This window comes from Anomaloglossus baeobatrachus, chromosome 7 (assembly GCF_048569485.1).
Source record: "Anomaloglossus baeobatrachus isolate aAnoBae1 chromosome 7, aAnoBae1.hap1, whole genome shotgun sequence".
Taxonomy (NCBI): domain Eukaryota; kingdom Metazoa; phylum Chordata; class Amphibia; order Anura; family Aromobatidae; genus Anomaloglossus; species Anomaloglossus baeobatrachus.
In genome coordinates this window covers 302,390,626-302,462,714 of record NC_134359.1, presented here as the reverse complement: position 1 = coordinate 302,462,714, position 72,089 = coordinate 302,390,626, and the positions used below count along the sequence as shown (strand labels likewise).

At 48.9% G+C, this 72,089-nt stretch overlaps 2 protein-coding genes across 2 annotated transcripts; one reads left to right on the top strand and one right to left on the bottom strand.

The window, feature by feature from the left end:
* Positions 1 to 11,275: 11,275 nt before the first annotated feature.
* On the bottom strand, positions 11,276 to 16,303 carry LOC142245685 (up-regulator of cell proliferation-like). The gene has a single exon (XM_075318616.1). It carries the CDS (start codon positions 16,301 to 16,303, stop codon positions 11,597 to 11,599), a length of 4,707 nt encoding a protein of 1,568 aa, XP_075174731.1. The 3' UTR covers positions 11,276 to 11,596.
* A 30,772-nt stretch (positions 16,304 to 47,075) lies between these two features.
* On the top strand, positions 47,076 to 58,546 carry FUS (FUS RNA binding protein). The gene is made up of 15 exons (XM_075318621.1): positions 47,076 to 47,160; positions 49,551 to 49,575; positions 50,533 to 50,690; positions 50,774 to 50,942; positions 51,024 to 51,301; positions 51,379 to 51,559; positions 52,539 to 52,573; positions 53,344 to 53,379; positions 53,464 to 53,570; positions 57,170 to 57,299; positions 57,372 to 57,473; positions 57,585 to 57,750; positions 57,830 to 57,927; positions 58,010 to 58,181; positions 58,330 to 58,546. Exons 1-15 carry the CDS (start codon positions 47,148 to 47,150, stop codon positions 58,367 to 58,369), a joined length of 1,710 nt encoding a protein of 569 aa, XP_075174736.1. The 5' UTR covers positions 47,076 to 47,147; the 3' UTR covers positions 58,370 to 58,546.
* Positions 58,547 to 72,089: the final 13,543 nt, after the last annotated feature.

Sequence of the window (72,089 nt, the reverse complement as noted above, 5' to 3'; positions counted from 1 at the left end):
CTCAGGTTTTTGGTGGATAACCATACAGAGTCCCCTACCTTGTACATGGGTGCCGGTTTCCGGTGAGTGTCTGCCGACCTCTTGTAACGCTCCTGGGCCGTAGCCACAGTGTCCTTTAGAACCTCCAGATTCTGTCGAAGCTCTGTCAATCTGTCCTCCACCGCCGGCACCGAAACCGCAACCGGTGACCTAGGCAAAACATTCGGATGATAACCCAAGTTAGCAAAAAAGGGCGTTACCTTAGTGGAGCTGCTCTGAGTGTTGTTATAGGAGAACTCCGCCAACGGAAGCATCTTCAACCAATCGTCTTGGAGATGGCTGACATAACATCGAAGGTATTGTTCCAGGGTTTGATTCGTCCGTTCGGTTTGCCCATTTGTCTGAGGATGGTATGCAGAAGACAAACAGACATCAATCTGGAGTGCCGTACAAAAGCCCTTCCAGAACCTAGACGTGAACTGCACGCCCCGGTCAGAGATGATCTCGTCTGGTACCCCATGCAATCGGAATACGTTCTGGATAACCAAATCCACTGTCTCTGCGGCTGAGGGAAGACCGGTACACGGAATGAAGTGAGCAGCTTTAGTCAATCGATCCACCACCACTAAGATGGTATTGTGCCCGCCTGAGACTGGCAACTCCACAATAAAATCCATGGAGATAGACCCCCAAGGGCGAGATGGCACGGGTAACGGTTGGAGGAGTCCCGTAGGAGCCACACGAGGGACCTTGCACCGGGCACAAACCACGCATGAGTGGACATAGTCCTTTACATCCTTTAGACAGGTAGGCCACCAGAAAAAACGGCTCAGAAATTCCTGCGTCTTCTGTACCCCCCTATGACCAGCCAACACGGAGTCATGGACCAACTTGAGAACCCGAAGTCTTACGGCCTCCGGGACATAAATGCGTCGCTCTCTCAACCACACACCATTCCGAAGAACAAGAGTTACATCATTCGGGGGGCAGCAAGAAATACGTCACCATCATAGGCCAGCTTGATGTCCTTCCACAAGTCCTGGTCCTGGATTACTCCAACGAAATTGGCATCCGATAACACGGTCTGAGACGGGGTTCCAGGCACGGAGTCCACGGCGTGGATTCGGGACAAGGCATCGGCTTTCCCATTACGTGAACCTGGACGGTATGTAACGACAAAATTGAATTGGTTAAGAAATAGGCTCCAACGGGCTTGCCGTGGAGACAGGCACCTGGCAGACTTAAGAAATTCCAGATTACGATGATCTGTGAGTACTATCACTTGCTGCGCGGCTCCCTGTAAGTGGTGTCTCCATTCCTTGAAAGCGGAAATAATCGCTAACAATTCCTTGTCCGCAATGTCATAGTTCCTTTCTGCAGGGGACAACCGGCGGGAAAAGAAAGCACACGGATGTAAGAGACTCTTGTCCCCGGTCCTTTGAGAAAGGATGGCCCCTAATGCGTAGTCGGAAGCGTCGACTTCCACGATAAAGGGAAGTGCGGGATTCGGATGTACCAATATAGGCGCTGAGGTAAAACAAACCTTGAGACGATGGAAGGCTTCCTGGGCCTGGGCGGACCACACAAACTTCTGTCCTTTCTTGGTTAACAGAGTGATGGGACGAACGATCTCTGAAAAATTACGGATAAAACGTCGGTAAAAGTTGGCAAAACCGACAAAGCGTTGTACCTCTTTGACGTTACCCGGTTCCGGCCAGTCCAGAATTGCTTGTATCTTGCCAGACTCCATGTTCAGTCCCTGAGGAGAGATGACATACCCTAAGAATTGTATCTGTGAGCAATGGAATTCGCATTTCTCCAGTTTAATGTACAGGTGATTTTCCCTCAGCCGGGTAAGTACGGTCTTGACGTGCTCCTGGTGTTCCTGTAAGGAATCAGAAAAGATTAGGATATCGTCCAGATAAATCACCATGAATTGGTCCATGATATCCCTAAAAATATCGTTAACTAGATGTTGGAAAGCCGCGGGAGCGTTACAAAGTCCAAAAGGCATCACTAGGTACTCAAAATGTCCATACCGACATCGGAACGCGGTCTTCCACTCGTCTCCGGGACGTATGCGAAGTAGATTATATGCCCCACGGAGATCCAATTTGGTGAATATTTTTGCCTGTTGGACCCTCTCCAATAGCTCAGGAATCAACGGTAACGGATACCGGTTCCGGATGGTTATTTTATTCAGTTCCCGGTAGTCAATACAGGGTCTCAGAGTCCCCTCTTTCTTTTTCACGAAAAAGATGGGTGCCCCTGCTGGTGAGGTAGACGGGCGAATAAATCCCTTGGCTAGGCTCTCATCAATGTATTCTTTTAGTGCTTCTAGCTCAGGTGCCGCCAACGGGTAGACATGGCCAAACGGAATCTCCGCCCCTGGAAGTAAGTCTATGGGGCAATCATACGGTCTATGCGGGGGAAGCCGATCGGCTTTTCTTTTGTCGCATATGTCAGCAAAGTCATCATAAACCGGGGGTAGAACAGGTACCTGTACAGTGCCCTCCGCATTCGGTGTTACTGGAACCGGAACAGTTGGACTAATGGTCGGACCACTCTGCGGTGGGAAGGTTATTTCCTTAGTTTCCCAATCGATGACCGGATTCGTAGACCGTAGCCACGGAATACCTAAAATAATCGGAAAATGAGGAGAAGAAATTATCATGAAAACAAGGGTCTCCTGCTGACCTGGCTTCATCACGCATTCTAGCGGTACTGTTTCCCGATCCACTGGTCCAGAGCTTAACGGAGATCCGTCTACCGTCTCCATGGTAACCGGTGAGGATCTTTGCTGAGTCCGGATACCGTGTTTCCTGGCAAAAGAGGAGTCCATGAAATTTCCCCCTGCCCCAGAATCTATCATTGCAGAGGTAGGTATTAGATGCCCCTCCCACCGGATCTGAATGGGGAGCGAGCAATGGGTATATTTCCCTTCTGAGTCCTTCGGTGAGGTTGACATTACAGTCAAGGGAAATACCGCATCCAAGTGCCCACTTGCCTCAGAGATATTGGACTCTGCGTCCGTGTTGTCACACTCTGCCATGGCTGCCAATACCTTATTTGGGCGATTCGGACGTTTCGGGCAGTCGATCAAGAAATGATCCGATTGACCGCAATAGAAACACAAACGCTCACGGAGCCGGTGTTCGCGACGTTCGTTGGTCTCTCGCTTTTGCAGAGAGTCCACTTGCATAGGAACGTCCTCGGCCTCCCGTGGTGTCCTGAGAGCGGGTTCTCTAGAAGGAAACGCAAAGTTGTTTACACGGTTTACAGCTGCCCATTTTTCCTGTCTACGCTCCGTCAAGCGGGTATCAATACGCACACAGTTCTGGAGAAACAGTTCAAACTCCCCTGGAGATTCGGAACGAGCTAACTCGTCCTTGATGGTACCGGACAAACCTTTTCTGAATACAGACAATAATGCATTGTTTCCCCAGTCGGTGTCTACCACTAACCTCTTGAACTCAGTGGCGTATTCAACGACAGAACGCTTTCCCTGACGTAAGGAAAGGAGAGCCGATTCAGCGGTAGCACGGCGATTCGGATCATCAAACATTTGCGCCATTGCGTTCAGAAAGTCATCCAGGTGATTTAAACGGATGTCCCGATTCTCTATCATAGGATTAGCCCAAGCCAGTGCTCGTGAGGTTAATAACATGATTATACATAACACTTTGGACCGGTCAGAACGGTAATAATCAGCATGTACATCAAAAAACAGTATACATTGGTTCACAAATCCACGAAACTGACTACGATCACCATTGAAACGGAATGGGGGTAACCTAGGCATACCGGCAGCTGATACGGACGTAGTGGGGACGGCTTCCTGAGCCTCCACTCTGACTTGCAAATCCTGAATAGCCGGACCCAGTACCTGGTGATCATGGCCCAGCTGTGCCTCCACATCTCTGAGTTTAGTTTGCACCGCCTCCATCTCCTGCTGCAAGGAGTTGATCATGGAAAAGAGCTGATCTACTCGTGTCTCAGTCATTGCCCCAGCGAAATCCTCTTAGGGGCCTGAGTATAATGTAATACTACTGTATGTTCTGAGGATTTCGATTGCGTTAGGGCAATGACAACAGAGACGAGTTCTTGGTACAAGATGTTATATAATATGTCACCACGGTAGATACACAACGGGAATAAACACAGTAAAACAACACACAAAACGGAGCGAAGGGGATTCCCGGGGCCACGCACCGGACTCCCCCAGGGAGACCACCAGAGCGAACCCCTGTACAGGGACTGTCCGGCAATCAACCCCGGAAGGCCTAAATGTGCGGCAGCCGGTACACAAGGGGCAAGTGGTATAGTCCAGGAGTGTCCGTACGGGATGATTGTCCAGAGTGGTTACGAACCGGGCAGAGTGCTGATCAAAGACGGCAGACGGAGTCCGGGCACAGCTTGAAGAAAACCGGGTATGGTCCAGAGTCGGTCGGTAGAGTTTCAGGAGAATCCAAGGCAATCAGGAAGTAGAAACAGCAAAGCAGGAGCACACAGCAAGCAGTATACTCAGGCACTGGACTGGGCTGAGAGGCGGCCTTTTAAGCAGCTGGACAGGAAGTAGGGCAACAGAACCTTAAACTCCATGTTAACTGAGGGCAAGCTCATTCAAAAGAGAACTGGAAAACCTGGAAACCTGACAAGGACAGCGGCGCGCGCACACACCGTAGGAGCACTCCTGGAGGACCTGTGTGGCCTGCACCGGTGCCAGGAGGATGAGGCAGGGGAACCCAAGAGGAGGACCACGGGGATGCCAGGCAGTGTGGCGCAGGCCAGCAGCAGCGGAGGGAGACGAGTGGTGCAGGGACACTGATGCTACATTCTTCCGAAGTCATCCTAGAGATACGTTGTCCATTTGCATTCTACAGGGGAAGATCTGTTTTGGTTTGATCACATTTTACCCAGGGTTTGTCATTATCTACATGTCACGCTCCCGGTCCGACCGCGCCGCCCACCACCCGTCGCTCCAACTCTTGGGGTCCCCGCTCCCCGCCGAGCCCGCTCTCCTGCTACCTCGTCCATACCTTTCCCCCTTCGGTCCCAGCTCTGCGCCGCACACTCACTGCAGCCACCTGCCCTCCAGCGTCCTGCCTCTCCCCCTGTGGGCTCAGCTCTGACTTACGGGTTGCAGTCCTCACGCATGCACACTAGAGGGCGCACACGTGCACTCACCTAGACTTAAAGGGCCAGCACAGCTGTCCGGGATATGACTACTAATTAACCTTGGGTATTTAAGACTTCCTACTCCCCATGGCCAGTGCTTGTTTAATGCGTCCCTGTAGCTTGTCTCTTGTACCAGTTATTCAGGTCCCTCTATGCCTGTGCTTGGTGTAACTCTGTCTCTGCTTACAGATCCTGAGTACCATTCGGAGCACACACTCCAGCCTGATCCCTGTAACCTGCACCAGTCTTCGGTTCTAGACTTTAGCCTGATCCCGGTAACCTGCACCAGCCTCCACCTCCGGACCTCAGCCTGATCCCATTAACCTGCACCAGCCTCTGCCTCCGGACCTCAGCCTGATCCCGTTAACCTGCACCAGTCACCGCTCCTGGATTTCAGCCTGATCCCTGTAATCTGCACTAGTCTTTGGTTCTGGACTTCAGCCTGATCCTGTTAACCTGTACCTGGTTCAGATCGTATCCTGTATTTATAGGACTTTATCCAGTGACTCTTGCTGATCCCGGCTTCTGTGCATCTAGGCCCTCTGCGGTTTCGCCCGACAGTCCCTGTATAGGGGTTCGTTCGAGGCAGCGTTGCAGAGGAGTCCAGTGCACGGTCCAGTGGGTCCACTCCCAGGACTATCCTTACACTAGATGTACATCCACACAGGAGATAATTTTTATGTGCAATGGTTAATTTATTTGTAGTTCACAAAGCAAAGTGCAGAATATATGACTTTCTATTCAATGAAGAGGTCTACAACCTCTGGTTCTCTAACTGTTACTAAACTACCATTTCCAGGTCCTAGAGGTTGTATCCCCTCCAATCAGTAATTATTATTATTACTATAGCGCTATTAATTCCATGGCGTTTTACATATGAAAAGGGGTATACATAATAGGGACAAGTACAATAATCATGAACAATACAAGACACAGACAGATACTGGAGGAGAGAGGACCCTGCCTGCGAGGAGGAGAGAGGATCCTGCCTGTGAGGGGGAGAGAGGACCCTACCAGCAAGGAGGAGACGGGACCCTGCCCACGAGGGATCATAGTCTACAGGGAGAGAGAGGACCCTGCCCGCGAGGGGGAGAGAGGAACCTGACCGCGAGGGGGAGAGAGGACCCTGCCCGTGAGAAGGAGAGAGGACCCTACTCGTGGGGAAGAGAGAGGACCCTGCCCGCGAGAAGGAGAGGATCCTGCTTGCGAGAGGGAGAGAGGACCCTGTCCATGAGGGATTATAGTCTACAGGGAGAGGACCCTGCCCGAGAAGAGAGGACTCTGCCCGCGAGGATGAGAGAGGATCCTGCCCACGAGGGGGAGAGAGGACTCTGCCAGCGAGGAGGAATGGTGACCCTGCCCACGAGGGATCATAGTCTACAGGGAGAGAGAGGACCCTGCCCGTGAGGAGAGAAGATCCTGCCCACTAGGAAGAGAGAGGACCCTCTCTGCGAGGAAAAAAGGGGACCCTGCCCACAAGGGATCATAGTCTATAGGGAGAGAGAGGACCCTGCCCGCGGGGAGGAGAGAGGACCCTGCCCGCGAGGTCTACAAGTAACATGTCACTTTATAAGATGGGAATACCTCTTTAATGTGGATAGCAAGTTGAATTGGATTTGGATTAAAATATCAATATGAAGTTTTACCATATGGACAGAAGAGTTATGGTCTTTGGGCCTATACAATTTTTACAGTTGAATACTGTATTATGAGGATGGCAATGAATGAGGTCCATCATTCAACCTTAAAGTGGGCTTTACACGTTGCGACATCGGCAACGAGATATTGTCAGGGTCACGTCGTTAGTGACGCACATACGGGGCTAGTAGCGTCATCGCAGCGTGTAACGCAAATGAGCGACGATCAACGAGCACAAAAACGTCAAAAATCGTTGCTCGTTGTCACGTCGCTCATTTCCATATCGCTGCAGCGACAGGTACGATGTTGTTTGTCGTTCCTGCGGCCTGCACACATCGCTGTGTGTGACGCCGCAGGACCGACAAACATCACCTTACTTGCGTCCACCGGAAAAGGAGGAAGGAAGGAGGTGGGCGGGATGTTCCGGTCGGTCATCTCCGCCTCTCCTTTTCTATTGGGCGGCGGTTCAGTGACGCTGCTGTGACGTCGCTGTGACGCTGAACAAACCGCCCCCTTAGGAAGGAGGCGGGTTGCCGGTCACAGCGACGTCGCAGGGCAGGTAAGTACGTGTGACGCTGCCGTAGCGATAATGTTCGATACGGCAGCAATCACCATTTATCGCATGTGCGACGGGGGCGGGTGGTATCACGCTCGGCATCGCTAGCATCGGCTAGCGTGGTTGCAGCGTGTAAAGCCCGCTTTACCCTGCTGTTCTGTTTGGGTCATAGTGACCCGTAGACAATTTTTTGTGGCCCTGTAGATATTTTTCTATAAGTTTCTTAAACTTGAGGTTACTTGACTTTTCCTTATTTGGGGGGACCTATCTATGAGTATTTTTTTTTTTTGTGTTTACTTTTAGCTACACGCCGATTTGTACACTTGCCGTGTTCGGGTCATAGTGACCTGGCATCATTTTTTACAGCTGTGAGGCCATATTTTCAGCGAAATAAAGGAGTTATAACCTCAGTTGGGTCTATTTATTGCATTTACTATTGTATATCAATTTATTTATTTCCTAAATTATTTCAACGGGGGTCGTACACACGATCTGCTGGGTGTATGCATTGAGATCTGCGCACCATAAAAATGGCTTTATATTGATTATTTTTGGGGCGCAGTCTATACTAAAATGTAGAGCGCATCCAGAGAGATCCCTAGGTGTGCACTACACGTGTATATTCTGCGCAGAACGGACTGCGCAGAACACGCTGTGTAAGAGGGCCTTATTTTGTAAAGCTGAGCTCTAAAGGCCTCCAAATGATTTTTTTTTTGCTAAGTAAGGGTACCGTCACACTTTAGCGACGCTCCAGCGATCCCACCAGCGAGCTGACCTGGTCAGGATCGCTGCATGGTCGCTGGTGAGCTGTCAATGACTGCGCTTGGAAACTAAGGTAAATATCGGGTAACCAAGCAAAGCCCTTTGGTTGGTTACCCGATATTTACCTTAATTACCAGCACACACCGCTTAGCGCTGGCTCCCTGCACTCCTAGCCAGAGTACACATCGGGTTAATAAGCAAACCGCTTGCTTATTTACCCGATGTGTACTCCTGCTACGTGTGCAGGGAGTAGGGAGTCGGCACTGGCAGCGTGAGAGCGGCGTACGCTAGTAACCACGGTAAATATCGGGTAACCAAGCAAAGCCTTTCGCTTGGTTACCTGATATTTACCTTGGTTACAGCTTACCGCAGGCTGCCTGAAGCCGGCTCCCTGCTCCCTGCACATTCAGGTCGTTGCTCTGTCGCTGTCAAGCACAGCGATGTGTGTTTCACAGTGGGAGAGCAAAGTCCAAAAAATGAACCAGCACTGTGTGTAACGAGCAGCGATTTCAGAGCAGGGGCCAGATCACTGCTCAGTGTCACACACAGTGAGATCGCTAATGAGGTCACTGCTGCGTCACAAAAAATGTGACTCAGCAGCGATTTCGCTAGCGATCTCGCTATGTGAGAAGTACCCCTTAGGCTATGTGCGCACGTTTGCGTACTGGCCCTGCAGAAATTTCTGCAGCGATTTGAACAGCAAACTTGCGCTTCAAATCGCTGCAGAAAGAGTCCATAGTGAAAAAAAAAAAAGCTGATTCCATGCGCTCTGACTGCAGCCCCTGCCATAGACAGAGTAGGAGCTGCAGGCAGAGCGCAGGAAAGAAGTGACATGTCACTTCTTAGAACGCACACTTCGGGCTGCAGCTGAAGCGCTGCACTCTAAAACGCCATGTGCGCACGTCTCATGCACAATCTTCATAGATTATGCTGGGGACGCAGGACGCATGCAGTTACGCTGCAGTGCAGATCTCAGCGTAACTGCATGCAATTACGCAACGTGCGCACATAGCCTTAAGCTGGGTTCACACATAGCGACAACGACGTCGCTGTTACGTGACCATTTTCTGTGACGTAACAGCGACCTTGTAAGTCGCTGTTATGATCGCTGCTTAGCTGTCAAACACAGCGACGCAGCAGCGATCATAACGTCGCTACATGTGCAGAGAGCAGGGAGCCGCGCACACTGCACTGGCTCCTTGCTCTCCTAGCAACAGTACACATCGGGTTAATTAACCCGATGTGTACTGCAGCTACATGTGCAGAGAGCAGGGAGCCGCGCACACTGCTTAGCGCTGGCTCCTTGCTCTTCTAGCTACAGTACACATCGGGTTAATTAACCCGATGTGTACTGCAGCTACATGTGCAGAGAACAGGGAGCCGCGCACACTGCTTAGCGCGGGCTCCTTGCTCTCCTAGCTACAGTACACATCGGGTTAATTAACCCGATGTGTACTGCAGCTACATGTGCACAGTGTAGGAGCCGGCACTGGCAGCTAGGGTGGAGGCTGGTAACGAAGGTAAATATCGGGTAACCAGGGAAAGGGCTTCCCTTGGTTACCCGATGTTTATCTTGGTTACAGCTTACCGCAGCTGCCAGATGCCGGCTCCTGCTCCCTGCTCGCTTCATTTCGTCGCTCTCTCGCTGTCACACACAGCGATGTGTGTGTCACAGCGGGAGAGCGACGACCAAAAAATGAAGCTGGACATTCAGCAACGAGTGGCGACCTCACAGCAGGGGCCAGCTCGTTGCTGGATGTCACACACAGCGACAGCGATGGGACGTCTCTGCTACGTCACAGAAAATGGTGACGTAGCAGCGACGTCGTTGTCGTCGTCGCTGTGTGTGACACCACCTTTAGTCTGTCTTCCTGGCTTATCTCCTTTTTTTCAGAAGGGTTCTTATCTTCTCTGCTCTTATCAGTACACATATGCTAGCACACTTAAGGTGGTGTCACACACAGCGACGACGACGACGTCGCTGCTACGTCACCATTTTCTGTGACGTAGCAGCGACGTCCCGTCACTGTCGCTGTGTGTGACATCCAGCAACGAGCTGGCCCCTGCTGTGAGGTCGACGCTCGTTGCTGAATGTCCAGCTTCATTTTTTGGTCGTCTGTGTGTGTGACAGCGAGAGAGCGACGAAATGAAGCGAGCAGGGAGCAGGAGCCGGCATCTGGCAGCTGCGGTAAGCTGTAACCAGGGTAAACATCGGGTAACCAAGGGAAGACCTTTCCCTGGTTACCCGATATTTACCTTCGTTACCAGCGTCCACCACTCTCGCTGCCAATGCCGGCTCCCTGCTCTCTGCACATGAAGCTGCAGTACACATCGGGTAATTAACCCGATGTGTACTGTAGCTAGGAGTGCAGGGAGCCAGCGCTAAGCAGTGTGCGCGGCTCCCTGCACATGTAGCACAGCGACGCGTGTCGTTATGATCGCTGCTGCGTCTACTGTATTTGACAGCTAAGCAGCGATCATAACAGCGACTTACAAGGTCGCTGTTGCGTCACAGAAAATGGTGACGTAACAGCGACGTCGTTGTTGCTGTCGCTATGTGTGAACCCAGCTTTAGCCATTTGACCTTCTTCCAGTTTTTTTGGACAGAAGCTCTGTACACATCACTGTTTCAGGCTGTATCTTGGCTTTTTATAGGTATCTAGCTTGTTATGGTTTTCTTATTCAATTCTGTTGGTAGATTGTATATTGTAAAGGAATTCTTTTATTTTTTTACATGTACTTAGTGTTATTACTGTGTGATTCTGTAAGCTATAGGTCAGTGCATACTGTCTGCCCTGTACAGAGCATCCAGCAACATGCTCAGGAAAGTGAAACCATGGCCTCCACAACCACTTCTACCCCCATGGCCTCCACAACCACTTCTACCCCCATGGCCTCCACAACCACTTCTACCCCCATGGCCTCTACCATCGGTGCTTCAAGAATAACAAGAAAAAGGTGCAGCTATTGCCCTTATTCTTGTGATAATAAAACAAGTATTACATCTTCTGGATGCCAAAAATTCTTATGGAAAGCCCATGTTTATTGTTCTTCATGCAAGAATACATAAAGTAATATTACCATGTGAATATGTTCAAATTGAAGTGTTTATTATCTTTAATTTTTTTTCACAAAGTGTTCGATTTGCTTGTTTTGGTTTGGTTTTTTTACCACATATGTGTAGTTTGCTATTTTTCGTTTTGCTTATTACTAAGTTTTTTCTGAATAAAAAAAAAAATTCAATTTCATTTTTCTTTTTTATTTCCAAACATGTTCCCATACAATCTAGTAAACAAAAGGGATACAAATAATTGAGTTAGAGAATCTAAAATCAAGATTTAATAAACCGGGTCATAGTGACCCAGGAGCATTACAAGTGTATAGTACATGGGAACAGAACAGCAGGGTTAAGAGAAACTGTGCAATGTAGATGCATTAGATATAGAACTATGGTGTCCATGTTTTTATTTCATGGGAAAAAACTTATTTTACACGGAATGATTCCTTCAAGCTTTCTAGAGCTTGACCCTTGCTTATGTCATACCACTCTTTGGGTAGAGATGCCGGCTTTGCATTATATTCCTTTGCAAACTTGACATTAAATTCTTTAAAAATAAATTTCCAGTAGTCGGAGGCGCCGATGCTGGGGTCAGGTTGGATCATCCAGTCTGGGTAAAACTCACGATAATCTTTATAAGGATGGAACTTCCAGTCAGTATCGGAGTTCCTGAATGACTTCTCGGTGACAACATCTGTAGAACATAGCGAAGAACAAAGTATTTTCGTGTCCACAGATCTGTATCTGCCCAGACCCTGAGGACGATGGACGGTAGCAAAGTGCTCTGTGTGCTCAGCACATCCGGCTTCACACGGAGCCTTACAGAATGGACACTGCTGCCCACATCCAATCACTCGCTTAAACAGTTCTTCTTCTGGTTTTAGGATAACTATGTCAAGAACAGACTCAATGGTTGACCGGCTCATTTCTGATATAATATCTGCTCCAAGGTCTGAAAGGAAGAACTCAACATCAGCAGCGAACTGAGTAATGGGCACAGAATTCTGAAAAATGATCACCTTGACATCTTTTTGTGATATGACCAAGTCCTTGTTCAGCATTTTACAAATATTTCTTAGAAATTCTGAGATATCAGCACTTTCCAGTATTTGGGAATTTTTTAAAATTTCTCTTATTTTCTGAAGAATGGACGAGACTATATTTGACCGCAATGATTTCAAAGCTTCTGGGTCTTCATATTTCTCTTTAATGAAGTCTGAGATACATTCCTTGATAAAACGCTCATAGTTATTTATATACTTCATGTATTGCTCAAACGAATGGTCTTCGAGAAGCTTACAGAGCACCCGCATCTGGAAGAAAGTGCGACTCATGAATTTCATGTTGTCTTCACCACTCAGCAGGTCATTGACTATCTCCTGTCCAAGACGATGGTTCACGTAGTCCACGATGGCTGGTTTGAGACATAGTTCACAGAAGCGTTTCGCTCTAGTTATACATTCATCTTTTTCCTGGAATACAGCCTTGAAAACTGAAAAATATTCAGATTTTAACATTTCTAAACATAAGTATGGGTCATTTAGGGTTAGGAAATTATTGTGCAGTTTCTGAAATTCTGGAGCGGCTCTGCCTAAAAGAAGAAGCTTAAGATCAAGTTCAAAGTGGTCTGTGGTGTGCAGGTTCTTCACGTCGGTCTGTTGTAGCCTTTCGTTAACCATTTTTAGCAATTCTAAACCAAACATATCATGGTAATTCTCCTTCATCTTGACACATTGAGCCACAAATCTCAAGCCTTTGTCGACCAAGTTTTCTGCTAGCTGCTTTGATTTAAAACTGTAGTCCTCTTTATAGAAGTCTTTAAAACTGCTCACTTTGTACATGATTTTGTCATGACATTTTTCGTACCATTTTAGGTCAATATGTTCGTCTTGCACCTCAAAAGTTACATCTGCAAATTGAAGAAGCGTCTGGATGTTCAGCATCTTCTCATTGATGGCACCTGACTTGTGACTCATCTCCTTTCGGAGCTGCTGGAGCATGAGTTGGTCAACGTTTTGCTTTGCTATAGATTTGACTTGAAGACCTTTTATTGTGTCATTCCACATGGCATTAAATTCTTCTTCAAGCTCTTCATCATCCATCTTTTGAGTCCTATCCCGGCACAAGCAGATAAGAGTTGTCACTTTTTCTTCCATTTGTGATATGTAACAATCCTTCAACCCTTCTATCTTATGCTTTGTCTTTTGGATATGAACAGCTTCTTTGCATTTATTGATTACTTCTTCTTTAATGCCCTTTCTAAGACTTTTTATACTTTTCAGAAAGTCTTCCCGATATTTTTCTACCGGATGTGCGTTTTCCAGCTCAGAATCAAAATAGTTATTCAGTAAGTTTTGCATTTTCTTCTCCTCTTTTCTCAGTTCTTCTTTCATCGTCTGTATTATATCGGCCAAAGCTTCCATTCCTAGATTTTCTGTTTGCTCATTTCTTATTGATACCAGCGACTCAGTCATGCAATTATAGATCTCTTTTCGGAAGCTCCATTCCAGTTCTGAATACTTTATTGACACCTGGTCGTAAGCGTCAGCTATCAGGCTGTTTCGGAAGCTGAAAATAAATTTTTCATATTTTACTGCATTCCATAAACTTTTTAACCACTCTAGAAAAACTGGTATGGTCTGTGGTTTCTGCGGCTTACCCTTCAGGAACTCGATCAGATATTTTTTAAGTGAAAGAACTCCCTCACTGTACCCGATGTTTATAGGAGCCATGGGTGGGATGCCGTACCACAGGCCAGAAATGTACCATGTGTGTTCATTAAGATTGTAATCCATGATATCATTGAAGGTAGTTATGCCGTCCAATTTTTCCATTTTTGCTGCAGCTTTTGTCATGTGATTCAGGTTCTCCAACAGTTTTTTTCTGTCTCTCATTCCCATAGTGTGAGCAGACACGTCACTCACGTTCTGATGGACAAAGTGACAGTTGGGTTTCTTTCCTATTTCGCTCATTCGGAGAAATGCATGGACGACAATCTGTAAAATATCCTTCATTTCAGAAGAGTTTTCCATGGATATGTTAATGATGGTGATATCGCTCAACCCAACCACCAGTGTGGCCAACTCATTGTCATGTTCATAACTGTTTTGCAATGAAGCCAATTCAGGAGCTTTCAATCCTTCAGTGTCTATCACCAGAATAAAATCACAGCCTAGTTCTTCCCTGAAGTTCTCCTTCACTTTAATCAAGGTCATAAAGGCTCCTCGTGTGCATCGTCCACTGGCCACAGGGAACTGAAGACCAAACATGGTGTTCAGGAGGGTGGACTTCCCAGTACTCTGCACCCCCAGCACCGTTATCACTCTCATCCTGCATTGTCCTCCGGTCTTCTTATCCAGCTCAGTCAGGACATCAGTTATCCACTGTAAGGGAATGTTGGAGACATCTCCATCAATCAACTCCAATGGGAACCCCTCCAATATGAGATCAGCAGCTAATCCGGGGAGGTCATTGAATTTTTGTCCTAGATCTTTATGATTCAATTTAAAAAACTGAGCTTCGTGCATCTGCCCAACTTCACGTATGAAATGTTCTAATCCAAGTGAGCTATCGGACATCTTCTCATCTATTTCTTTCAGAACTAACAAGCTGGTGGAGTTTTTTAAATACTCAGTCTGCAACTCTTTGAGGTTTAATCGAGCAATATCATCAAGAAATATCTTCATCCACTTCAAGAAATAAGTTTTTTCAGCACGAGGCAAATCGGTAAGTGCCAACAGAAACTTCTTCATGTCTCCTTGAAGATCTTGCTGGCTTTGTTGTTTACGCAGGTCCATAATGTGTCCGTGTAGCTCTGACTTGTAAGTCTCCCCACTTTCATCACCCTGTTTCTTCATCCTACAGAGTTCTTTTTCATTTCTAGTAATTTTTTTCCACAGATTCCCCTGCAGGGTCATGGTTTGTTTCTTATACTGTGACACGTATGTGATGTGACTGGTGATTCTCTTGGCTAGATCCTTGGCTCTTTGGCACTCTTTCGCATTCTCATCTACAAAGATGTCAAGCTCGTTAGCAACGTTCCCAACTTCCTCTAACGTCATGGATTTAGGAGATGCCTTGATCAAACTTCTTATAAAGCCTTGTATCTCTTTTACAATTTTGGCTTCATTCGTCTTGAAATCTTTCACTAAGATATTTTTAGTGTTCACGTTTAGAGATCTTAATAACTTGTGTAGAGATGTTTCTGTCTCTTTATTGTAATGTTTGTCATCAGGTAGAGAGATAATAAAGTAGAGGTTTGGATTATCTGATGCATAGCTCTGTAATATTTTACAATGTCTTTCTTGGAGATCTTCCGAGAAAATAAAAACAGCAGAAGAGACTTTGGTCAATAATCTGAACTGCTTCTGGTTAGATTCTAGGTCGCCACGTAAATTCATGATAGTGATAGGTTCAAGAAAAACGTTACAGTTTTGACTTGCACTGGGAAAGTACCAGAAGAGCTCTACAAGTCCTTCCGAGATTGTTCTGTGACGATAGCCACACTCCGTGTCCTGGTGCACAAAAAAGTCATGATGAGTGTAGGATGGACTGAGGACATTGTTGAGAATTCTGGATTTTGAGAGAACACTGTTGCCTAATCTGACAAACGAAAAGATCGGCATGGAAATATTCACCAAGTTGTCTTCTTTAAAGCCTTTAGTACTTAGTAATGATGTTGGTCTCCACTTTTTTACAATATCTCTCATGGGCCATAGTGAAAGGGTAAATGGATTGTTCTTATCCGAAGGAAGCACAAGAGGAACTGCAAATTGGCACATGGACATTTTTGTGAAAATGAATTGTTGTAGAAAACTGTCGGAAGAACGGAGAAGAGCACAAAGGACATCTAGGGGATGGAGAGATTTTGAGGAATTTCCAGATGACTTCTGGTTTACAAACAGATCATCTTCTGTGTTGAAGCCACTTATGTTGGTATCTTCATGCTCATCTATCATGGTATTTCGTGCAGTTTCATCCAGTGCAATAAGTTTGTTGAGAAACTTCCATGCCAGTGAAGTTTGAGCAGTAGATTCCTCCACGATCTTCTCGATACACATCACGTGTTCCAGACCGATTTTGGAGTCTTTGAACTTCTCCAGATGATGGAGCTCAGGCGGTAGGCAATCCATTAGAATTTGCTGGCTTAAAAAAATAAAAAAATGCAAATTTTAGACTAAAATTCTCATTTTTATGGTCTACTAGATTTATACTAATGAAACCCTAGATGTGCAAACTACGAAGATAAAGTTTTACTCTACAACGCTTGTTTCTGTCAAATTACTCAGATACTACAACTACAGACAGAAAATTATTGTATCTGCCTTCTCCAATGTACACAAAGGTCTATGTGGAGATAGTGGTGGAGCCTGTGTGGAATGTTCTGAAGGAGCCTGCAACTCCAAAAGATACCAGTCTAACTAAAGGCCTCCACAACCCAAAGGCCTAATGTTCAGCCCTTTCTGGATCCAACTATGAGACATAATTGCAGTCAGTCAGGAGAGCACAACAGCTTCAAGTAGTAAAGTGGCAGGGGGATTATTGCAGTTTGTAGGCTTTCCTGTAGATGAGATTTCAGGTTGCATCTGAAGGTGACAATCGTGGAAGACAACTGGATCTGAAGAAGTAGTTAGTTTCACGGAATGGGGGACACAAGAGAAATTTTGTAGATGGTTGTGTGAGAAACATATGAGGACGATAAAATGATGGAGATCTTGTGAGGGTGAAAAATTGTGAGGACGCTAGTCACTTACTCACGAGCAAGTCTAGAGTGTGATGACTGTCACTAGGTGGCGGGAGACACTACTTGCATGCAGTAAATGAAGAGGTAGTCAGACAGGCCGAGATCATAAACCAGGAAAGCATGACAGTACATGGGGTTAGACAGAGACAAGGTCAAAGTACAAGCCGAAGGTCAGAGTTCCAGGAGAGTACGTACCAAAATACAGGGATGTGGTCAGGAGGAAGTCGAGGTCAGAAGCTGGGAAGAAACAACAGAAACGGGGGGACAGGCAAAGATGGGTCAACCACACTCGAGTCGAGAGGCCAAGTTCTGAACACTGAGCACCACAGGAGCCAACAGCACAACTGTAATCAGGAAGTACAACTGGCGGCGTCCTGAGCTAACACGCTCCCTAATGAAGCAGGGCAACCACCGGGAACGAGAAGCATCTGCGTGAGCACCTCCCAGGATCAACGTGGAACCCAGTGCTGTGAACAACCAGAAGATCATTCATCATTCAAAACGCTCTGCACCATAGGCAACATATACCGGCACTGCAAGAGAGCATAGCAGAACAATACAGAATGTTCTGCATATAGCAATCGTGACATAGAGGCAGGATAGCCGGATGTTCCAAGGTCAGGACACCAGGAGGACAAGTCTTGGGTACATGGAGTAAGCAATGGTCAGGGGGTCAGACAGTAGTAATTGGAACAAACAGAGCATAGGGATGCTCCCCAACAGCATCACTCACCAGAATGCTATGACTGCAGAGTTCTGGGAGAGACTACTCAGCCAAGAAGCTGGGCAATCACTGGGAACAGGGAACACCTGAAAATCCAGCACCACCCAGAATCTGATTGGACGACTGAGCTGTCCTTCAACTGACCGACAACTCAGTACGCTTCAGTACCCAATAAGATGACTGAGCTGTCACTCACCAAACTGACACTTCAGCATTCCCCGATTCCATAGTAATAGCAGACTGTCACTCACTGAGTCTTAGATGCACTGAGCAGAGGAATCGTGACCGGGAGATACCGGGAGATAGGTTTGGAGATGTACGGAGGATACGTTTAGCTCATTATTAGGAATATAACCTGGATTTGCTGAAGAACTGGAAGCCAGAGAAGGGATTGGAAGGAAAGAAGAGTTGGAGGAGTAGAGAGGGGATGATTAATTGGGCAGCAGAGTTAAGGATGGAGTGGAGTGTGAGCAGGGAGTCCACAAAAGAGATTATTGCAGTAGTCAAGGCGGGAGATGATGAGGGCGTGCACTAACATTTTGGTTAATTATGGGTGGAGGAAAGGACGGATTCTGGAAATATTTTTGAGTTGGGGGTGGGGGGTCAGGGCTTTGATGAGTGGTTTGAGGGACACGGTAGAGTCATGTGTTACGCAGTGAGGCAGCAGACTTGTAAAACACTGGAAAGCGTGGTGTAGTGTATGTGATAGATCAGTGTAACGCCTGAGGGAGAGGTAGGAAACATGATGAGTTCAGTTTTCTCCACATAGTATGGGACTGGGAGATGCTAAATCTGCTGTTACTGAGGTACGAGGAAATCCAGGCACAGGCCGGGGCATAACAGCCCCTGCTGCAACTACACCCGTAACACTCACTGCAGCTCCCCGAAACATCAGAGCCCCAATACACACCCTACAGCACCCACTAACACTCACTGCTACTCCGCGAAACATCAGAGCCCCAATACACACCCTACAGCACCCACTAACACTCACTGCAGCTCCCCGAAACATCAGAGCCCCAATACACACCCTATAGCACCCACTAACACTCACTGCAGCTCCCCGAAACATCAGAGCCCCAATAAACACCCTACAGCACCCACTAACACTCACTGCTACTCCGCGAAACATCAGAGCCCCAATACACACCCTACAGCACTCACTAAAGTCATTCAGACCCCTACAGCCACTATACACACTGCAAAAGTCACCATGAGCCCTACAGCCACCATGATCCCTATATTCTTCCTGATCCTACAGTTACCACAATCCCTACAGCCACTATAAACACTACAGACATTAAAGTTACCATGAGCCATACAGCCACCATGATCCATACAGCCACCATGCTCCCTACAGCCACCATGATCCCTACAGCCACTATGATCCCTACAACCACCATGATCCCTACAGCCACCATGATTCCTACAGTCACCATGATCCATACAGCCACCATGATCCCTACAACCACCATGACCCCTACAGCCACCATGATTCCTACAGCCACTATGATCCCTACAACCACCATGATCCCTACAGCCACCATGATTCCTACAGCCACCATGATCCCTACAACCACTATGATTCCTACAGCCACCATGATTCCTACAGCCACCATGATTCCTACAGCCACCATGATTCCTACAGCCACCATGATCCCTACAGCCACCATGATCCCTACAACCACTATGATTCCTACAGCCACCATGATCCCTACAGCCACCATGATCCCTACAACCACTATGATTCCTACAGCCACCATGATCCTTACAGTCACCATGATCCCTACAGTCACCATGATCCCTACAACCACTATGATTCCTACAGCCACCATGATTCCTACAGCCACCATGATTCCTACAGCCACCATGATCCCTACAGTCACCATGATCCCTACAACCACTATGATTCCTACAGCCACCATGATCCCTACAACCACTATGATTCCTACAGCCACCATGATCCCTACAGCCACCATGATCCCTACAACCACTATGATTCCTACAGCCACCATGATCCCTACAACCACTATGATTCCTACAGCCACCATGATCCTTACAGTCACCATGATCCCTATAGTCACCATGATCCCTTAAGTCAACATGATCCCTATAGTCACCATGATGTCTATAGCCACTATGATCTCTACAATCATGATCCCTACAGTCACCATGATTCCTACAGTTACAATGATCCCTACAGCCACTATAATCCCTACAGCCACTATGATCCCCATATTCCCCATTATCCCTATAATCACCATGATCCCTACAGCCACTATAAATTCTACAGACACTAAAGTCAACATGATCCCTACAGCCACTGTGATTCCTACAGCCAGTGATTCCTACAGCCACTGTGATCCCTACAGCCACCATGATCCCTGCAGTAATCATGATCCCTACAGCCACCATGATCCTTATAGTCACTATGAGCCCTACAGCCACTATGATTTCTTATTTAACTGGGTTACATTGGTTATACTGGTTTCTGCTAACCTTTGTAGACAGTTGCAGACTATTGCTCCTTTCTAAATGCGGCCATTGTGTTCTGCAGATTACACATATTCTGGCCAACAACCTCTGCTCGTGAGTCGTTTCCATAACTGCTAAACCAACTACTGACCTCTATTTTGCTCCCATCTGAGAGCAGCATGATGTAGAGACAGAGACCCTGATTCCAGTGATGTGTCACTTACTGAGCTGTCTGCTGTCATTTTGATAACATCAATGTTTTCTTTGCTGCAGATCTAACAGTTATACAAAGCTCATTAATATGCTGGACTACCTGCAGCACGCCAAGTAGTCATGTAATGATAATCTACTGCTGATTAAACAATGTTTTATCAAAACTGCAAGAAACAATCCAGTAAGTGACTCATTGACGGAATCAGGATATCTGCCCCTACATTATGCTGCTCTCAGATTAGGTGGCAAAATCCTGGTGACAGATTCCCTTTAAACCAAATTAGTGAGGATCTCGCAGCTCTTCAGACTTGTCTGTTATATAAAAAATGTGGTGGCTGCAGACAGGATCTTATCATGTATCTCTGTATACAGGGAGCTCCCCCTAGTGGTGGCTGCAGACAGGATCTTATCATGTATCTCTGTATACAGGGAGCTCCCCCTAGTGGTGGCTGCAGACAGGATCTTATCATGTATCTCTGTATACAGGGAGCTCCCCCTAGTGGTGGCTGCAGACAGGATCTGATCATGTATCTCTGTATACAGGAGCTCCCCCTAGTGGTGACTGCAGACAGGATCTTATCATGTATCTCTGTATACAGGGAGCTCCCCCTAGTGGTGACTGCAGACAGGATCTTATCATGTATCTCTGTATACAGGGAGCTCCTCCTAGTGGTGGCTGCAGACAGGATCTTATCATGTATCTCTGTACACAGGGAGCGCCCCCTAGTGGTGACTGCAGACAGGATCTTATCATGTATCTCTGTATACAGGGAGCGCCCCCTAGTGGTGGCTGCAGACAGGATCTTATCATGTATCTCTGTATACAGGGAGCTCCCCCTAGTGGTGGCTGCAGACAGGATCTTATCATGTATCTCTGTATACAGGGAGATCCCCCTAGTGGTGGCTGCAGACAGAATCTTATCATGTATCTCTGTATACAGGGAGCTCCCCCTAGTGGTGACTGCAGACAGGATCTTATCATGTATCTCTGTATACAGGGAGCGCCCCCTAGTGGTGGCTGCAGACAGGATCTTATCATGTATCTCTGTATACAGGGAGCTCCCCCTAGTGGTGGCTGCAGACAGGATCTTATCATGTATCTCTGTATACAGGGAGCTCCCCCTAGTGGTGGCTGCAGACAGGATCTTATCATGTGTCTCTGTATACAGGGAGCTCCCCCTAGTGGTGGCTGCAGACAGGATCTTATCATGTATCTCTGTATACAGGGAGCTCCCCCTAGTGGTGGCTGCAGACAGGATCTTATCATGTATCTCTGTATACAGGAGCTCCCCCTAGTGGTGACTGCAGACAGGATCTTATCATGTATCTCTGTATACAGGGAGCTCCCCCTAGTGGTGACTGCAGACAGGATCTTATCATGTATCTCTGTATACAGGGAGCTCCTCCTAGTGGTGGCTGCAGACAGGATCTTATCATGTATCTCTGTATACAGGGAGCTCCCCCTAGTGGTGACTGCAGACAGGATCTTATCCTGTATCTCTGTATACAGGGAGCTCCCCCTAGTGGTGACTGCAGACAGGATCTTATCATGTATCTCTGTATACAGGGAGCTCCTCCTAGTGGTGGCTGCAGACAGGATCTTATCATGTATCTCTGTATACAGGGAGCGCCCCCTAGTGGTGACTGCAGACAGGATCTTATCATGTATCTCTGTATACAGGGAGCGCCCCCTAGTGGTGGCTGCAGACAGGATCTTATCATGTATCTCTGTATACAGGGAGCTCCCCCTAGTGGTGGCTGCAGACAGGATCTTATCATGTATCTCTGTATACAGGGAGCTCCCCCTAGTGGTGGCTGCAGACAGAATCTTATCATGTATCTCTGTATACAGGGAGCTCCCCCTAGTGGTGACTGCAGACAGGATCTTATCATGTATCTCTGTATACAGGGAGCGCCCCCTAGTGGTGGCTGCAGACAGGATCTTATCATGTATCTCTGTATACAGGGAGCTCCCCCTAGTGGTGACTGCAGACAGGATCTTATCATGTATCTCTGTATACAGGGAGCTCCCTCTAGTGGTGACTGCAGACAGGCTCTTATCATGTATCTCTGTATACAGGGAGCTCCCCCTAGTGGTGGCTGCAGACAGGATCTTATCCTGTATCTCTGTATACAGGGAGCTCCCCCTAGTGGTGACTGCAGACAGGATCTTATCCTGTATCTCTGTATACAGGGAGCTCCCCCTAGTGGTGACTGCAGACAGGATCTTATCATGTATCTCTGTATACAGGGAGCTCCCCCTAGTGGTGACTGCAGACAGGATCTTATCCTGTATCTCTGCATACAGGGAGCTCCCCCTAGTGGTGACTGCAGACAGGATCTTATCATGTATCTCTGTATACAGGGAGCTCCCCCTAGTGGTGACTGCAGACAGGATCTTATAATGTATCTCTGTATACAGGGAGCTCCCCCTAGTGGTGGCTGCAGACAGGATCTTATCATGTATCTCTGTATACAGGGCACTCCCCCTAGTGGTGGCTGCAGACAGGATCTTATCATGTATCTCTGTATACAGGGCACTCCCTCTAGTGGTGACTACAGACAGGATCTTATCATGTATCTCTGTATACAGGGAGCTCCCCCTAGTGGTGGCTGCAGACAGGATCTTATCATGTATCTCTGTATACAGGGAGCTCCCCCTAGTGGTGACTGCAGACAGGATCTTATCATGTATCTCTGTATACAGGGAGCTCCCCCTAGTGGTGGCTGCAGACAGGATCTTATCATGTATCTCTGTATACAGGGAGCTCCCCCTAGTGGTGGCTGCAGAGAGGATCTTATCATGTGTCTCTGTATACAGGGAGCTCCCCCTAGTGGTGGCTGCAGACAGGATCTTATCATGTATCTCTGTATACAGGGATCTCCTCCTAGTGGTGGCAGCAGACAGGATCTTATCATGTATCTCTGTATACAGGGAGCTCCCTCTAGTGGTGGCTGCAGACAGGATCTTATCATGTATCTCTGTATACAGAGAGCTCCCCCTAGTGGTGGCTGCAGACAGGATCTTATCATGTATCTCTGTATACAGGGAGCGCCCCCTAGTGGTGGCTGCAGACAGGATCTTATCATGTATCTCTGTATACAGGGAGCTCCCCCTAGTGGTGGCTGCAGACAGGATCTTATCATGTATCTCTGTATACAGGGAGCTCCCCCTAGTGGTGGCTGCAGACAGGATCTTATCATGTATCTCTGTATACAGGGAGCTCCCCCTAGTGGTGGCTGCAGAGAGGATCTTATCATGTGTCTCTGTATACAGGGAGCTCCCCCTAGTGGTGGCTGCAGAGAGGATCTTATCATGTATCTCTGTATACAGGGAGCTCCTCCTAGTGGTGGCTGCAGAGAGGATCTTATCATGTATCTCTGTATACAGGGAGCTCCCCCTAGTGGTGGCTGCAGACAGGATCTTATCACTTATCTCTATACAGGGAGCTCCCCCTAGTGGTGGCTGCAGACAGAATCTTATCATGTATCTCTGTATACAGGGAGCTCCCCCTAGTGGTGGCTGCAGACAGGATCTTATCATGTATCTCTGTATACAGGGAGCTCCCCCTAGTGGTGGCTGCAGACATGATCTTATCATGTATCTCTGTATACAGGGAGCTCCCCCTAGTGGTGGCTGCAGACAGGATCTTATCATGTATCTCTGTATACAGGGAGCTCCCCCTAGTGGTGGCTGCAGACAGGATCTTATCATGTATGTCTGTATACAGGGAGCTCCCTCTAGTGGTGGCTGCAGACAGAATCTTATCATGTATCTCTGTATACAGGGAGCTCCCCCTAGTGGTGGCTGCAGACAGAATCTTATCATGTATCTCTGTATACAGGGAGCTCCCCCTAGTGGTGGCTGCAGACAGGATCTTATCATGTATCTCTATATACAGGGACCCTAGTGGTGGCTGCAGACAGGATCTTATCATGTATCTCTGTATACAGGGAGCTTCCCCTAGTGGTGGCTGCAGACAGGATCTTATCATGTATGTCTGTATACAGGGAGCTCCCTCTAGTGGTGGCTGCAGATAGGATCTTATCATGTCCCTCTGTATACAGGGAGCTCCCCCTAGGGGTGGCTGCAGACAGGATCTTATCATGTATCTGTATACAGGGAGCTCCCCCTAGTGGTGGCTGCAGACAGGACCTTATCATGTATCTCTGTATACAGGGAGCTCCCCCTAGTGGTGGCTGCAGACAGGATCTTATCACTTATCTCTATACAGGGAGCTCCCTCTAGTGGTGGCTGCAGACAGAATCTTATCATGTATCTCTGTATACAGGGAGCTCCCCCTAGTGGTGGCTGCAGACAGGATCTTATCATGTATCTCTGTATACAGGGAGCTCCCTCTAGTGGTGGCTGCAGACAGGATCTTATCATGTATCTCTGTATACAGGGAGCTCCCCCTAGTGGTGGCTGCAGACAGGATCTTATCATGTATCTTTGTATACAGGGAGCTCCCCCTAGTGGTGGCTGCAGACAGGATCTTATCATGTATCTCTGTATACAGGGAGCTCCCCCTAGTGGTGGCTGCAGACAGGATCTTATCATGTATCTCTGTATACAGGGAGCTCCCTCTAGTGGTGGCTGCAGACAGGATCTTATCATGTATCTCTGTATACAGGGAGCTCCCCCTAGTGGTGGCTGCAGACAGGATCTTATCATGTATCTCTGTATACAGGGATCTCCTCCTAGTGGTGGCAGCAGACAGGATCTTATCATGTATCTCTGTATACAGGGAGCTCCCCCTAGTGGTGGCTGCAGACAGGATCTTATCATGTATCTCTGTATACAGGGAGCTCCCCCTAGTGGTGGCTGCAGACAGAATCTTATCATGTATCTCTGTATACAGGGAGCTCCCCCTAGTGGTGGCTGCAGACAGGATCTTATCATGTATCTCTATATACAGGGACCCTAGTGGTGGCTGCAGACAGGATCTTATCATGTATCTCTGTATACAGGGAGCTTCCCCTAGTGGTGGCTGCAGACAGGATCTTATCATGTATCTCTGTATATAGGGAGCTCCCCCTAGTGGTGGCTGCAGACAGGATCTTATCATGTCCCTCTGTATACAGGGAGCTCCCCCTAGGGGTGGCTGCAGACAGGATCTTATCATGTATCTGTATACAGGGAGCTCCCCCTAGTGGTGGCTGCAGACAGGACCTTATCATGTATCTCTGTATACAGGGAGCTCCCCCTAGTGGTGGCTGCAGACAGGATCTTATCACTTATCTCTATACAGGGAGCTCCCCCTAGTGGTGGCTGCAGACAGAATCTTATCATGTATCTCTGTATACAGGGAGCTCCCCCTAGTGGTGGCTGCAGACAGGATCTTATCATGTATCTCTGTATACAGGGAGCTCCCCCTAGTGGTGGCTGCAGACATGATCTTATCATGTATCTCTGTATACAGGGAGCTCCCCCTAGTGGTGGCTGCAGACAGGATCTTATCATGTATCTCTGTATACAGGGAGCTCCCCCTAGTGGTGGCTGCAGACAGGATCTTATCATGTATGTCTGTATACAGGGAGCTCCCTCTAGTGGTGGCTGCAGACAGAATCTTATCATGTATCTCTGTATACAGGGAGCTCCCCCTAGTGGTGGCTGCAGACAGAATCTTATCATGTATCTCTGTATACAGGGAGCTCCCCCTAGTGGTGGCTGCAGACAGGATCTTATCATGTATCTCTATATACAGGGACCCTAGTGGTGGCTGCAGACAGGATCTTATCATGTATCTCTGTATACAGGGAGCTTCCCCTAGTGGTGGCTGCAGACAGGATCTTATCATGTATGTCTGTATACAGGGAGCTCCCTCTAGTGGTGGCTGCAGATAGGATCTTATCATGTCCCTCTGTATACAGGGAGCTCCCCCTAGGGGTGGCTGCAGACAGGATCTTATCATGTATCTGTATACAGGGAGCTCCCCCTAGTGGTGGCTGCAGACAGGACCTTATCATGTATCTCTGTATACAGGGAGCTCCCCCTAGTGGTGGCTGCAGACAGGATCTTATCACTTATCTCTATACAGGGAGCTCCCTCTAGTGGTGGCTGCAGACAGAATCTTATCATGTATCTCTGTATACAGGGAGCTCCCCCTAGTGGTGGCTGCAGACAGGATCTTATCATGTATCTCTGTATACAGGGAGCTCCCGCTAGTGGTGGCTGCAGACAGGATCTTATCATGTATCTCTGTATACAGGGAGCTCCCCCTAGTGGTGGCTGCAGACAGGATCTTATCATGTATCTTTGTATACAGGGAGCTCCCCCTAGTGGTGGCTGCAGACAGGATCTTATCATGTATCTCTGTATACAGGGAGCTCCCCCTAGTGGTGGCTGCAGACAGGATCTTATCATGTATCTCTGTATACAGGGAGCTCCCTCTAGTGGTGGCTGCAGACAGGATCTTATCATGTATCTCTGTATACAGGGAGCTCCCCCTAGTGGTGGCTGCAGACAGGATCTTATCATGTATCTTTGTATACAGGGAGCTCCCCCTAGTGGTGGCTGCAGACAGGATCTTATCATGTATCTCTGTATACAGGGAGCTCCCCCTAGTGGTGGCTGCAGACAGGATCTTATCATGTATCTCTGTATACAGGGAGCTCCCCCTAGTGGTGGCTGCAGACAGGATCTTATCATGTATCTCTGTATACAGGGAGCTCCCCCTAGTGGTGACTGCAGACAGGATCTTATCATGTATCTCTGTATACAGGGAGCTCCCCCTAGTGGTGGCTGCAGACAGGATCTTATCATGTATCTCTGTATACAGGGAGCTCCCCCTAGTGGTGGCTGCAGAGAGGATCTTATCATGTGTCTCTGTATACAGGGAGCTCCCCCTAGTGGTGGCTGCAGACAGGATCTTATCATGTATCTCTGTATACAGGGATCTCCTCCTAGTGGTGGCAGCAGACAGGATCTTATCATGTATCTCTGTATACAGGGAGCTCCCTCTAGTGGTGGCTGCAGACAGGATCTTATCATGTATCTCTGTATACAGAGAGCTCCCCCTAGTGGTGGCTGCAGACAGGATCTTATCATGTATCTCTGTATACAGGGAGCGCCCCCTAGTGGTGGCTGCAGACAGGATCTTATCATGTATCTCTGTATACAGGGAGCTCCCCCTAGTGGTGGCTGCAGACAGGATCTTATCATGTATCTCTGTATACAGGGAGCTCCCCCTAGTGGTGGCTGCAGACAGGATCTTATCATGTATCTCTGTATACAGGGAGCTCCCCCTAGTGGTGGCTGCAGAGAGGATCTTATCATGTGTCTCTGTATACAGGGAGCTCCCCCTAGTGGTGGCTGCAGAGAGGATCTTATCATGTATCTCTGTATACAGGGAGCTCCTCCTAGTGGTGGCTGCAGAGAGGATCTTATCATGTATCTCTGTATACAGGGAGCTCCCCCTAGTGGTGGCTGCAGACAGGATCTTATCACTTATCTCTATACAGGGAGCTCCCCCTAGTGGTGGCTGCAGACAGAATCTTATCATGTATCTCTGTATACAGGGAGCTCCCCCTAGTGGTGGCTGCAGACAGGATCTTATCATGTATCTCTGTATACAGGGAGCTCCCCCTAGTGGTGGCTGCAGACATGATCTTATCATGTATCTCTGTATACAGGGAGCTCCCCCTAGTGGTGGCTGCAGACAGGATCTTATCATGTATCTCTGTATACAGGGAGCTCCCCCTAGTGGTGGCTGCAGACAGGATCTTATCATGTATGTCTGTATACAGGGAGCTCCCTCTAGTGGTGGCTGCAGACAGAATCTTATCATGTATCTCTGTATACAGGGAGCTCCCCCTAGTGGTGGCTGCAGACAGAATCTTATCATGTATCTCTGTATACAGGGAGCTCCCCCTAGTGGTGGCTGCAGACAGGATCTTATCATGTATCTCTATATACAGGGACCCTAGTGGTGGCTGCAGACAGGATCTTATCATGTATCTCTGTATACAGGGAGCTTCCCCTAGTGGTGGCTGCAGACAGGATCTTATCATGTATGTCTGTATACAGGGAGCTCCCTCTAGTGGTGGCTGCAGATAGGATCTTATCATGTCCCTCTGTATACAGGGAGCTCCCCCTAGGGGTGGCTGCAGACAGGATCTTATCATGTATCTGTATACAGGGAGCTCCCCCTAGTGGTGGCTGCAGACAGGACCTTATCATGTATCTCTGTATACAGGGAGCTCCCCCTAGTGGTGGCTGCAGACAGGATCTTATCACTTATCTCTATACAGGGAGCTCCCTCTAGTGGTGGCTGCAGACAGAATCTTATCATGTATCTCTGTATACAGGGAGCTCCCCCTAGTGGTGGCTGCAGACAGGATCTTATCATGTATCTCTGTATACAGGGAGCTCCCTCTAGTGGTGGCTGCAGACAGGATCTTATCATGTATCTCTGTATACAGGGAGCTCCCCCTAGTGGTGGCTGCAGACAGGATCTTATCATGTATCTTTGTATACAGGGAGCTCCCCCTAGTGGTGGCTGCAGACAGGATCTTATCATGTATCTCTGTATACAGGGAGCTCCCCCTAGTGGTGGCTGCAGACAGGATCTTATCATGTATCTCTGTATACAGGGAGCTCCCTCTAGTGGTGGCTGCAGACAGGATCTTATCATGTATCTCTGTATACAGGGAGCTCCCCCTAGTGGTGGCTGCAGACAGGATCTTATCATGTATCTCTGTATACAGGGATCTCCTCCTAGTGGTGGCAGCAGACAGGATCTTATCATGTATCTCTGTATACAGGGAGCTCCCCCTAGTGGTGGCTGCAGACAGGATCTTATCATGTATCTCTGTATACAGGGAGCTCCCCCTAGTGGTGGCTGCAGACAGAATCTTATCATGTATCTCTGTATACAGGGAGCTCCCCCTAGTGGTGGCTGCAGACAGGATCTTATCATGTATCTCTATATACAGGGACCCTAGTGGTGGCTGCAGACAGGATCTTATCATGTATCTCTGTATACAGGGAGCTTCCCCTAGTGGTGGCTGCAGACAGGATCTTATCATGTATCTCTGTATATAGGGAGCTCCCCCTAGTGGTGGCTGCAGACAGGATCTTATCATGTCCCTCTGTATACAGGGAGCTCCCCCTAGGGGTGGCTGCAGACAGGATCTTATCATGTATCTGTATACAGGGAGCTCCCCCTAGTGGTGGCTGCAGACAGGACCTTATCATGTATCTCTGTATACAGGGAGCTCCCCCTAGTGGTGGCTGCAGACAGGATCTTATCACTTATCTCTATACAGGGAGCTCCCCCTAGTGGTGGCTGCAGACAGAATCTTATCATGTATCTCTGTATACAGGGAGCTCCCCCTAGTGGTGGCTGCAGACAGGATCTTATCATGTATCTCTGTATACAGGGAGCTCCCCCTAGTGGTGGCTGCAGACATGATCTTATCATGTATCTCTGTATACAGGGAGCTCCCCCTAGTGGTGGCTGCAGACAGGATCTTATCATGTATCTCTGTATACAGGGAGCTCCCCCTAGTGGTGGCTGCAGACAGGATCTTATCATGTATGTCTGTATACAGGGAGCTCCCTCTAGTGGTGGCTGCAGACAGAATCTTATCATGTATCTCTGTATACAGGGAGCTCCCCCTAGTGGTGGCTGCAGACAGAATCTTATCATGTATCTCTGTATACAGGGAGCTCCCCCTAGTGGTGGCTGCAGACAGGATCTTATCATGTATCTCTATATACAGGGACCCTAGTGGTGGCTGCAGACAGGATCTTATCATGTATCTCTGTATACAGGGAGCTTCCCCTAGTGGTGGCTGCAGACAGGATCTTATCATGTATGTCTGTATACAGGGAGCTCCCTCTAGTGGTGGCTGCAGATAGGATCTTATCATGTCCCTCTGTATACAGGGAGCTCCCCCTAGGGGTGGCTGCAGACAGGATCTTATCATGTATCTGTATACAGGGAGCTCCCCCTAGTGGTGGCTGCAGACAGGACCTTATCATGTATCTCTGTATACAGGGAGCTCCCCCTAGTGGTGGCTGCAGACAGGATCTTATCACTTATCTCTATACAGGGAGCTCCCTCTAGTGGTGGCTGCAGACAGAATCTTATCATGTATCTCTGTATACAGGGAGCTCCCCCTAGTGGTGGCTGCAGACAGGATCTTATCATGTATCTCTGTATACAGGGAGCTCCCGCTAGTGGTGGCTGCAGACAGGATCTTATCATGTATCTCTGTATACAGGGAGCTCCCCCTAGTGGTGGCTGCAGACAGGATCTTATCATGTATCTTTGTATACAGGGAGCTCCCCCTAGTGGTGGCTGCAGACAGGATCTTATCATGTATCTCTGTATACAGGGAGCTCCCCCTAGTGGTGGCTGCAGACAGGATCTTATCATGTATCTCTGTATACAGGGAGCTCCCTCTAGTGGTGGCTGCAGACAGGATCTTATCATGTATCTCTGTATACAGGGAGCTCCCCCTAGTGGTGGCTGCAGACAGGATCTTATCATGTATCTTTGTATACAGGGAGCTCCCCCTAGTGGTGGCTGCAGACAGGATCTTATCATGTATCTCTGTATACAGGGAGCTCCCCCTAGTGGTGGCTGCAGACAGGATCTTATCATGTATCTCTGTATACAGGGAGCTCCCCCTAGTGGTGGCTGCAGACAGGATCTTATCATGTATCTCTGTATACAGGGAGCTCCCCCTAGTGGTGGCTGCAGACAGGATCTTATCATGTATCTCTGTATACAGGGAGCTCCCCCTAGTGGTGGCTGCTTTGGAAAGCGGGCCGGGGACCAGGTAGGTCGGCTTGTCCTCGCTCCTCTCCAGGTGACTGTAGTCTCCCCATAGTCCTCACTCCTCGGGATGCAGGCCCTGATTCATGCTCGAGCTCCTATAGATCGCTCCCTTTCTGGCTTTCTCAGTCACGCCTCTGTAGGAATAGATGATGGGAGCGCGTGGAGCTCAGTTCTAGATCTCATGAGCACCTGGCGCTATTTGCTATCAATGCTGGGAGTTGTAGTCCCTAAAGTCTGCACATTGCGGAGTTACAGGCTCAGCACATCCATTACATTATAAGTTATTTTCTTACCTAGTTCTCCGATAGAGGATCCCTCTGTACAGTGAGATCCGGAGACGGCTCTGACAAGAAACACCACAGGTAGTTTCACTTTCTGTTCTCTCTGGAAGAGCGCGCCCTCTGCTGGTGATGACAGGTATATTCTCCAGACACTATGGCCTATATACTGACCTGGAACCTTACCAGACTCCCGTATCTAATACTATAGTAGGTGATACTGTCTGCTGAGATATGTATCTAATCCTATAGTAGGTGATACCGTCTGCTGTGCTGTGTATCTAATCCCATCCTGTGTGATACTGTCTGCTGAGCTGTGCATCTAATCCTCTCCTGTGTGATACTGTCTGCTGAGCTGTGTATCTAATCCTCTCCTGTGTGATACTGTCTGCTGAGCTGTGTATCTAATCCTCTCCTGTGTGATACTGTCTGCTGAGCTGTGCATCTAATCCTCTCCTGTGTGATACTGTCTGCTGAGCTGTGTATCTAATCCTATAGTAGGTGATACCGTCTGCTGTGCTGTGTATCTAATCCCATCCTGTGTGATACTGTCTGCTGAGCTGTGCATCTAATCCTCTCCTGTGTGATACTGTCTGCTGAGCTGTGTATCTAATCCTCTCCTGTGTGATACTGTCTGCTGAGCTGTGTATCTAATCCTCTCCTGTGTGATACTGTCTGCTGAGCTGTGTATCTAATCCTATCCTGTCTGATACTGTCTGCTGAGCTGTGTATCTAATCCTCTCCTGTGTAATACTGTCTGCTGAGCCGTGTATCTAATCCTCTCCTGTGTGATACTGTCTGCTGAGATATGTATCTAATCCTATAGTAGGTGATACTGTCTGATGTGCTGTGTATCTAATCCTATCCTGTCTGATACTGTCTGCTGAGCTGTGTATCTAATCCTCTCCTGTGTGATACTGTCTGCTGAGCTGTGTATCTAATCCTCTCCTGTGTGATACTGTCTGCTGAGCTGTGTATCTAATCCTATCCTGTCTGATACTGTCTGCTGAGCTGTGTATCTAATCCTCTCCTGTGTGATACTGTCTGCTGAGCCGTGTATCTAATCCTCTCCTGTGTGATACTGTCTGCTGAGCTGTGTATCTAATCCTCTCCTGTGTGATACTGTCTGCTGAGCTGTGTATCTAATCCTATCCTGTGTGATACTGTCTGCTGAGCCGTGTATCTAATCCTATCCTGTCTGATACTGTCTGCTGAGCTGTGTATCTAATCCTATCCTGTGTGATACTGTCTGCTGAACTGTGTATCTAATCCTATCCTGTGTGATACTGTCTGCTGTGCTGTGTATCTAATCCTATGCTGTCTGATAGTGTCACGCTCCCCGGCTCCCCTGCCACGCTCCCCGGCTCCCCTGCCACGCTCCCCGGCTCCCCTGCCACGCTCCCCGGCTCACCTGCCACGCTCCCCGACTCTTCTGCCAGGCGTCCCCCGCTCCACAGCCTCCATGCTCCAGCACCTGCGGTCCCCAGGCAGCCCGGTCCCCGCTCCTGGCGCCCGTCGGCAACTCTGCTCCAGCCCGGCTGTTCTGCCTCCTGTTCACCCTCCCTGCTCTGGCTTCTGGCATCCGGGCCTCGCGCATGCGCATTAGGGCGCGCGGTCATTGACCCTCTCTTAAAGGGCCAGTGTCCACTGACAGGATATTGAACACACAGGTACAGGGTATAAAGGGGTTTAATGTCCAAGTGGGCGGGGCCTGTTCTTCGTGTTTTGCTAGCTAGGAGTCAGGTCTCCTTGTGTCTGGTGATATACTTACCTATCTCTCTCCTAGAGCCACTCCTGCCTCGCCAACCGGTCCTGACGATACCCGAACCCCGAACGGTGACTGTCTGCCATCCCGTCAGTCCTTACCATCTCCGATCCCTGTGGTGACCCGTCTTCTCGCTCCATCGGTTCCGGACTCTGCCTGACGTCATCTCGGCCTCCGAACCTGAGCTCCGTCACCCGGACTACCTTCAGTGACTCCGTGGTCCCAGGGACTTCTGCACTCCACTCCTCGGAACGGACTGTCCTGCTACCTGTAGTGCTCTGGCTACCGGGCACCTTGCCTTCGGTGAGGTGTTCAGCCCAGTGAATCCACCTCCTGGGTCTGCCCGTCCACCTGGCCCTAACAGTAAGAACAGGCCATGGATCCCGCCGAAGCACTAGCGGCCCAGCTGGGCGCCTTGCAGCAGGAACTCGGACGACAGCGCGAGACTCAGTCCCGCATGCTGGCCTTCATGTCCTCGGTGGATACCCGCCTGAACACGCTGCAAGCAACTGCCACGTCCCAGGCATCTCAGGCTACCACTGCACAGTCCACGGCCACGGTTCCCGTGGCGGCTACCTCGGAAGCTTCTAAACTCCGCTTGGCCTCTCCACCCCGATTTGCCGGAGATCCCAAGACCTGCAGAGGATTCTGAAACCAGTGCTCCCTCCATTTCAAGCTGCTTCCGCACCTGTTTGCCTCCGACCAAGCCAAGGTGGCGTTTGTGATGTCCCATCTAGAGGGTGAGGCACTGGCCTGGATGAACCCCTTGTGGGAGAAGGAGGACCCTGTGACCACTAACATCCAGGACTTCCTGCAAGCGTTTAGAACCACCTTTGACGAACCCGGACGTGCCGCTGCATCCGCCTCTTCACTCCTCAGGCTACGTCAGGGGACCATGACGGTGGGGCAGTATGCCATCCGCTTCCGCACTTTGGCCTCAGAATTGGGGTAGAACAATGAAGCCCTCACCGCCGCCTTCTGGGAAGGACTCTCCAGTCGTATTAAGGGCGAGCTGGCAGGCCGCGATGTTCCTTCTACTCTGGATGCCCTGATCGCACTAGCCACCCGAGTAGACCTCAGATTCCAGGAACGATCCAAAGAGGTGTCCCGTGAGAGACGTCCGATACGGCATTCCTCTCCTCCACAGAAGCCCGCCGTACTTCAGTCAGCATCATCTGGTGTCTCTGTCCATGAGCCCATGCAGATCGACCGTTTGCGGCAGTCCGAACAACGCCGAGCAGAACGGCTCGCCAAGGGCCTCTGCTTCTACTGCGGAAAGGGCACACACCTGCTACGTTCCTGTCCAGAGAGGCCGGGAAACTCCAAAGCCTAGGGTTGGTAGGAGAGGCCACCCTAGGTGCTGGGACTCTCTCAGACCCGGTTACGTGGACTGTTCAAGTAACAACGGGAGAGACGCGGTTCACGGCCGAGGCGTACCTCGATTCCGGGGCAGCAGGCAATTTCATCCAGCAGGCCACGGTGGACAAGTACCAGGTGCCTGTTACTCCACTCGACAAACCCCCCGTGATTGCCTCTGTAGATGGGAGACCCCTCTCTGACACCATCTCGTGGATCACCAAGCCGGTGGAACTACGTATTGGTGCCCTGCACACCGAGAACATCGCTCTCTACGTCCTCCCACACATGTCTCATCAAATCCTGCTGGGACTCCCCTGGTTATGGACACACGAACTGTCAGTCAGCTGGTGTACTGGTGAAATCACCCGATGGGGGTCCTCTTGCCACGAGAACTGTCTGAAGACCATACAGCCCATCCGACGACCTCCGGCTCCGGAGTCCCTACCGGGACTGCCCTCGGCCTATTGGTCCTTCGCGGACGTCTTTGATAAAAAGGAGTCAGAGGTACTGCCGCGACATCGTCCTTATGACTGTGCCATCGACCTACTCCCGGGAACTACACCACCTCGAGGACGGATATATCCTCTGTCTCCTGCTGAAACAAGGGCCATATCTGCCTACATCACGGAGAACCTGGCAAGGGGATTCATTCGGAGATCCTCCTTTCCTGCTGGAGCAGGCTTCTTCTTCGTTAAGAAGAAAGAGGGCGACCTACGCCCATGCATAGACTACCGGGGATTGAACCAAATCACCGTGAAAAATAAATACCCCCTGCTGCTCATCCCCGAATTGTTTGATCGGCTTAGAGGAGCTCTTGTGTTTACCAAGTTGGATCTTCGGGGTGCCTACAACCTGGTCCGCATCCGCTCTGGGGACGAATGGAAGACCGCATTCAACACTCGCGATGGGCACTATGAATACTGTGTGATGCCCTTCGGCCTGTGTAACGCACCAGCAGTCTTTCAGGAATTGGTGAACGACGTGTTCCGGGACCTTCTCTACGTCTGTGTGGTGCTGTATCTTGATGATATCCTGGTCTTCTCTCCGGACCTCCAGACCCACAGAGAGAACGTGCAGCTGGTACTACAAAGACTGAGGGAGAATCGTCTGTACGCCAAGTACGAGAAGTGTGTCTTCGAGCAGTCTTCTCTTCCCTTCCTGGGTTACGTAATCTCCGATACCGGCTTGCAGATGGACCCGGAGAAGGTCTCTTCCATTCTCAACTGGCCCCCTCCTTCTGGACTGAAGGCAATCCAACGCTTTCTTGGATTCGCAAACTATTACCGTCAGTTCATTCCTCACTTCTCTGCCCTGACTGCACCTCTCTCCGCCTTGACCAAGAAGGGGGCTAATCCGAAGGACTGGTCACCTGCGGCCGACGCCGCGTTTGGCTCCCTGAAACAGGCATTTGCTTCCTCCCCTGTGCTCCACCATCCTGAGTTAACCGACAGTTCACCTTGGAGGTGGATGCCTCCTCCTCGGGAGCCGGAGCAGTGCTCATGCAGAAGTCCTCCTCCGGGAAGATGGTTACTTGCGGTTTCTACTCCAAGAGCTTCTCAGCACCTGAACGCAACTACACCATCGGTGACCGAGAGCTATTAGCAGTCAAACTGGCTCTGGAGGAATGGCGCTACCTTCTGGAGGGAGCAGTATACCCCGTGATCATCTACACGGATCACAAGAACCTGGAATACCTGCGGTCCGCTCAGCGACTGAACCCACGGCAAGCCAGGTGGTCCTTGTTCTTTGCCAGGTTCGATTTTCAGCTCCATTTTCAACCCGCGGACAAGAATGTGCGAGCAGATGCCTTGTCCAGGTCATTCATGCCCATGGAACAGGAGGAGGAGACATCCCAGCCCATCATCTGCCCAAGTAAAATCATTACAGTGGCCCCTGTCACCCTGGCCCAGATACCGCCCGGGAAGACCTATGTCTCTGAGACTGACAGGAAAAAAGTGTTGCACTGGGGCCATGCCTCGAAAATAGCCGGCCATGCTGGTCAGAAGAAAACATGGAGTACTATTGTACGTCACTACTGGTGGCCATCCCTTCGCACTGACGTTGCTTCTTTTGTCTCAGCCTGCTCCTCTTGTGCCAGGAACAAGATGCCCAAACACCTGCCATATGGTCGTCTTCTGCCTCTGCCTATACCCTCCGTTCCGTGGCAACACATTGCAATGGACTTTATTACAGACTTGCCCCTGTCCTCCGGACACACAGTCATATGGGTCGTGGTGGATCGGTTCTCCAAAATGGCTCATTTCGTCCCTATGGCTGGACTGCCCTCTGCCCAGGAACTCGCTGACGCCTACATACAGCACATCTTCCGGTTGCATGGCTTTCCATCACACATTGTGTCCGACAGAGGAACTCAGTTTACCTCCCGCTTCTGGAGGGTTCTCTGCAAACATCTGGGAGTGACTCTGGACTTTTCTTCAGCCTACCATCCTCAGTCGAATGGCCAAGTGGAACGAGTCAATCAGATCTTGACCTCCTTCTTACGTCACTACGTTAACGCCCATCACGACGACTGGTCCACGCTTCTTCCTTGGGCTGAATTCTCCCATAACCACCACGTCAGTGAGTCCTCCTCCAGCTCTCCCTTCCATGTCATTTACGGACTTCAGCCTTCCGTCCCATTACCTGTATCCTCTTCCTCGGATGTCCCTGCTGCTGATGCCGTAGTCCGTGACTTTAGAACAATTTGGGACTCTGTCAAGACGTCCCTTGGACGTGCTTCCCTGCGGATGAAGAGACACGCAGACAAGAGGCGTCTGGATCCTCCGTGTTTCTCTCCAGGAGATCTGGTCTGGCTTGCTTCCAAGTACGTCCGATTGAAGCTACCATCATACAAGCTGGGTCCTCACTACATCGGGCCGTTTAAAGTCCTCAGCAAGATAAATGAGGTCTGCAGCTCCCGGCCACGATGAGGATACCCAACTCCTTCCACGTCTCCCTGCTCAAGCCGGTTGTCCTTGGTCCCTTCTCCGCTGCTGCCAGTTCTGCTCCTCCCCCTATTGCTGATGATGACATCTATGCGGTAAGGGATATCGTGGCCATGAAAACCGTACGGGGCTGACAGTTCTTCCTGGTGGACTGGGCAGGGTATGGTCCTGAGGATAGGTTCTTGGAACCCCGGGAGAATGTGGGTACTCCCCTTATACGTGCCTTCCTGTCCCGGTTGCGGGGAGGGGGGCGTGGGGGAGGGGGTACTGTCACGCTCCCCGGCTCCCCTGCCACGCTCCCCGGCTCCCCTGCCACGCTCCCCGGCTCACCTGCCACGCTCCCCGGCTCTTCTGCCAGGCGTCCCCCGCTCCACAGCCTCCATGCTCCAGCACCTGCGGTCCCCAGGCAGCCCGGTCCCCGCTCCCGGCGCCCGTCGGCATCCCTGCTCCAGCCCGGCTCTTCTGCCTCCTGTTCACCGCTCCCTGCTCTGACTTCTGGCACCCGGGCCTCGCGCATGCGCATTAGGGCGCGCGCACGGTCATTGACCCTCTCTTAAAGGGCCAGCGTCCACTGACAGGATATTGAACACACAGGTACAGGGTATAAAGGGGTTTAATGTCCAAGTGGGCGGGGCCTGTTCTTCGTGTTTTGCTAGCTAGGAGTCAGGTCTCCTTGTGTCTGGTGATATACTTACCTATCTCTCTCCTAGAGCCACTCCTGCCTCGCCAACCGGTCCTGACGATACCCGAACCCCGAACGGTGACTGTCTGCCATCCCGTCAGTCCTTACCATCTCCGATCCCTGTGGTGACCCGTCTTCTCGCTCCATCGGTTCCGGACTCTGCCTGACGTCATCTCGGCCTCCGAACCTGAGCTCCGTCACCCGGACTACCTTCAGTGACTCCGTGGTCCCAGGGACTTCTGCACTCCACTCCTCGGAACGGACTGTCCTGCTACCTGTAGTGCTCTGGCTACCGGGCACCTTGCCTTCGGTGAGGTGTTCAGCCCAGTGGATCCACCTCCTGGGTCTGCCCGTCCACCTGGCCCTAACAGATAGTCTGCTGAGCTGTGTATCTAATCCTATCCTGTGTGATACTGTCTGCTGAGCTGTGAATACAGAAAAACAAAAGGACTTGTTGTGCGTGTAACAGTCATAATAAATCAGAATCACAACCAAAGTTAATGCATATAAAAAATTAGCTTTATTATGAAATATGTAAAAACAGGTTGGATTTCCATACTATTCAATATAAATAATGTATAGAAAAAACACAGGGAATCGAGGACAAGGTTGTAGCACATTCACCCAGACATGTATAGTATAAATTACTAGGAGTCAAATACCCATGGAAAGAGAATTGTATATCAGGATGGTAAACCATGGGAATAACAGGGTATGCTGAAATGGCTGATTATCCCCCAGGTGAGATAATTACCACTCACAGAATGTAGGAAAACACAAGACACCTCGTATCTATTAAGTATAAATGGCTCAACTCGTAAATGCCATATAGAAATCTAGACAGGGCGTCTATAAGTATGAGAGATTCAGCAATTAATTGTACCACTCTCACACTTTGTAACAATAAAACTCAATGTGTCCATTAGATATAATTGGCTGCACAATGCATGCCATACAGAGTTAGGCTAAGTTCACATTTCCGTTGTTTTGTATCAGTCACATGCGTCGCTTGACGCATGTGACTGATGCGCTGTTCAACGCTGTACAACGGATGACAAAGAACAGAATTCTTTGTCGGATTCCGTTGTGTGCGGGGGGCGGAGTTCGGGGGGAGGGGAGGGGAGCCGAGCGGGGCCGTGGCACTGAGGACGTCAGTGCCGCAGGGACTGCAGGACAGGTGAGTGTGTGTGTGTGTGTGTGTGTGTGTGTGTATACACACATGCTGAATGCGGGAGGGGGCGGAGCCGAGCGGGGGGCGGGGCCAGGCGCTGAGGATGTCAGTGGAAGTGCTGCGGTCTGCATGGCTGGGGACAGGTGAGTGTATGTGTGAGTGAGTGTGTGTATGTATGTATGTATGTATGTGTGTGTGTGCACATGCAAAGTGCGGGAGGGGGCGGGGCCGAGCGGGGAAGTGTCGGCCTCCCTGCACACGTAACCAGCCTAAATATCGGGTAACAGCAAAGCACCCGATGTTTACCTTGGTTACCCGATATTTACCTTGGTTACGGGCCTACACCGCTTAGCGCTGGCTCCTTGCACCGTAACCAGGGTAAATATCGGGTAACCAACCAAAGCTGGTGACGTGTGCAGGGAGCCAGAGAGCATGCGCAGCAAAATCCGACGGATCTCGCTGCTCAAAAAACGTTACATGCTGCGTTCCTCCCGCCCGGCGGTCAGTCGTTCCACGACTGATCAGTCGGACGGAGGGTGCAACGCAGCATCATCAGTCACAATCCGCTGCTCATACAAGTCTATGGGAGCAGCGGAATCCGCTAAACGGATTCCGTTGTTTACAAGAGCAGCGGATTGTGACTGATAGATTTTAGCGGAAATGTGAACTTAGCCTTAAAGACAAAACGTTTTTTTAAAAAGTGAGAGAGAGGTTCAGCCAGAATTGCTTACCCATCTGTAATTAGACTCAGGAGTTCATGCAGTGTGTGCCCCTACGCGTCTCGCCTCAAGCTTCATGAGGGGAAGTAAGAAAGGTGAAAATGCCAGTGGGAGGTACCATAATCGTAACAGAACTTAAACTAAGCCGTCAGCCCTGATTGGTTAATCAGAGTGTCAATCACAATCCAGATTACGGCGCACGTGTCCACCGCCGCCCCCCCAGGCACGTCACTTCCGGCATTCCAGTGATGACATATACTGTCAGCACAACGGAAGCCTTGCAGGGAGGACCCAGGGGGGAGGAGCGTGGAAGCGCGCGTCCTGGACATATGTAAGTAGCGCGAGCACGGGTACGCGCATGCGCATTACGCAATACCCGTAGCTCGAGCACATCTTAGGCAGACAGCATCAGTAACAAAAGCGTGGGTACGCGCATGCGCGTAATGCAATAACCGTAACTCTATTCATGTATAGGGATGTTTGAAGGACCCAAATGAGAATCAAATAAGTATAATAATAAAATTCTTACAGGGTAGTGAACTCAAAAAATGGATTAATCATAGGGAGCCATAGTAATGAATCATACACACTCAATCTTCACACATATAAAATACATGTATGGGAATTAGTATAAACAAATGCATGTCAACGTGAAAGTGCATACACCATAATGATACATGTTTGTTAATTAGTGTACCTGTCCGCACACCACTCAGCAAACGTGTACACAATAACAGATCTCACTTAAGCTGTACGATAATACCAGAGCTCCCCTTATAAACAATATTACATGCATGTTTACTTCCCTGCATCAATATCCCAGATAGAAAAAGTATTGTATTTAAGATCCATTTCATAAAGAGGTACAATAATTGTATATATATATAAAAATACACAAAACATACATATACATGATGATGTCATATTTAGTACAATAATGAAGAGACACTCGAGACGTTTGCTAGATACCAAACGTCTGACATGTTAAAGAAACAGGCTTGGCTTGATGAAATATAAACGGCTAGTTGATCAAAAGGACCCCTCACATGGCATATTAGAATTATAAGGACCTATAAAAATCCAAAAAGAAAAATAATTAAAACCAAAAAACACACAAAATAAAAAAACCAAACATGAAGGGAAAATTAAAATGATAAAAACACCAGTCATTAATAGGAACACCTATCCAAACAACTATATTGTCTTTACCTAAAAACTACTCAACCGACAAATAGGGTAACCCAAAGAGTAAGAATAAGAACCATGAGAGGAAGCGGAGGTAATTGGAGGGAGCCTATAAAAAGGGTGCGAAGCTCAGCTTCTCATTTAATCCCTTGGGTGAAACTGTGTCAAGGTGTCAAGTCGCACGATCCACTCACACTCACGTTTCGCTAGGGCCTTCTTATAGTCACCACCACGTATACCCAGATGTATCACGTCAATTCCCATAAATTTTAATTCGTCAGGGTTACAATGGTGGTGAGTCTTGAAGTGGCGGGGTATGGTCTTAAGAAGATGGATGTTCGTTTCTTCCCGAGCCGCCACTATGTCCCTAACGTGTTCTCTAATGCGCCTCCGGAACTCACGCGATGTGAGCCCAATATAAATAAGTTGGCAAGTGCATTTAGCATAATATATAACATTCGAGGTGCGGCACGAGATATAGTGTCTCACCTCGAATGTTCTACCTCCGTCAGACGACATGAAATCCTGTGTAATACTGTCTGCGAAGCCATGTATCTAATCCGGTCAAGTGTAATACCATCTGTTGAGCTGCCTATTCTATCTTATGTGATACCATGTGCTGAGCTGCGTATCTAATCTTATGTGTGGTACTCTCTGCAGAGCGCCTTCGGAAAGCCCCCATTGTTATAGATACATGACATTAATACCGAGAGAATGAGATATATATTTTTATAGTGCTGCTGAATAAATCAGCTTAGTGACGGGTGAGTGACACTAACGACGTTTCGCCTTCTTCTCATGCTCTTTCAGGAGATGTGAGGGGGTTTTGGGTCCAGTGAAGGGTTCAATCTCACCCTCTTCCACATTCTGTATTCTTTGTTTTCTCGGTCACCATCTTGGGTTTGGTGATTCATTCTCATTCTTTCTAAGATTAGTTTCTTGATAGGCAGCGAACACCCCATAGCCTGGAGGCTTCTCTGACCCTCCAGTGGTTGGGGTGGTTTCTTGATAGGCAGCATAGGTTCCATGGCCTGGAGGCTTCTCTGACCCTCCAGTGGTTGGGGTGGTTTATTGATAGGCAGCATACACCCCATAGCCTGGAGGCTTCTCTGACCCTCCAGTGGTTGGGGTGGTTTCTAGATAGGCAGCATAGGTTCCATAGCCTGGAGGCTTCCCTGACCCTCCAGTGGTTGGGGTGGTTTCTTGATAGGCAGCATAGGTTCCATTGCCTGGAGGCTTCTCTGACCCTCCAGTGGTTGGGGTGGTTTCCAGATAGGCAGCATGGGTTCCATAGCCTGGAGACTTCTCTGACCCTCCAGTGGTTGTGGTGGTTTCTTGATAGGCAGCATGGGCCCCATAGTCTGGAGGCTTCTCTGACCCGCCAGTTGTTGTGGTGGTTTCTTGATAGGCAGCGTACACGCCATAGCCTGGAGGCTTCTCTGACCCTCCAGTGGTCGGGGTGGTTTCTTGATAGGCAGCGTACACCCCATAGCCTGGAGGCTTCTCTGACCCTCCAGTGGTTGGGGTGGTTTCTTGATAGGCTGCATACACCCCATAGCCTGGAGGCTTCTCTGACCCTCCAGTGGTTGGGGTGGTTTCTTGATAGGCAGTGTACACGCCATAGCCTGGAGGCTTCTCTGACCCTCCAGAGGTCGGGGTGGTGGCACCTCAGGAGGTTTTAGCTTTTCCTTATGCTCTTTTTGGACATCCCCCCTCACACTGGGGTACAGAGCTTTCTGTGGGCATACTATCATGTCCGCTCGGTGGTCTGGTGCATTCTCTGGTATCACCCCACCTGAGGGGTTGGGTTCATTACCCTGGAGGGAGTTATGGGCCTTCTCGCCATCGTTAGTGATGTCCTGGACAGCAGAGGAGAGTGGTGAGACCTCATTATTGACCCTCCAGGTGTATGAATCCCTGGTGAAGCCGGCGAACACCGGGAATGAGCCTCCTCTTGGTCTGTATAACGCGATAGGACAATGTGATGCCGGTGACTCGCTCACCCAAGTTTTATACACTGTATGAGGACATCACAATATATTATGACCTCACGGCGGAATGCTGTTATGTAGAGGTGACATCATCATTGGGCGTGTCATTGGGTGAATCATCATGCTCCAGTTACAGGTGAATTATGAGGTCATCAGTGTATTATAATGTCATGGTGTAGCCTACACCATGGGGTGTTCATCCCTGGGATTCCCATAAACCAATGTGACATTTCAATGTTCTTTTCCTCTAGGTGGATCCCACATTTTCCAGCTCAGCGGAATCCCCTACATACTGCAAAGTGCCCGACCCTGGGTGCGTGATTACCCTTGTTTTCTGTAATCTCCAGAAAGCTATTGTACATCATGCTCCAGGCCCAGGCTCAATATACACATCATACCTACAATCCATGTCCCCAGAAGAAGTATGGAAGGTCTCCTCAATCTCCTGTGTGGCAGGATATCACTCGAAGCTGAAAAGACTCCATAACAACCGGGCAAGGAGTAAGAAGGCCCAGAAAGATGATTTAAGGGGTGGAAAGGTCCAAAACGACCAATCAAGGGGTGAGAATGCCCATAATGACGGTTCATAGAGGGGGAGGTCCAAAACTACCTGGAAAGAGCTAAGAAGGTCCATAACATCCGAGCAAGGAGTAAAGTCCATAATAACTGGGCAAGGAGTAAGAAGATCCATAATGACTGGGCAGGGGGTATAAAGGTCCATAATGATTGAGCAGAGGGTAAAAAGGTCCATAATGAGTGAGCAGGGGGTGAGAAGGTCTATAACAACTAGGCAAGGAGTCAATAGGTCTATAATGACCAAGCAAGAAATACAGACCCCTGCGGTCCCCACTGCTCCCAGTACAGATCCCTGCGGTCCCCACTGCTCCCAGTACAGATCTCTGCGGTACCCACTGCTCCCAGTACAGATCCCTGCGGTCCCCACTGCTCCCAGTACAGATCCCTGAGGTCCCCACTGCTCCCAGTACAGATCTCTGCGGTACCCACTGCTCCCAGTACAGATCCCTGAGGTCCCCACTGCTCCCAGTACAGATCTCTGCGGTCTCCACTGCTCCCTGCGGTCCCCACTGCTCCCAGTACAGATCTCTGCGGTACCCACTGCTCCCAGTACAGATCCCTGCGGTCCCCACTGCTCCCAGTACAGATCCCTGAGGTCCCCACTGCTCCCAGTACAGATCTCTGCGGTCTCCACTGCTCCCTGCGGTCCCCACTGCTCCCAGTACAGATCTCTGCGGTCTCCACTGCTCCCTGCAGTCCCCACTGCTTCCAGTACAGATCTCTGCGGTCCCCACTGCTCCCAGTACAGATCCCTGCGGTCCCCACTGCTCCCAGTACAGATCCCTGCGGTCCCCACTGCTCCCAGTACAGATCCCTGTGGCCCCCACTGCTCCCAGTACAGATCCCTGCGGCCCCCACTGCTCCCAGTACAGATCCCTGCAGTCCCCACTGCTCCCAGTACAGATCCCTGCGGCCCCCACTGCTCCCAGTACAGATCCCTGCGGCCCCCACTGCTCCCAGTACAGATCCCTGCGGCCCCCACTGCTCCCAGTACAGATCCCTGCGGTCCCCACTGCTCCCAGTACAGATCCCTGCGGTCCCCACTGCTCCCAGTACAGGTCCCTGCAGTCCCCACTGCTCCCAGTACAGATCCCTGCGGCCCCCACTGCACCCAGTACAGATCCCTGCGGCCCCCACTGCTCCCAGTACAGATCCCTGCGGTCCCCACTACTCCCAGTACAGATCCCTGCGGTCCCCACTGCTGACTATAGCCATTTAGAGAATGCACCATTTATGACGACTCTTTGTTTCGCCAGTCCCTTACCCATCTGCTTATATTTTCCCCATCTTCTGAAGCTTCATTACAAGACTGTTGTGTGGCGCAGGATCAATGCGATTATGTTATTTCCATCTCATTATATCATTATTATGTACAGGAGAGTAAAGTATGGACTGACCCCCATAGGGGCAGAAATGGGGGGATGGAGTCTATAGATGGGGGTCACCGTGGAGACCTTTACACCCGTAATGAGCTGACGTTCTGGCTGTTCCACCATTTCTGCCCATCTGTCCTCCTCACACTCCCTGCGGCATCGCTTCCCCCCCTTTCTTTGTCTTTTAGTAGGGACCAGACTGATCTGTGCCAGTAATGGGAGACACCATCTTCAGTGAGCAGAGGGGAGGGGGGCTGCAGCTGCGTGACGCGGAGGACACAATGGCTGTCACACAGAGCTTCTAGCGTCACTTCCCGTCTCCCATCACGGCTGATGCTGAATCAGGGAAGGTTGTCAGGCCCGGATTGTCCCCTCCGATTCCCTACGATGCCATTAGTCCCGGTTGGACAGAGACTGTATGGTCGTGTGAACCTTTCCTGACCAGATGTTAGGGTTACGCAGTCACCGCCGTCACACCGCCATCACTGCGCACATTTATCTGACAGGATACGCGGTTTCTCCTCAGACGATCAATGTCGTGTGACCTGATGAAGAAATGGCGGCCTGTAAAGTCCTCTGCGCTGAGGTCCTTATACAGCGGTCAATGACTCGAGATCTGAGAAAGCCGGGGAACGAGGAAAACTGCGAATTCTGTCAGGACATGAGGAAAAGCTGAGCATCGGCCATCTTGTCATCACCTCACACGTCTTTTTAAGATGATGGTTGCTAGGCGATGACGCCATGTCGTCTGGTGTCTTTACGCCCATCTGCTGTACTTTGTCACCATGGCCTGGGTGAAGGCTGCCATTTCCTGTGGTATTGGCACACCGAAGGCCATTTCCTGTGGTCTCAGCCCATCAGTGGCCATTTCCTGTGGTCTTGGCACATCAGTGGCCATTTCCTGTGGTCTCAGCCCATCAGTGGCCATTTCCTGTGGTCTCAGCCCATCAGCGACCATTTCCTGTGCTCTCAGCCCATCAGTGGCCATTTCCTGTGGTCTCAGCACACCAGCGGACATTTCCTATAATCTCAGCACTCCGGCGGCCATTTCCTGTGGTCTCAGCACATTGATGGCCATTTCCTGTGGTCTTGGCACACCGGCGGCCATTTCCCGTGGTCTCGGCACACCGGCGGCCATTTCCCGTGGTCTCGGCACACCGGCGGCCATTTCCCGTGGTTTCGGCACCCCGGCGGCCATTTCCTGTTGTCTAGCGACACCGGCGGCCATTTCCTGTGGTCTCGGGACACCGGCGGCCATTTCCCGTGGTTTCGGCACACCGGCGGCCATTTCCTGTTGTCTAGGGACACCGGCGGCCATTTCCTGTGGTCTTGGGACACCGGCGGCCATTTCCCGTGGTCTCGGCACACCGGCGGCCATTGTGGACTCACAAAATCCCTCACTGACAGGAATATGAAGGAAAACCACAGTACACAATGTGCGTAAACATGGCCGCCTACAGCGATGCAGACGGTATAGCTCGGTAATGTCCATGGAGGGGCCCGACACTCAGACTGCGGTCACGGCCCCTCTATAACCATTGTCCGCAGCCCCCGAACGGTTTACGCCATATTTGCGTCTACACGCTGCACCATTTCTCTGTCAAAACGTGGCGCCGATCCCGACAATCACAACGCAAATGACGGATCTAAACCGAGGCAGAAATATATACAACGGAAACGTGCGACCGTGCATCCATCATACGAAATAAAACGCAAATACAATCGCAACATATTTATTGCAAAAAATGAAAGTTGTCACAATAGAGGAGGCGATATTATATGATATCACTCAGTGTCATGGATTTATCAGCGATAGGACATCATCTTATATCGTGACAGGGCGATACACTTCCTCCACCTCCCCCCGCGCCGGCAGCGTGAGATGGTTCGGTCCGAGTGTATATAAGAGGATGCACAGACCCCGCCCCCCCTCACTGCGGCGTGGAGAGGCGGAGGAGAAGGAGCTGTCTCAGACCGGGCAGCGATCATGGCGACCAACGGTGAGAGCCCCGGTGATACCGGAATGAGAGGCAGCGTTATAGCGTCCTCTGGAGGAGTATTCGCTTCCTGTAGCATTATATCCGTGGTTATTACGGGCAGGCACGGGTTTCTATGCGGTGTGGTCCCGGGTGGGGTCATTCTCTCACGTCTGCTCTCGGCTCCGGTAGTTAGTGGCCGTCGCCGGTTATCCCGGCCGGTCCTCCCATTGTCTTTTGTTGTGACCGGCGGCCATTTTCTTTCCGCGCGGTGACTTAGCGCCATTTCGCGCGGCGACTGGGGGCGTGGCCGGTTGCTGTGGTAATTCCACTGTAGAGCGGTCCGCGCCGATGATTGGCTGCCGCTGTTACTAGGCAGAAATGAAACCACGTGTGGGAATATTGGAGGGAAGTGACTGCGGAGGGGGCCGCAGAAAGGGGCCGAGGGTCAGAAAATTTCGCCTGTGAGCCTGTGACTACGCCCCTTCACATGACCACGCCCAGAATTTTCAAGGCTTTTTTTGTTATACCTTAATCTGTTTTTTTTTTTTTTGCGGGATTTGTGACAATTCTTTTTTCCCAAATTATGTGAATGTCACAAATATATACATCTCTATGATAGTCGTCAGTAGGGTTGTCCCACACCACAGACCAATAGAGCTGGGACTGCACAGCGCCATACAGTGTGGTGGCCGTCCTCGGTACTGCAGATCCCATTCATTTTACTAGGACATGACCACTATTCAGTGTATTAGCAAGAGAAGACAATCGTCATCTTTCTCGTGAGAACCCTCTGTACCGCGCCGGGGGCATGAATGTGGGGGCTCAACATTTATAGCTGACTATATTGCATGTTTACCACAGACCGGGACAGAGCAGCATGTGACACTAGTAGTCAGGTCAGGGTGAGCCCCCTGTACAGCTCAGAGGTGGGTCTGGAGACCCCATACATTCTGGGGATGACTACACAACCCATAGTGGTCAGCTAGGCTGCTGCAGATCGATTCACTCCTCTCTGCGAAAGACTTCTCCAGTGTGGTATGCCTGATCCCTTCAAGTGGGGGGGTGCCAAGATGCTGGGCCCTCACTGATCTGATGTTGACCCGTCCTATGAAGGGGTCATCAGTTTCTGCTCAGACAACCCCTTTTGGGCTTTTTACACAGTCGATCTGTTGTCGTACAGGTTGTGGGACTGCTCTCCCCGTACAGCTGGTGTACATTGGTAGCACTGCTGACGAGGGCTGAGGGCCATACAAGATGTGATCAATGAGCTTGTTCGTGTCGAGTATCTGCCTTTTAATAGAGCCTTAAAGGGAACCTGTCATCACTTGGCCTATAAGCTGCGGCCACCACCACCAGGCTCTTATATACAGCCTTCTAACATGCTGTATATAAGAGCCCAGGCCGCTGTGAGAACATAAAAACACTTTATAATACCTATCGGTCGCGCGGTGGGCCTTATGGGCATCTCCGTTGTCCAGTTCCCGGCGCCGCCTCTATTGGCCATCTTTGATCTCCTCTAGCTGCGGTGCATGACTGGTCCGACATCATACACACTCGCCGGCATTCAGGTCCTGAGCAGGACCGGCGAGTGTGTATGACATAGCCGCGTCATGCACCCAGGCTTCAGAAAGATGCGACAACGGAGACGCCCATAAGGCCCACCGCGTGACCTTTATGTAATCATGATAAAGTGTTTTGTTTTTTTTTATGCCCCCCGCCCTGGGCTCTTATATAAAGCACGTTAGAATGCTGTATATAAGAGCCCGGTGGTGGCTGCAGCTTATAGTCCAAAACAGTGGTGATAGGTTCCCTTTAAAGGGGTTGTCCAGGCTTGGGAGGGAAGTCTACTCCTAAGTGAGCGCTGCGTGGGTTGTCTGGTTTCTCCGCTGAGGACGGTCACGTGCCGACAATACATTGTCCTCTCTCAGTAGAAGGGCACGGAGCATCTAGTCAGGTGTTAGCAGAACTATGCAAGTCATTTACATGGTGTCCAGTCCACAGAAGGGACAAATGAAGGGGGCACGCACCTTTGTATAAAATCCTCATTATTTTCTTCAATACTTAAAAAGCAGAGCAGGTGAACGGGAGGATGCGGAGCCACGTCTGGACGGTGGCTGTCACTCTAGATTGTGCTCAATCAGGTCCAGATCTGCCAGACGTGGCTCTGCATGCCCCGGTTTACCTGCTTGGCTTTTAATGTATTGAAGAAAATGGAGGACTTTGATGCCGCGTAATTCAAAGTCTGCAGTCGGTCATTCCAAGCCTGGACAAGCCGTTCCGCAGAGCTCGGCCTCCCCATCCCCCAGGAGCTATTTGTTATACCAGTGTAGTGTCCGGATTGTAAGATGTTGGTGCACATTGATGATGATACTGATCTTCTGCATTTTTATTTTTTTTTTTTGTCTTTGCAGATTACACCCAACAAGCAAGCCAAGGGTAAGACGTCACCGGGGCCAGACGTGGGCGCTTCACCCCCTCACAGCCCTCAGCTTGTGTGTTTATAAGGACAGGACATATATACGAGCAGTGAGACTATGGAACTCTCTGCCGCATGATGTTGTAATGAGGGATTCACTACTAACATTTAAGCAGAGCCTGGACGCCTTTCTTGAAAAATATAATATTACCAGTTATGTATATTAGATTTTATGACAGGGTATTGATCCAGGGAACTAGTCTGATTGCCGGATGTGGACGAAGGAAGGAAATTTTTTCCCCATTGGAGCTTGTTTGCCACATTGGTTTTTTTTTTTTGCCTTCCTCTGGATCAACATGTTAGGCTACGGGTTGAACTAGATGGACTTAGTTTTTAAGGTTGAAGGGAGACTATGATACTATGACATCATGGGGGGGGCAGTCTAACTGTGGAGCCGTCTGTTGCCCCGTCCTCCCTGACACCAATAATGTAATCCTCCTCTGCCCCTCCTGACCACATGTAGTGCATTCCCCGTTATAGCTCCCAGTGGCAGAAAGCTCCAGTCTCAATGCTCTTACAGTAAAGAATCCCTCTGTTGCTGTAGAATCCTTTTGCCTCTAGACGTAGAGGATTCCCCCTGTTATAGATGGGGGTGAGCTCTGTACTGACCTGTGATATTAGGTCGCCTCTCTGAACCAAATTACCCAATGACAGTGCTTCTCCTGGGCCTTATAGTGCAGCACACAGGCTCGGCTCTCCCCCTTTAGTAGGATTAGTGTAACTTTGGTGAGCGGAGCCGGTCGTCACTAGATGCTTCGCACTTTATTATATTTATCATCTGAAACGCGTCTTCTATGAATCTGCCCCTGCTCAGCATTTACTGATCCGCAGTATACGGGGGGACATTCCTGTAGGAATTGCTCAGACACTCCGGACTTGTTTTTTGTACATGTGTGACTGGTTTTCTTGCTTTCTAGCTATGGGGCGTACCCCTCGCAGCCGGCTCAGAGCTATTCCCAGCAGGGCAGCCAGTCGTACAGCCAGCAGGGCTATGGCAGCTACGGGCAGTCGGCCGGCTCCTCGTCCTACGGTCAGGGTGGAGGATACGGCTCGTCCTACGGCCAGGAGCAGAGCTGTGAGTTCTCGTAAAGAGTCTGTGTTTTCTGTCTGTCTCCCTTGTGATTTACACCCCTTTGATGCGCGGTTATCTGTATACAGCTGGATACAGCTCGCAGTCTGCTCCGCAGGGATACGGGGCCGGTAACTACGGCAGCTCACAGACCTCGCAGACTCCGTACGGCGGGGGCCAGCAGCAGCAGCAGCAGTCGTCTCAGTCCTCGTACTCCAGCTATTCCCAGCAGCCACCGGCCAGCAGCAACTCTGGGAGGTGAGTGAGCGCTCCACTCGCTGACTGAGCTGAGCTTGTCAGCTCCGGTTTCTGAAGTTTGTCCTGTGTACTCTCTTGCAGTTATGGCAGCAATTCCCAGTCTTCTTCCTACCAGCAGCAGCCACCGCAGGGGGGCAGCAGCTACGGTCAGCAGAGCAGCAGCGGCGGTGGTGGCTACAGCAGCCAGCAGGGCGGCTACGGAGGAGGACAGCACCAGTCCTCCAGCTATGGTGGACAGCAGAGCAGCAGCAGCAGCAGCTATGGCGGCAGCAGCCAGCAGCCCAGCTCATATGGCCAGCAGTCCAGCTACACCCCCCCTCAGGGCTACGGCCAACAGCAGTCCCAGTACAGCAGTGGGTGTAAGTACCGAGGACCGGGCTCGTGGTTCTGCAGTTGTCACGTAGCTGGGAAATCTGATGTGATTTCTTTTTCTTAGCCGGTGGATACAATCAGGACTCTCCTTCCATGAGTGGTGGTGGCGGAGGCTACGGTGGCTCTGACCAGGGAGGCTTTGGTGGACCCGACAGCAGAGGCCGAGGCCGCGGAGGGTTCGGCGGGCGCGGAGGCTTTGACCGGGGCGGTAGAGGAAGCCGCGGAGGAAGAGGAGGCGGCATGGGGTAGGTATCTGACCATGGGCAGTGTGCATGGGCGGAGCACGGATGGCTGGATGCTGATTGGCTGTCGCAGTGAGGCGTTAATAGGGGTGTTAATACAGATGTGTTTTACCGCTTGTGAACTGACAACCAAGCACTGACAACTCTGAACCTGGTTTCAAACCAATTATCACAGGAAAGGGTGTAAATGTACAGGAAGGGGTGTAAACGTACAGGAAAGGGTGTAAACGTACCGACCGCAAAGGTCCAAAAAAGTGGTCAGTGCACTGTGCAGGCAGGCAGGGGGTCGACTCCATGTGTGCCACACAAAGCAAACAAAACATACAATGGTAAATGATTGGTTCTAATACAATAGTAGATGTGTTTACTGCTGTCAGTGCGCAGCAGGTGATGCCGGGTCTCAGGTCGATCACCACACGGTACAAGTGTCACAAGACGTAAGAAGCGTCGCCCTAGGTCTGTGTGTCTCCGGCTACGGCCGATGTGCTGGGATTGTGTGATGGTTACATGGGGGGAATCACTGCCAATGGTGGGGATGGGGGGGCCGAGCTCTGACACTGAGGTGAGTATGGAGGAGCCACAATTAGGAATACAACTGCCATGTTTGCTGTGTTGCTCTGCTTTAACAAATTCTGCATTTTATGTGCTACAGGTTTTCAAGGTGTCGTCAGCTTTCTCACTAGCTTTATATCAGCACAGTATAGCCGTATATAAGCCTAGCGTTACAGGACTCACTGTCCGAGTGCACACAGCACTGTCCTATGGTGAAATCTATGCAAACCTTGGTTTATAAAAAAAAAGCAACCACAAATCAATCTCATAGAAAAAAAAATGGTGTCTGCGCCGCTGAGCGCTAAAGGTGGTGACTAGACGTAGAGGCAAAGACGCAAGCGTGTTAGTGAGTGTGCACACCTAGGCGTGTGCCTGACGGAGCCGCGGGGATCTCAGTACAAACTTCAATGTCTCCTAATTGTCTTCTCAGCGGTGGTGAACGGGGAGGATTCAGTAAATTTGGTGGTAAGTGAAAAAAAAATCAAAACAAGAGTTGTCAAATCTCCAACACGAATACTTGTTACTGTTCATTTTCTTTTGGGTTCATTCATGAGTTCGGGGAGGGCTCATTCCACGTGTCGGTGCCAGTGCACTTTATTGTTACGTTCAGTCTATATATAGATTTTATTTTCTTTTGGTTTAGTTGAACACATTGTGCAGGGTGATGTGAATTCTGCTGCAGCACAAGCTGCCGGGGACGTTCGATGTAATAAAGGGGAGGCAGGAACCTGGTCAAATTGCATGTGACAAAAGGTTGTGGGTCCATTAACCCTATAAAACGTGTAAAAAAAAAGTGTAAAATGGTTATGAGCTAAAAATGGTTAAAAAGTGTGATACAAAGGATGCTGGTAACCACTCGTATCATTGGGAAATTAAGGTTTATACTAACTGAGGTAATAAAATATATATAAAATAAAGGTTCATTGGTCGAGGAAAAAACGCAAAAGTGGAAAAATCCAAGGGTGTAATAGAAAAGTGATCGTTCATGATGGATCCTGTCCACAGGTTCATAGCGTGTATCTCATGGTACAAGATTAATCGTAATATTGGTTCTGTGCCGACATGGCAGACGGGGGCCCAGAGTAACCTCCAGGATAGGCTTGTGTGTAAAGGTCTAAGAGTGGCTAGTCTGAGCGTTCATACAGCTGTTATCTGTGTGTGGTGGGGGACGGGGGATGCAGCCGGCGTCCACCGCCAGACCTGTAATACGCCCTGTTCTCTGCTCTTCTTCAAAGGACCACGTGAAGGCGGACCCCCCAGACACGAAATGCGTGAGTGCTCCCCTCAGTACACCCTGATTATATACCGCCCTCACCGCGACTGACGGATCTTACTAACCTCCGCTTTTATTACAGCCGAGCAGGACAACTCCGACAACAACACAATCTTTGTGCAAGGCCTGGGAGAGAATGTGACTGTGGAGACGGTCGCCGACTACTTCAAGCAGATTGGAATAATCAAGGTGAGTCCAGGAAGTTGTCAGAACAAGTGATAACCCACTTATATTTACATCACTATTAGTTTTTTTCCTTCACCCTATGACTGCACCACGGTATAAGGGTACCGTCATGGATTCCGAAAAAATGCATTACCAGTAAGTAATTACGTATTTTTTCCTGCACCCTTGTATCATGGTGCCATCATGGATTCCGAAAAAATACATTACCAGTAAGTAATTAAGTTTTTTTTTTTTTTTCCTGCACCATTATATCATGGTGCTGTAATGTGTTCAGAAAAAACACATTACCGGTAAGTAATTACGTATTTTTTCCTGCACCCTTATATGGTGCTGTAATGTGTTAAGAAAAAAAAACACATTACCGGTAAGTAATTACGTATTTTTTCCTGCACCCTTATATCATGGTGCCATCATGTGTTAAGAAAAAAAAACAATTACCGGTAAGTAATTGCATATTTTTGAAATTACGTTCCCGCATTCAGTGGTCTCGTCGGAGCTTTATATACAAACTCCCCTTCAGACGGGGGTCATTGACTTAAATGATGCAGACTGTCACTGTGTCTGTTGTGCACTATTTTTGAGCTCAAGCTTTCTGGAGGCGGACACCCCCATGTAGTTACTAAAGATTACAGATTTGGTAAAAAAAAAGAGGGTTGTAACTTAAAAACAAATACTGTGCCCGAACCTTTTTAATAGCAATGTCAAATTACTGATCAGGTCATTAAGGCCATGTGCACACGTAGCAGATCGCTTTTCTGCAGAAAAACATGTTTTGGCTGGAAAAAAAGCTGCTGAGAAAAGCCTGTTTTGGGCCCTGTTGGAAGCCAACATGGACCATGTATGAATCGTAAGGAATCACGGGACTCCATATTGTATCTATCAGCTATCAATATTACCAGGACTTTACACCAAAGGAACCGGCCGTGTTCAGTGAGGAGTTGCATCACCTGAGGCAAGAAGCCATTGTGTTCTGTGGTGATCTGACCGGGATAAAGGTGGCATCTTCATGTGAATTGAATAGGGTTAGGTCTTCAGCCTCTTGGAGGATTCACAACTCCTGTGGTGTTCATGAATTGAATGTCCTGTTTATGGCCTAGTAAAATGTACATTGGTAAATAATCCCTCCTTCACGTGGAATACAAGCCATTGTTCTGGAGATGGACAAAGTCTCCAACCTGAATGGAGTGTAAACCTGTCCTCAGGCTTTAGGATAGACCTTTGCTATATACCAGGCAGGATCCACAGGTTTGTCAAGACTCTTCATCCTGTAACAAATTGATAGATATCAATAGAGCCACCTTCAGGAGAGCGTTGACATCAGCAGCCATATGTACGTTCCTGTACAACGCAAAAGACTGTGACCTGATTGGATGCTATTATGTGGAGGTGTTACAGGGATGGGCACTGTGTGGGCCATGTCTGATTGTCTGATATAATAAGTTTTATTTCTATAGCGACAACATATTCCGCAGCGCTTTACAATTCAGAGGGGACATGTACAGACAATGAGACAATACAAAATAACAGAATTAAGATGCCAGGAGGAGTGAGGGCCCTGCTCGTAAGTGTACAGTCTGAGGAAATAGGGGGGCACAAAAGGTGAATGGGGGGGAGAAAAGCTTGTCATATATGGTCCAGCCATCTGTGAGGAAAGAACTTTTTACTGGTTAAGAAAAATCATCAACTTTCATTCTCCTTGTGCAAAGAGCGCAACCAGACTTGTTTACGTAAAAGACTGAGACCGTTTCAAGGACTTGGAATGTTTTGACTTAAGAGGGAGAAAAAAATACCTTGTTATGGGTAACAGATTGTTTTGGGAATAAAAGTCATCATGTTAATTTCTCTTGCTGGGAACATGTAATCCACGCCTATGATGAATGTAGACTAATGAATATGCATGTTACATAGTTACGCCCTAATTGGTTTTTGTATAACCCTGTGTATCAAAACAAATCAATACACTTTTTGGAGCGCAAATCTCTTGCTTCTGTGCAGATATCAGCGCGTGCCTGTATCTCTCTAGAGCAGGGAAACGGGGGGGGGGGGGGGGTGTGACCGGGACTCCCTCTGCATTAGGTCATCACTGGCAAAAGTTGTGACCGTTAGGTCAACCTAACACATCGGTTTTAATAGGGTATTCAATAGCAGCGGCATGAACCAGTCAGTGAGAATTTATACAGGTACAGGGGACGAGAACTGGAAGTCAATTTTTTTGAAGGGCATAAAGGGACTGATATAATACCCTCTCCTATTACCTTTCCCCTTAGGCCGGTTTCACATATCCGACTTTTCGCCGGTTAGACGGATGTGGCACACGCCAGTACAGTGTATACAGTACAGTGGCAGTGCAACAAGCGCCGGTCACATACGGCCATGTGACCTGAAAGTTGCTGCCACTGTACTGTATCATACTGTACTGGTGTGCGCCGCATCCGTCAAATCGGTGAAAAGCCGGATATGTGTACCCGGCCTTATGTCATTGTAATCACCCTATTTGCAATCCCCTTTTAAAGGTCCAGTAGCTCTTGTTATGATTAACTGGCACCCCGAAACAGCAGATTTCTACGGGCCCCTTATTGCTTTTGGGCCCCTTATTGCTTTTGGGCCCCTTATTGCTTTTGGGCCCCTTATTGCCTTTGGGCCCCTTATTGCCTTTGGGCCCCTTATTGCCTTTGGGCCCCTTATTGCCTTTGGGCCCCTTATTGCCTTTGGGCCCCTTATTGCCTTTGGGCCCCTTATTGCCTTTGGGCCCCTTATTGCCTTTGGGCCCCTTATTGCCTTTGGGCCCCTTATTGCCTTTGGGCCCCTTATTGCCTTTGGGCCCCTTATTGCCTTTGGGCCCCTTATTGCCTTTGGGCCCCTTATTGCCTTTGGGCCCCTTATTGCCTTTGGGCCCCTTATTGCCTTTGGGCCCCTTATTGCCTTTGGGCCCCTTATTGCCTTTGGGCCCCTTATTGCCTTTGGGCCCCTTATTGCCTTTGGGCCCCTTTATTGCCTTTGGGCCCCTTACCTTTTTTTTTTTTTTTTTGGCACTTTAAAAAAAAAAAAAGCAGAGAATTGACATCCTCCGTTTTTCTCCAATAATCTGCAAGGATAAAAGACGCAAATGTGCACAGAGCCTTAAAGGGGGGTTTTGAGAAGATGTCATCTATGGTGATGAGATAAATCTGTGGGGTCCTGACTGCTGGGACCTTCACCGATCAACAGAATGGGGTGCTTTCTGGTTTTGGGGTGTCAGTGCATGTGCTCGGCCACCGCTAGTCACTCATTCTGGGATGCGGAGCGCTGCTCTCGGGTTTTTCATTCCCTAGACAATGAATGGAGCGTCAGTGGAGCCGATGCAGACGCCTCCATCCTACTACTCCTAGTTTTCAGTACATTATATGGTAAAGTGCATGGAGTCGCTCTATTATAGTTCTTCCTGCAAAATTAAAAAGCCTCATGCCGATTGATGGAGAGGAAAAGTTTTTCTCTTACAAGAGAAAAAAATGAGAACTAAAACCGCTTCTTTCATATTAGCAGTACAATAGATATTGGTTGACATACTCACTTTCTGCCATAACAGAGCAATCAGCCCTAAATCATTCATTTATTTCCTACAGACAAACAAAAAGACTGGACAGCCCATGATCAACCTGTACACGGACCGTGAGACCGGCAAGCTGAAGGGGGAGGCCACAGTGTCCTTCGATGATCCTCCCTCTGCGAAAGCTGCCATTGACTGGTTTGATGGTGAGTGGCCGTGGGATTAGCGAGTTGGCATGTCTGACCTGTGAGGTGTTATATCGGTGTTCGTTCTTCCAGGGAAAGAATTCTCCGGAAACCCGATTAAAGTTTCCTTTGCCACACGGAGGGCAGACTTCAACAGCCGTGGGGGTGGAAACGGGCGAGGAAGAGGGCGTGGAGGTGAGGAAAAGACATTGTCCAGTATCATGGTTCCTCCGCTAGAGGACTACCCTGTTGCTGTTGTCTTATCTTTGTATTTGGCTTTTTACAGTTTGCTGATTTTCCTTCCAGGTTCTATGGGCCGTGGCGGGGGATTTGGTGGTCCTAGCAGTAACAGCCGCGGAGGAGGAGGTGGCGGTGGTGGTGGTGGCGGAGGTGGAGGAGGTGGCGGCGGAGGTGGATACCCCAGTGGGGGAGGAGGACAGCAGAGAGCCGGGGATTGGAAGTGTCCAAACCCGTAAGTGCATGAATGTAGACCTCGCCGCCCGGTGAATCAATCGCAGGTCGTCTCCTCATATTCTGATTCCTTCTTCCAGGACTTGTGAGAACATGAACTTCTCCTGGAGAAACGAGTGCAATCAGTGCAAGGCTCCAAAGCCTGATGGACCCGGAGGGCCGGGCGGTGCCCACATGGGTGAGGATTCGGTTTTAACCCGGTCATGAGAAGGAAGCTGTAATTCCTCAGGCGACTTCACTGAACGCTCTTTTACTTTTAGGTGGTGGTGGTGGAGGAGGAGGAGGTGGTGGCTTTGGTGATGAGAGACGTGGCGGAGGCCGTGGTGGCTTCGATCGTGGAGGCTTCAGAGGGAGAGGAGGCGACAGAGGTGGTTTCCGGGGTGGAAGAGGTGGAGACCGCGGTGGTTATGGACCCGGCAAAATGGATTCCAGGTGAGTTGAGGATCGGTAACAGGAGCGCTTTACGGGTCGTCACATCCTGCAGATATAATTTTAATTAATGGAAGTCACAATACGACTGTGACATGTGGTGATGTCTGAGATGTGCCATCATTGCCAGTAACCATTGTTGTGTTTTCAGGGGGGACCACAGACAGGACAGACGTGATCGGCCATACTAAGTGTGACACTCCCATTTCTACGGTTATACTGTTTTTATTTTATACGTATGATGTATCCTATGGATTCTTGCAGAACTGTTCTAAATTTATGTATACTTTGTATGACCTCCGCAGTGCGCTGTGAATTTTATCCGTCTTTGTAAAGTCCTCACCCATTAAACTGAAACTTGTGTGTAAGCATCTCGTCTCTCCTGGATACGTTGCATTCATAGGTGTCGTGTAATGTAGCGCCACTCGGGGCACTACTAGGTACTGCATCCTCACCCCCTGGGACCTGGAACACCAGTGCCAGCAACAGACACACACACCAAAATCCCAGTTTCCACTCCACACCAGTGGCTAGTCGGACACAAGGGGATGGCCACTTAGAGGGCGGAGCCAGACCAGGGACTAGACAGTCTGGTGGGAGGGGACAGCAGTGATTCTAGAGGAGTCAGCGCAATGAAGTAGGAGAGGTGCTTGAGAGCTGGGTCGTGTAACGGTGACCCGGGAGCAAAGGAGAGAGGTCGCCAGGGCAGGTACACCCCCGAGTACTGCTGGGACCAGAGCACGCACGGGGGCACAGGGCCCCTAGGTCAGGCGACAGTTTCATATGGTCTGGCAAATACCTGCAGTGAGGGAACCTTAACGAACCCACAGATCCGGGGACATCAGCAGTAAAGCAAGGAGCAGGGTTTGGGACACAGACCAGCCCTACAGGGTCCACACTGCCCGCTGTGTGGACAAGGAGACCTCCACAAAAAGGGAAAGTCGGGCCCCAAATGCTCCACGCTACAGGGACCCAACCACACTGAGGGTGCCGGGGACAGAGCAACAGAGTCATCAACTGGCACTGGAAATACAGGGACCTTGAACCAGCTGTCGAGGGTCAAGAGTGAGTAGAGACCACACCGTGGGTTGTAGTTATTACTCAATCATGCATCTCTGGGGCTCAGCCCTACCTGTGGAGGACCTACCACCACAGCTGCCATTACCACCAGCCCTAGAAATAATCAACTCCGCAGCGGTGGATCCCCCATAACTGCAACCCGCAGGTGGCGTCACACAAATGACTTTAATCTCCCCTGTAAATACTCCACATTAAAAAGCACCCAGGGACCGGGCAACGGCCACCAAAGTGATATTCCCCAGTTATACACTGCCCGGGACTGAGTACACCATTCCCTGGGCGATACAGTAACTAATGAAGATGGACCGGTCTGATGCAGGGTGTACACCAGGGACCCATGGGGTACAGGGACTGTGATTATACAGTGTCCACCTGTATCATCCTGTCCACCGCCATTAACTTGAGAACGGCGGCAGCTATAGGCATAGAAGTGAGTAAAGTAGCCATGTGCTACGCAATGAAACCACCTATAGCACCACCTGGTGGAGAACAACGGAGTTAGTATTTTTATCTTAAACGGAACAAGAGAGAAAAAAAGTTAATTACAAAGTTGTAGGTCATCTAATCAAAAATAGATTCAATATTCTCAGTCTACACAAAGACCCAAAAATGATGAATCAAATATACACCATTTAAATACTATGATTTTAACTTTATTTTTATTTAAAAAATTTAAAAAAAACCCCATGATAAAGGACAATACCACCAGTGTGGAAGCAGATAAAGCCAATATATTGAAAAAATCATTCTCATAAATACATGTGTAATAAATAACCATAGATCTCAACAATATTAATGATACATATTAAATACTCAGTACGAGAATAAATAGAATATATAATTGTTAAAGGCACTATCAATTAAATAGTGGTAAAATTGCTTTACTAAAGCAATCTATTAAGTGGTCTATACTGCTATACAATATCACCTGTAATGGCTCCAACTTGGCCTAATATAATACATTGATTTTAGCAGCTTACTTTTAGGTATATACAGTACATTTTCACCACTATAATATATTGCACTAATGCCCACTTAATACTGTACACTTAAAAAATAAATAATCTCCTGGCTTGTGTGTCTGTCACAGACGCGTGTTTCGTCACCTTTTTTGAATAAAATTAAGTTTTAAAATTATACTATTGAAATGGTGTCTATTTGATTCATATTTTTTGGGTCGTTGTGTAGATTGAGAATATTGAATCTGTTTTTAATTGGATAGCGGTGTCATCATAGTTATAAGTGAGCGATTTTTGATTATAATGTAGGGCATCATCCATTCAATATGAAGCGACACCTTGTATACAGAAATGCTATATGAAACCCATGACCCCCCCCCCCCCCAACATTGAATGCTGGTCATGCATATGGCGCTCATTAGTGGCCCCCGTCAGCTGCAATGCACATCTGGACTCTGCACAGCATACTGTATCTTGCGGCAATGCACATCTGGCCTCTGCACAGCATACTGTATCTTGCTGCAATGCACATCTGGCCTCTGCACAGCATACTGTATCTGGCTGCAATGCACATCTGCACTCTGCACAGCATACTGTATCTGGCTGCAATGCACATCTGCACTCTGCACAGCATACTGTATCTGGCTGCAATGCACATCTGGCCTCTGCACAGCATGCTGTGCAATCTTGCTGCAATGCACATCTGGCCTCTGCACAGCATACTGTATCTGGCTGCAATGCACATCTGCACTCTGCACAGCATACTGTATCTGGCTGCAATGCACATCTGGCCTCTGCACAGCATACTGTATCTTGCGGCAATGCACATCTGGCCTCTGCACAGCATACTGTATCTTGCTGCAATGCACATCTGGCCTCTGCACAGCATACTGTATCTGGCTGCAATGCACATCTGCACTCTGCACAGCATACTGTATCTGGCTGCAATGCACATCTGGCCTCTGCACGGCATACTGTATCTTGCTGCAATGCACATCTGGCCTCTGCAGAGCATACTGTATCTGGCTGCAATGCACATCTGGGCTCTGCACAGCATGCTGTAGCTTGCTACAATACACATCTGGCCTCTGCACAGCATACTGTATCTGGCTGCAATGCACATCTGGCCTCTGCACAGCATGCTGTATCTTGCTGCAATGCACATCTGGCCTCTGCACAGCATACTGTATCTGGCTGCAATGCACATCTGGCCTCTGCACAGCATACTGTATCTTGCTGCAATGCACATCTGGCCTCTGCACAGCGTACTGTATCTTGCTGCAATGCACATCTGGGCTCTGCACAGCATGCTGTATCTTGCTACAATACACATCTGGCCTCTGCACAGCATACTGTATCTTGCTGCAATGCACATCTGGCCTCTGCACAGCATACTGTATCTGGCTGCAATGCACATCTGGCCTCTGCACAGCATACTGTATCTGGCTGCAATGCACATCTGGGCTCTGCACAGCATGCTGTATCTTGCTACAATACACATCTGGCCTCTGCACAGCATACTGTATCTGGCTGCAATGCACATCTGCACTCTGCACAGCATACTGTATATTGCTGCAATGCACATCTGGCCTCTGCACAGCATACTGTATCTTGCTGCAATGCACATCTGGCCTCTGCACAGCATACTGTATCTGGCTGCAATGCACATCTGGCCTCTGCACAGCATACTGTATCTGGCTGCAATGCACATCTGGCCTCTGCACAGCATACTGTATCTGGCTGCAATGCACATCTGCACTCTGCACAGCATACTGTATCTTGCTGCACGTTGTGCAATATGGTAGGTGACACGTTTGCACAAGCATCTGTGATACGTGGTCGTAGGTCCTGCAATGTTGGTGGAGGGGTCGCATACACCCGCTGTTTGATGTGACCTCACAGAAAAGTCCAATGGGGTCAGGTCAGGTGAGCGGAGGCCACTCCACGCAGCCACCATACCCACTGACTTGTAGGAAGGTCTCCATGAGGTATTGCTTCACGTCCGCAGCCTTGTGAGTGTTACACCTTCTAATCATAGCATTTCTGTATGCAAGGTGTCGCTTCGTATTGAATTGATGATGCCCAAAACTTTAATTCACATTTTTTCCTGTATCTCGTTCCGTTTTCAAGATAAAAATGCTAACTCCATTGTTTTCCACCAGGTGGCGCTATAGGGGGTTTCATTGCGTAGCACATGGCTACTTTACTATACCTAGACACCACTTCTATGCCTATAGCTGTCGCCGTTCTCAAGTTAATAGCGGTGGATACATTGTAAAACGGATTTAGGGACCAGTTATAAGATGTGTACAGGGACCAGTGATAATGTGGAAATGTACCAACCAGGATTATGTCTGGGGAAAAAAAATAGAACTTGATCTGTTTAGAGTCTCAAGCAAAATTTAGCAATTGACACCTTTGATATAAAGGAGGCTATAAATTATGATTAATGCTTCGCCAGTTTTAAATTCTGATAAATATTTAAGCTTGCTACTGGAGTGCAGGGTCCCCGTCAGCTGTACAGTGGCCTGTAGTAGGGTCTGGACAGGGGCTCATTGTGGGATATAGAATATAATTCGGGAACAAATAAAATCCAGCAGATTTTGTACCTTGTTAATTTTATATTCCTGGATTGAGTAGCTGGCTCCCACCCTTCTCCGTGTGGACTTGTATCTACAGACCGCATTCCACAAGTATCTATGGACACCGGTAATCTGGCTATTTTTTTTCTTTTTCTATAGAATATAATTGGGTTAGAGCAGGGGTGCATAACACTTTTTTGAGTTAGAGGGCTGCAATGTTGTATTGAACCAATCCAAGTGCCTGTATATTTTTTTAAAGGGGTACTGACATGAATAAATCAACACTCAAGTTGAGTATTTGAAGAGGAATTAGTTTTTGCTGAATAATAATAATCTTTATTTCTATAGCGCCAACATATTCCGCAGCGCTTTACAATTCAGGAGGCTCATATACATATCATATACATAAACATATACAAACAAGTAACAATTATAGAAGATACAATATTTAAAAGGAAAAATGGCAACCCTGCTCGTGAGAGCTTACAATCTACAATGAGATGGGGGGAGGGGCAAGGTACAAGTGCTTATTTACAATGACAATCCAGCCATATCATGGGGGATAGATGATGGCTTACTGGACCAGTTGGCCAGAGCCATGAGATGCATTTGGGTGCCATGGAGCTTGACGTGGGGTTATGTTCTGAGAAGTTGTAGAGTGATTAGGTGAAATTAGTTTGGCTAGGGAGTGTGATAGGCCGTCCTAAAAAGATGCGTTTTTAGGGAGCGTCTGAAGCTGAGTAAGTGGTGATTTGTCCCAACTTCTTGGGGTAGAGCGTTCCAGAGGTTTGGTGCAGCTCGGAAGAAGTCTTGGATTCGGGAGTGGGAGGTTCGAATTAGTGTGGATGTTAGTCGAAAGTCATTTGCAGAGCGTAGAGAACGGGTAGGATGATAGACAGAGGAGGGTGGAGATGAAGGGGGTGCTGCACTGTGGAGAGATTTCTGGTGAGAACAAGCAGTTTGAATTGGATCCTGTGATATATGGGCAGCTAGTGCAATGACTGGCAGAGAGCAGAGGCATCCGAGTAGCGGTTGGCCAGATAGGTGACCCTGGCTGCTGCATAAAGGATGGACTGTAGAGGAGAGAGTCTAGTTAGGGGGAGACCAATTAATAGAGAGTTACAGTAGTCAAGGCGAGAGTGGATCAGGGCCACGGTGAGGGTTTTTGTCGTTTCCATTGTGAGAAAGGGGCGGATTCTAGAGATGTTCTTGAGGTGCAAGCGGCAGGTGGGGGCAAGAGATTGTATGTGGGAGGTGAAGGAGAGATCAGTGTCAAGTATAACCCCCAGACAGCGGGCCTGCGGCCTAGGACTTATCGTTGTGCCACACACAGAGAGGGAGATGTCAGGTTTAGGAAGGTTGGGAGATGGAGGGAAAAGCAGAAGTTCAGTTTTGGAAAGGTTAAGTTTCAGATAGAGAGCAGACATGATGTTGCAAACTGCAGTCAGGCAGTCACTGGTGTTCTGTAGTACAGCGGGGGTGAGCTCAGGGGATGAGGTGTATGGCGGTGTGTCATCAGCATAAAGATGGTACTGGAAGCCAAATCTGCTGATGGTCATTTCAATTGGGGCAGTGTAGAGGGAGAAAAGAAGAGGGCCAAGGACTGAACCTTGAGGGACCCCAACAGTAAGGGAGAGGAGAAGATGTGGAGCCAGCAAATGATACACTGAATGAACGGCCAGAAAGATAGGAAGAGAACCAGGAAAGCACAGTGTCCTTTAGGCCGATAGAATGGAGCATAGAGAGAAGGAGATGGTGGTCAACAGTGTCGAAGGCTGCAGAAAAGTCAAGAAGAATAAGCAGAGAGTGGTCACCGTTACGTTTTGCTGTCAATAGGTCATTGGTCACTTTGACAAGGGCAGTTTCTGTTGAGTGTAAAGGGCGGAAGCCAGACTGTAAAGGATCTAGAAGAGAGTGAGTGGAAAGGTAGCGTGTGAGGCGAGAGTAGACCAGGCGCTCCAAGAGTTTGGAGATGGAGAGATTAGAGACTGGTCTGTAGTTGCTTGTGCAGGACGGATCACGGGAAGTTTTTTTTTTAATAATGGAGTAATGATAGTGTTTGAGGGAGGAGGGGAAGATACCCGAAGAGAGAGAGAGATTGAAGATTTTAGTTAGGTGAGTGGTGACAACCGGAGAGAGTGTCTGGAGTAGGCGTGAGGGGAAGGGATGAGTAGGGCAAGTAGTAGGACGAGAAGAAGAGAGGAGCCTGGAGACTTCCTCCTCTGTGACTGGGTCAAATGTGGAAAGTGAGCTGGATGGGATATGGGGAGGGATGGGATTCACAAAGCTTGGTGGCTGGGAGCTGATCTCTTGGCGGATGTTTTCTATTTTCTCTGTGAAGTAAGAGGCCAGGTCATCAGCATGAAGGTCTGTGATAGGGGTCTGTGCTTTGGGACTGAGGAGGGAGTGAAACGTGTCAAAGAGCTTTTTTGGATTGTTGGCTAGTGAGGAGATAAGGGTGGTGAAGTAGGTCTGTTTGGCGAGGTGAAGGGAAGAGCTGTAGGTCCTTAACATGAACTTGTAGTGGATGAAGTTTTCTGGTGTGCGGGATTTCCTCCATAGGCGCTCGGCACTCCTAGAGCATCGCTGGAGAAATCGAGTTTGTGATGTGAGCCAAGGTTGTTTTACTCGGTGTTTGGAGGTTCTGAGGGTGAGGGGTGCTACTTGGTCCAGGGTGCTTCTGAGTGTGTCATTGTAGTGCTTTACAGCCAGATCAGGACAAGAAAGTGAGGAGATAGGGGATAGTGATAAGTGTAGAGAGTCTGTAAGTGTCTGAGAATCGATGGCCTGTAGGTTTCTGAATGTGTGATTGGTGGGAGTGTGCTGGTGTGGGCGAGGGTTTGTGAGCTTGAAGGAGAGGATGTTGTGGTCAGAGAGGGGAAGAGGTGAGTTGTCAAAGTGAGAGATTGAGCAGAGGCAGAAAAAGACCAGGTCAAGGGTGTTACCATCTTCATGTGTCTCTGAGGATGAGAGCTGTGAGAGGCCAAGGGAGGTGGTGAGAGAAGCTGGGATGCAGATGGGGAGGAGGGCCTGTTCATGGGGATGTTGAAGTCTCCTAGGATCAGGGTTGGCAATTCAGAGGATATGAAGTGTGGCAGCCAGGCTGAAAAGTGGTCAAGGAACTGGGTGGGTGACCCTGGTGGACGGTATATGACAGCTACTCTGAGGGGAAGGGGATGGAAGAGCCTGATGGTGTGAACCTCAAAGGATGGGAAAGAGAGTGATGAAGCTGGGGGGATGACCTGGAAAGTGCATTGTGGAGACAGGAGTAAGGCGACTCCACCACCATGTCTGTTTCCAGGTCTTGGTGAATGGGTAAAGTGTAAACCACCGTGAGAGATGGCAGCAGGGGAAGCAGTGTCAGAATCCTGAATCCAGGTTTCAGTTAGGCCTAGTAAGTTAAGAGAGTTATTGAGAAAGAGGTTGTGGATGTAAGGAAGCTTGTTACATACGGACCGTGGATTCCAGAGAGCACAATTAAAAGAGGGAAGTGAGGGTGTACAGGGAATGTTAATATTATCAGGGTTTCTATGGGAGGTGGGGAAGGGGGTAAAGTTAGCATGGGGTGGACCAGGATTGGGAGAGATATCACCTGAGAGAAGTAGGAGTAGAAGGAGAAAGGTCAGATGGTTTTTGGACGTGTGGCATGTCTTTTTGTGTGATACCCTGGAGCATGAAGGATTGAGGTTATTCAGATAGGTGAAAAGAGCCTGGGAGCTGTACATAGGAGAGGGGAGGAGAGAGGGGCTGATGTGGATGAGTGATGATGGAGGTGGGACAGGGCGGTGAAAGTGGACAGTAAAGGCACATAGGATGATAGAGATGGAAATAATAGTCATGGTGGAAACAGGGTCAAAGAGTAGTTTACCTGACTCCTGCCCTGACTATCTGACATTGAAGTAACTGCCCAGCACTTAGCAACGTTGGCACTTAGCAAAAGATGGCACGCGTGCACCCCTTAGAACAGCCCCAGATATATATGGCAGACTAGAGGGGTAGGTGAGGGGGATTATGGGAGCTCAGCTTGTTAAGGAAAATTAACAAATGCTGATCACACCAGGGAATGGTTAAGGAATCAAAGGAAACAGAACATGTGACCCCCACCCGGACTCTAGTCTACACAGATTCACACCTTCCACCATCAGATAAGATTTACAAAGACGAAGACACAGTCATACATCAGTGAGTATTAAACATAATGTAAAAATGATATAGCATATGTCACAGCAAGCAGAGGTATGTACCAGGAGAATAAATTCAGCAGCAGAGGGGAGCAGACATTACACTTCAGCAAGCAGAGATATAATAATGAATAAAAATCAACACACCCTGAGTTTTTAAAGCCGAAACTGCAGTTTTAATATTTTGTCATAGCCATGTAGGATATTTGATTGATACATGTTGAGAAGATTAGAACCACTTTCAGTACTTGATTGCAGCACCATCAGTACAAGAACGCATAAGCAGTGTCATTACACGAATGCAGCACCAGAACCACCATCAGTACATGAACGCAGAACTAGTGTCATTACATAAATGCAGCACCAGAACTATCAGCACGTGTATGACCAGTCATTAATTGAATGCATCACTACAATCAGTACATGAATGCATCACCAGAACCACAGTAAATACATGAATGTAGTATCACAATTAATGCAGCATGAGAACCACTGTCAGTGCATGAATACCTCTCCAAAATGATCATTAATATAATGAATACATATTCCAATTTAGTAGTAATCATTTGCAATGTCAGGTCAGTCCCAAATATATTCGTATCGCCTTAGCCTCCATCTCCCACAATGAGATACTGGGAGTTATCAGTCATTAGACTGGACCCTACGGGAACCACAGAAAAGGAGGTGGAATCTGGCAACAAAAAAAAAGTCTTCATTCAGGGAAAATATCAATCATTAAAATCCCGTTTATTAGTACTAATTAAAATCCATTACACGTTCAGACATGGGGATGCGGTTCGGAAGAGAGCCTTCCTTAATCGTCATGGTCACGACTAAGGAAGACTCTTCTGAAACGCATCAACCGTGTACCCATGTCTCTACGTCTAATGGATTTTAATTCGCACTAATAAACAGGATTTTAATGATGGATATTTTCCCTGAATGAAGACCTTTTTTTGTTGCAAGTTCTCTAGCCTTTGTTTTCCGTGCACCGTCTGGCTTCTTCCATGGATGAACATTTATACTGACTGGTGAGCTGTATAATCTTTTTTTTCTATGGGAAACACAGTACTGATGAGAGTATCAGAAATTGAGGTTTACATTCAGGCACCTTATAGTCCACATCTTCTCTGACTGGAATAGTTTCCATCTGTTTTGGCTCTATGGTAGTCAAGATGCCATGAGATTTCATGTCCAGAGCTCATCTCTGCAGACTTCCGTCTTCTCTGCTCTTCAGCGTCAGTTCCTGACAGTGTCCTTTTATTTGTAAAGTATAATGCCCCTTAGAAACGGAGCTCAGTATTGTCCTGCCATCCCTATATTGCCACCTCTCCATGCTGTCCTCTCTCCCACCACCACCCCTGTGTCATCAGCCCCCTCCCACCTCATCAGACCTGACAAGTGGTCCCCGGACCTCAGCACCCAAGTGTGTTTGCGTCTATAAGATGCGAATACGTCTGGATACAGGTCATTCTCTGCAGACCGTCTGCTGTGCTGGCCTGGGTTAGAGGTTCCTCGCCTGTGGGATTTGCGCACCCGTCAGGTCATCATCTAACAATGCTGACAAATGATGAAACTGGAGGTGCGAGCGTTGAGCCGTAGAACAGGCCGTGTGGTCACGTCTCCGGATCATTGCTTATACTCTACACCGATGCCCTTATGGTTTTCTGATGTGCGCTAATTAATGTTCACTATGTTGTGTTGGAAGAGCAGTGGCGGGAAGGATTGCTCCACTGGTATTACGAGTCCGGCAGGGACAGGACATTGTGTGCACGATGGCACCAGATGATGACATGCAGAAATGTCAGGCATTCAGGTGCGGTAGTGTAGAAATCGCATAACTCTGGACATATATTATTGTGGATGTGACAGATCTGGCACAGGAGCATTGAACAATGGTCGGCAGCAGCGGGTGTCCTGGATCACCGTGGGATAAACCTCAGCTCTGAGGTGTACGCCGCTGCCGGTGACCAACGTGGTGGCAAACAGTATACTGAGGTCACGTTAAGAGATGACTGTTCTTCCAGCACGGCCGGTTTTGTATTGTGACCACAGCACCGGTCCACAGACCTGACGTGTCCCATTACGTGGGAATAACAATAGTAATGAAATTACTCATCCCAGTGATTCGCTCTTTGTTTTCCTGACGTGTTTGTATACGGCTGTAAATTGTAAATCAATTAATCATTGTAACTGCAGAAGAAAAACATCTAAAAGTAGAATTTCTCTTTAAAGATTAATCCTACCGCACATTCATACATAAATCTCTACCATGGCGGGGAAAGGAAAAATGCTACCGACACGTGTTATCCAGCAATTTATAAAATATCCCGTATGACACCCAGGCTTCTGCTGGTGGAGGCGGCATCAGAAACAGAGGATAAACTATGGACAGTGGTCGTCTTTTGATTATGACTTGATTCCATTTTGCAAAACCCTTGTGGTGCCCAATGTCTTCTCGACCGTGTGGTCCCAACTGCGCCCCCCATGGACCTTATCTCTGAGTGTAATGCGCAGGTTCAGCATCCAGGGGTTTTTACAAGAAACGAATAAGCTACAAATACAACGCAGTGAGAAAGTGTTTTATCTGTAGCGGCGTCCTCTTGTGAACAGCAGGAGGAAAGGAGCATCATTTGCCGAGTGTTGTATGGAGCGGTGTAAAGCCACCCATCATCAGGCTCTGGAGGAGACTTGCCCCGTATGTAGCAGCCATAAATCGCCAAGTGTTGGATGGAGCGGTGTAAAGCCACCACCGGACTCTGCAGGACACGTTCTGTGCAGGGACGAATCACGCTTTTCTATCTGCCTCTGATGGAGGAGTCTGGTTTCAGTGATGGAGGATGTTACCCCCTAACTACATTGTGCCCACTATTCAGATGGTGGAGGGGGATAGCGCTCTGGGCTGTTATCGGGGCGGCCGCAGCCTCTTAGTCCCAGTGAGGAGAAATCTTAATCTTCAGCACAAGACATGCACAATTGTAGCTTCTAGCTTTGTGGGAACAGTTTGGGGAAGACCCTTTTCTATTCCCCCTGACTGTGCCCGGTGCACAAGCTCCATACAGACATGGAGGGTGAGAATATGATGGTGGCACAGAGCGCAGACCTCAGCCTCATCTTATAATGGACACTGTGAACCCGACCTCCCCCAACACCAGGGTCACCTCACAAATAATCTGAATGAAGAGGCAAGAAATGCCACAGACCTCTCCAAAATCTTGTAGAAATCTCTCCCAGAAGAGCGGAGCCGCTATCTCTAAGCGAGGAATTAGGGTGGGAGGTCAATGCAGCTCCTGTGCGGGTGTCCCAAAACCTTTGTCCATATGGTAAAAGTCTGCTTTATGCCATAAAGAAATCCCATATTCACAGTTCAAGGTTTTTTGGGACAGTTGTCCCTGATAATTGTCTTTTCTTCTCCATCTTTTGGAATACATTCTGCAAACATTTCTATTTTTTAGATACTGGTGTCCAGTACAATACTGAGACCTTCACTTCTTTGTTTTAAAAATGAAGAACTGTTCCCGTCGAGAATAGCAACGTTCAGTGCCGTCTGTATGATGTTTTCTGCACAGCACTGGATGCGAGAGACCGGCTCCTCCCTTGTGCCTGGTGTTGTTGGGGTAGATTGGGGGGGGTCCCTGTACTGGTACTTTATACAGAAGTGTGGGGGGGCTTTTGTTACCACGCTGTGGTCAGTAGAAGGCCGCTCCTTGCTGTGTTCTGTTTGCTCTCTCACTCTACGTTTTCTGTCCCTGAAATCGCCTACAGTCCTGTGCTGTAATCAAGCTACAAATTACCATCCATAAACTTTATTACATATACTGTACACCAATAAAACTATATGGTCTTTTTTTCATTCAGTAATTAAAACAAAATGTGTTAAATTGACCAACATTAACAAGCAAACCATAACACTACCATCGCTACAGCGGTGACAGCAACAGAGTGTGGTCAGATCAAGAGGTCAGTGCCAGTGAAGTAGGACTACAAGTTTCAGGCTTGGTATCCATAGGAAAATCAGGACCGGGTGTTACGTCACCGCCGGAGTCTGCTCCAGCCACTTCTGCTCCAATCGCCAGGCGACGCCGTGTTCCTGCCGTGGATGGTGCTGGTGATGGGAGAGAAGTCGATGCCAGCGGCACCAGTGGGCGCAGGCTCCGATCATCCACTGGGCTGGGTTAGCTTGGGATCTGCAGTGCTGCTGGCTGACTGTGGGTGGCGTGTGTCTTCCAGCTGAAGTTGCCAGCGTTCAGCTACAGCCAATTGGAAGACACCACACCCTTCTTATTTCCCCTCCTGTCACATGATTACTGCCAGATATAGTTCTGATTTTCCTGGCTCCTGTTACGTCCTATTCTGTTGGTGATTCCTGTGTTGACTTCTGCGTGTTTTGACTACCCTTCTGCCTACTGTTTTTGTACCTTGCTGCCCGACCCGGATCTGACCTCTGCTACGTTTGCTGACTACGTCACTGCCTGCCGATTCTGTCCCTGTTCCACAATTCCTGGTTTGACCCTGCCTGACTACTACTCTCATCGGACTGCAGCCTTCCACAGGTAGTGATCTCCAGTTCCCTGTGTAATTCCAAATCCCTGTATAGGGGTTAAAGGGTTTCAGGGTTCTGGGGGTCCTACTTGGTGAGTGGCTTCCCTCTAGCCTCCCCTTTACAGCCCATCTGAGTCTGTGGATCCAGGCAGGCGTTACACCGGGCTACAGTCAGATTGCAGGTCAAAAACAAATCTGAATCTCTAGTAAATCAGGAACAGCTCAATTATACACAGGCAATCAAGTGCCTGAATCAAGCACCAGAACCACAATCAGTACATGAATGTAGCATCAGTGCGTTAATGCAGCACGATAACCACTGCCAGTACACAATTGCAGCACCAGAACTACAGTCAGTACATGAATGTAGCGTCAGTGCATTAATGCAGTACAAGAACCGCTGCCAGTACACGATTGCAGCGCCAGAACCATAGTCAGTACATGAATATCTCTCCAGAATAATCATTAGTATAATTTATACATAATCAAATTTAGTAGTCGTCATTTGCAATGTGAAAAGAATGGACTCCGGCATTATTTCAGTGAACGAGCCAGGCCATGGAGCCG

Bases quoted from the DNA above. Each gene is read 5' to 3' on its own strand.
- LOC142245685 (XM_075318616.1), bottom strand. From the start codon at position 16,303: ATGGATTGCCTACCGCCTGAGCTCCATCATCTGGAGAAGTTCAAAGAC.
- FUS (XM_075318621.1), top strand. The intron at 50,943-51,023 runs GTGAGTGAGCGC...ACTCTCTTGCAG, and splicing joins GCCAGCAGCAACTCTGGGAG to TTATGGCAGCAATTCCCAGT. The intron at 58,182-58,329 runs GTGAGTTGAGGA...TTGTGTTTTCAG, and splicing joins CCCGGCAAAATGGATTCCAG to GGGGGACCACAGACAGGACA.